The 69,534-nt window shown below is 61.6% G+C and overlaps 1 protein-coding gene across 1 annotated transcript; it reads right to left on the reverse strand.

The window, feature by feature from the left end:
- Positions 1 to 36,240: 36,240 nt before the first annotated feature.
- Positions 36,241 to 60,546, reverse strand: RTN4R (reticulon 4 receptor). Its single transcript, XM_060029490.1, has 2 exons — positions 60,273 to 60,546; positions 36,241 to 37,936 (listed from the first exon to the last, which is right to left on the reverse strand). The coding sequence occupies exons 1-2, from the start codon at positions 60,292 to 60,294 to the stop codon at positions 36,513 to 36,515; spliced, it is 1,446 nt and encodes a 481-aa protein (XP_059885473.1). The 5' UTR covers positions 60,295 to 60,546; the 3' UTR covers positions 36,241 to 36,512.
- Positions 60,547 to 69,534: the final 8,988 nt, after the last annotated feature.

The raw sequence follows: 69,534 nt of genomic DNA on the forward strand, positions 1-69,534 counted from the left end.
CATTTTGTTATAGCAGCTGGAATGGATGGAGACAGCGTCCACTGTAAAACGGGGATGGGGTCGAGGGCATCTCCTGTAGACACACAGCAACGCTGGGGGTGCACGGTGGCCCGCCTGCCCAGTCCCCCTGCTGCCCCGTCCAGCTGGACTGCTGCCATCTCCCAGGGGTTTCTAAGGCCCCTATCTTGCCCAGGCCCCTCCCCATCCATCCTGAGACCTCCTGGCCCCACTTGGGCGCCCAGCCTTCCTTATGGGGCTGCCTCTTGCGGCCCTGAAGACGGATGCTGCTCCACCTGCACGGCCCCTTCCTCTGCCCACAGCGGCCCCTCGGTCCCAGCATCCCTGGAGTGGGGTCCCACCTCCCAGGCCATCCTGGCTGTGCTCCCAGCCCCTGCCAAGGAGGTGTCAGAATTCCTGGCTTTTTGGAAGGAGTCCCTGAGTACAGCTCTATTTAATCTGGAAGGCTGAGATGCTTGGAGCACAAGCAACAGGGTGTTAATAATAATGGGCCAGCAGGTAGTGGAGCTGGAGATTTGCCCCCAAGGACTGCACAGAAGGAGGGATTTGGCACACACTGGAAGGAGGTGGGAGGGAAGGGCAGGGCCTCTGCTGTGGCTGAGACTGAACCCAGCTACAGAGCAGATGGTCTGCCGGGCTCTGGCCTCCTCCCTGACTTTCATCCTACTTTAAAGATTGGCCCGGGATCAGAGGAGTGCAGGAGTGGCCAGGGATGGGCTTCCTCCTCCAGGAAGCCTCCCAGAGATGCCTCCAGACCTGGACCTCCAAGCTGCACAAAAGAAGAGTTTATTCGGGAGACACAGATTGTGGTAAAACAGAAAGAGCTTTCTGGGAAAGCGAGAGGGGCTTATAAAGGCTAAAGCCTTATGTGCTCTGACATAAGAGCCCCTTTGTCTTTAAGGGGTGGCTGTCATGAGTTGTTTTAGTGTAAGTGTCCAGTAAGTATCTTGAGTTTCTGGCAGATGTTCTGGGTGCTGCATTGGGACAGTAAGCATTAGAGACGTCAGATTCTACCCGCCTGAGACGGGCACTGCTCGCACCTCCTCCATGGCTCTTGTGGCAACACCGACTGTGCCTTGACTTTCCTTCCACACGTCAGCCTTGGGAGGGCAAGGAGCGCACCGTTCCCAAGAAACTGCCCAGTGCACGCCATCTCCTGAGCAGCCCCAGGGATCAGGACTCCAGGATGTCTGAGGCTGCAAGAGGCCTTGGTTCCTCAGAAGCTCATGGGAACAAGCAAACAGCCCTAGGGATCGGGACACCAGGATGCCTGAGACACAGTGACCGTGCTCCATCCCTGGGTGTGGGCAGGGCAGGAGCTGAGGTAGGCGAGGCCTGCCGGGAGGGTGGCCACTGGCTGGCTGCTTGGCCTCCATTCATCAGCCTGCAGCTCTCCTACCCCAGCCTTTGAAGCTGCAATAAATATTGATTCAGGCAAATCGATGTGTTTCTGAGGACCCAGCTCGATAGCAAAGTTACAAGGATCAGGGCAGTCATCCACCCACTGAGTGTCCTCGCTGAACCTAGGACTGGGGGAAGGGATGGGCAAAAAAGTGCTGTCCGCCCATCCAGGGGCCAGTGCCAATGGCTGGGTCCACCTGAGGGGAGGGGAGGAGCTTGGCAGGTACCGGTCCCTGGCCCTCACCTGGCCAAGGCCGAGGGGCCTGCTTCATGCCACCCCTGTCTGGGTGTCTCCCGTTGGTACCTGAGCAGGTCTGTGCTTGGTGGTTGAGGGTCTAGGCCACAACAGAGGACCCTGCCTCAGGGCTCTCTCTGCAGCCTCTGCTCTCCTTCCCTTGGTGGCATGGCCCCCCACGAGAGGGAGCTCACTACCTCACAAGCTGCCTCTTCCATCACTGCCCGCAGCAGCGCCTCATGATGGACCAGGGCCCCAGACGTGACACCCCTTCCCAAATGCACACTCTGGGGCGGGGGGCAGCCTCTGCCTGCTCTGGCCCCTCCAGCTCTGATCACTTCCTCCCTGAATCAGTCTGAATCCCCGGCTGGCCCTTGGGGCTCCCGGGGCCCTGGCCACCCCTCGGTACCTTTGCATGTGCTGCTCCCTTGGCCTGGAGCTCTCATCCCCCCCCATCTCTCCCCACCATTCAACACCTCCCCCTCCTTCCTCTGAGCTCCGACCTGCCTGGAACTGGGGCCCAGACCCTCAGAGGATCCCCTCGGAGTCTCTCCAGGGGGGAGGCGGGGAGGACTAACTCCAGGCCACCTGGGTGGGTGGGTGCCTGGCCCTGCTCCCATCTGTCTCAGGGACATTCCTTCCCTCTCCTCCCCACCGCCCAGGCATTTCTGTGTCTCCAGCCCTCTCTGCTTCCTTCCTTCTCCTGGGACTCTGAGGCTAGGTCAGGTGCGCTCTGGCGGGCGGCTGTATTTATGAGAATTGGGGAAATGCAGATGTGATGTTTCCAGCTAATAGAACCGAATCACTCGCGCCACCCCATTAGCAAGGAACCCGGCCCGTGTACATGATGCCCTGCGCTGCCAAAGTGGGAGCCAAGACAGTGGTTTTATGACCCCATAAAACTTTGGGAGTTTATTGCTATTGAACAAACATGTAATCCAATGCTTCAGGTTCAATAAATGTAGCCAACGGCATCCCGATCCGGTGGCGCTGCGGCTCCCACGGCCAGGCCAGGCTGCCATGCAGGCCGAGCACTGAGACACCCAGGGGCTTTGGAGCTGGTCAGTGATTGGCTGGCTGCAGGATGGGAGCAAGATTTATGGTGGCCAGGCCGAGGCCTGTCCTTCTGCACCCTGAACAGCCCAGCGGTGGGGCAGAGGGGAGGAGCAGCACCTGGGACCTGGGCTCTAGGCAGAGGGTTAGCCTGCAGCCCCCAGGCAAGGGGCTGGTCTGAGGGTGCTGAGGTAGAGGCCACAGCAAAGGGAGTGTGTGCGCCCCAGAAAGAGGTGGACCCTCCCCTAGGAGGGAGGGGCAACAGGACAGGCTTGGGGAGGGGTCAGTGGCTATGTCTGACACGCCAGAGACCCCCACCCACTCCCCCATCCAGTCACCTAGCCATCCCTCCGCACATGTCTGTACATCCACCCCTCCATCCCTCCAACCCTCCACCCGTTCATGCGTCAACCTGGCCATCCCTCCACACAGGAAGGGCCACTGCAGGTGAAGGCTCAGCCTCTCACCACTCAGGACGCTGACGTCCCACCCACTGAGCCCGCCCCTGTGGATGGTAGATGGGGCCCTTCTGTGCTGCCCGGAGGGCGGGCTGGTGGGCCAGGGCTGGGGCGTTGGAGGGGCTCCCCTCTGGGGAGGCGGGTGTTCCCCTGGCTCCAGGGCACTCCCTCCTCTGAGTTTGCTTGCGTCCTTTGTGCTCCGGCTTCGCTTAGGCTCGTGCTGTGTCAATGTTTCTGTCACGTTAGCATCAGAACTTTGCCGGATTCATCTCTTGCCTTTTCAGCGTATGGCTCCGTCTGAGCCCCTGAAAGTTTAGCTCCCGGTGTCCCTGCCTTTGCTTTTAGGAAGTTCTTCCCACTGGGGCACTCGGTCGATATTTGTCTGTTGGCTTCAGCTCCTTTCAGTGGCTCCAGAGCCTTGTCAGCGGGCAGCCCCCATCGCCACCCCCACCCCCCTCCCAGTGGAAACTTTCCTCCACAGCCTGAGTTGCAGCTACTAAGGGGACGGATGCACAGAGCAGAAGGCAGGTGTGGAGTCAGGACTGAGGACGGGGCAGTCGGAGCCAGGCGGCTGGAGGAGAGGGTGCTGGGGCGAGCCAGGGATGCCACAAACCCTTGGAGCCACAACTGCCACGGGGTGGGCAGGACTCGGCCAGGTGGCAGGGGGTGGACGGTGCTCTGTGCAGGCCCATTTTGTCCCTGTGTCAGGTGTTTGGGACACCTGGAGTGGGGGGAGGTGGCGGAGCTGGGGGGCTGGACAGGGAGCCATTGGAGGTGGATGGAGGGAGAGAGGGAGGGCCCGAGGCAGGGGGCCAGTTGATGCTCCTGCGTGGCGTGGCTCCCTTGGCCTCTGCCCCCTTTTGTGAGGACCTGAGGGTTTCTGGGACGAGACCCTGACTTTGTTTGCAGCCGATGGAGGCACAGCTGGGTGACCATCCTTGCTGGAATCCCAGCTCTGCCTCTCGTGTGTGGTGCCAGCCGAGCCTCACTTTCTGCACCCACATGATGGAATGAGCGGGCATCGAGGAAACTCAGGATTTGCCCAGCCCGGGGCCTGGTGCACAGAGGCACTCCCAGGATGTTCTGGGAGGACTTCCTCCTACCAAGGACTCCTGAGGCCCCTCTGTCGTAGGCTCCGTGCTGTCCAGGCCGGGGACAGTCTCTAGAGCCCCCACCCTCTCCTTCCGGTGCTCCCTGCAGTGTGGCTGGTGGCAGACACCCATGCCTTATCAGCGCACGTCCTCCTCCCCGCTCATAACTCAGCCCCACGCAGCTCAGGCTCCCAGCCGACCTCGGCAGGGTCGTGGGGCTGGCGGGGGCAGGGCCTGTGGAGGCAGAGCAGGAGGGAGGCCTCGTTCCTGCCCCTTGGGGGGCCACGTGTGGGGGGCCTGGGACACAAGCCTGGACCCGGTGGGCTCAGCCTCAGCTGATGACAGCGAGAGGGATGGCACAGCTGCTGTGGCCCCTGCGAGGAGTGAGCTCAGGACATGGACCAGCCCCCAAGAGGGAGCTCCATCCCACAGCCAGAAGGAGTCTTCCTGGGGACGCTGCAGAGATGCCTGGGGACAGGTGTTACCAAGCCAACCAGGGTGCGGGGGCACAAGGCGTGGTCTGCGCACGGCCTGGACAAGATGGGGCTGACATGGTGGACTGTCTCGTCTTTGCCCACAAAACCCATGACTCAGGGTCAGGTGGAGAGGCAGGCCTGGCCGGTCACAGAGAAGGAGACTCAGAATCAGGCTACAAAGTCCCATGAGTCCCCAGTGTGGCTGGACGCTGGCTCAGATACCAGCACTGTCCATAGTAACAGAGGTCGGGGCCTAGAGGGAGGGAGGGGACAGGTCTGCTGGGTGGACAGGGGCCTGAAGCTGCGGCAGAAGCAGGTACGAAGTGGTCTATACCTAAAGCTGGACATGGGCCTGGTGGCTGCCTGGGCCAAAGGGCGGGGGAAGAGGAGAGCTGCCCCTGTGCGGTGGCCAGTGGCAGGGAGGCAACCCTGGCGGGGGGCGTGGAGGGAGTAGGAGGCTGTCGTGTCCGATTGGCTGTGACACGGGACTGTGACAGCCTGCCGGGGTACCCCACCCCAGGGGTGTGAGATGGCCGATTTGGGAGCCAGTGAGCAGGGCAGGGTGGCCATCTGGGGCTGGGGGCTGGTTCTGGGGGCCCCTAGCCCCCAGCCTCTCCTCATTCAATGGCCTTGTGGTTACAGCTGAGATGCAGCCCCGTTAGCTCTGGGGCAGGGCCAGAGCCACGTGCAGAGGATTAATGGTCAGAGAGGAGGGTCTGGGCCTCTTCCCAGCCTCCCCGAGTTCATTATCAGTCTCCATTAACTCTCGACCTGTGGCCAGCAAGGGCTCCGGTCACTCATTACCGCTAATTGTGGGGACTGGGTGGCCCCTCTGGCTTCTGTCACCTGGGCCTCAGCCCCTGTCCTGTGGGGGTGGGGAGGGGAATGCGGTACCTTCAGCAGCCCAGTCGCCACCTCCGGGCGGCCAGGCTGCTCTGCTCAGCAGACGTTTAGGTCACTGGCCTGGAATCACCAGGACTCGGAGCCTCTGTCTTGCCTTGAGCCCAAGGGGTTTAAGAGTCACCCCCTGAGTAGAGGGTCCGTCGGGAGGGGCTCTGAGAATGGACCTCACCCCTCCCCGGCCCCCCTTGTCCTGCCTTGCGACTGCCCCCCACCCCGGCCCATGTTCCACTTCCCGCTGGGCCACCCCAAGGCCAGTGTGGGTCAGGGGCTGTTCTGGCTGTGTAGGGGGTGGACGCAGCTGAACCCCCACTGACATAATCATCCTTCTGTTTTCATTGGGATACATGCCTGGCTGGAGGTTTGGGGCTGTGAATGGCCCCCCTCCCCGCTGCCCAGGCAGCTAACTATGGTGGCATGGTGGATGGCTCTGCTTTTTAAAGGCACGGCCTCCTCCCTGGTGACCCTGCCCTGGGTGTGGCAGAGGGTGTGCAGGGGCTGCCCAGGCGTCCCCGCCCCTGGCTTGCCTCTTAGGCTGCCCCGCCCCAAAGAACTCTCAAGGTCCTCCCCTGTGAGCCAGGCTCCGTGACTCATCCGGAACGTTCCACTGGCTTGGATCTAAACACAGCTCCTGAAACTTGGGGATCCCGAGAAGTCACCCTCGCAGCCGAGCGCAGCCATGGTGGCGGGCGGACTCTCCTTGCCATGGCCCAGGATGCATCTCCTCGTGATGAATGATGGGTTTAATAGCAGAGGGCCAGCAGGCAGCCCGGGTTCTCCGCTCTGGCCCGGTGGCTGGGGCTCCGGCTGCCCTCACCTGGCGACCGCCTGCTCCCTGTCAGCCGGGGGAAGCAAGCCGAGAGGAGATTTATCTTCCCCGACTATACGAGGTACTAGCAGAGAGAGGCTGAGAGGCAGGAGCTAAATAATTGATGACCTGGCTCTGAGGGCTCAGAGAGGCAGCCAGGCCGGACGTGAGGGAGGGTGGTTGGGCGTTGACTGCGGAGAGCTGGGAAACCAGCCAGAGGGCTGGGGGACCCCGACTGGGGGTCCAGGGGTCACAGACGCCTTGGGACGCGTGTCTCCAGGAACAGAGCTCAGAGGATCCCAGGGTGACCTCCCCTCCCCACTCGCGCCCGCCCACCCCCCCTGCAACCTCGCAGCTCCGTCAGCCCAGTGACCACCCTGACGGAGGCCTGGATGTGATCCCTGCCGGGCCCCTGGACACTTCTCTCAGCCATGTGAGCCGTGGGAGATGACTGGAGGGGGCTGTGAGGGTGGGCTGCGGTATCCCTTAACACCCCTTTTCGGGTAGCCTTGGCCTCCCTCTGAGGAGACCACCCTCCACCACTGTGCACATCTGTCCTCATCGGCATGCACTCTCTCTCCTCTGTCTCTGCCTGCCCCCCCACCTCCTGCAGCCTGGGGACCATTCCCCTGCCCAAGGGCAGTGAGCCCCCAAGGAGCCAGCGGGTGGGGATGGGGGGCCGAGCTTAGCTGCCAGGACCTCGGGGCAGGAGCCACACCGCCAGGACCAACAGGCCGCCGGGTCGGAGCCCAGGCCACACTGAGCCACTTTCTTTCCTGGTGACAGGGCTGTCTGTGACCACATGTTTGGCACCCAAGGTGGAATCCTCCAGGAAGGGGGGCTTGCAAACCCACCTGCCCTCCCGTCTCTAGTTCACTTTGCTCTCCCAAAGCCAGCCGGGCTGTTTACAACGGAGGGATTTTATTCACATTTTTATTAAATAAAAGTTTGTCAACCTCCCTCCCGGCTGGCCTGGGGTCAGGAGGGGTTGCACAGGTGAGTCACTTCCTGTGGCAGGGGGCCGGGGAGGGTGAGGCCAAGAGGTCCCCCTGGGCGTTGCTGCCAGGATCAGCCAGGAGGCTCCAAGGACCCCCAGGCTGCACCCGGTGCTGCCTAAGTGTCCCCTCCAGGCCCAGGCCTGTGTTCAAAGCCCCGAGACGGGGTCTGGCCTGCGGGACCTCGGCCTTCCCAGATGCTGGAATGGATGTGATAATAGAACACAAACCACATTCCCTCGTGCCGGGTCCTGGGCCCTCCGGAGGGTCACAGGCACAGGAGGGGACCTCAGCTGCTGCATGTCGACCAACTCCCCTTCTCCTGGGGGCAATCCTGGCCCCAGGTGTGGCCTTGAGGGCCGGCAGCTCTGACTGACAGTGCCTGCTCCCTGTGGTCCCCAGAGCTGAACCAAGCGGAGGCAGACCATGCCCTTGACTTTATTTTCAATTAACACCTGTTTTAGTGCCGTTTCCCCATCGGATCCGCCTTCACGCAGCATGGCGCCCTCTTGGCCCAGCATAATCTGCACTTGCTCAAATATAAGCAGCTTTGCCGCTTTCCAAACACAACTAATCCACTTTGGGTTTTGGGGATTGGAGGTGGACAGCGCCGGCCAGCAGACCACCTGGGAGGGGGCGGGGCCTGGGTTGGCATGAGTCCCCTCCCCATGACTTGACAGCGGCAGAGGACCCCTGTGAGGATGCCCTCGAGGCAGAGCAGGCCTTCCACCCTGTGCCATTGCCCCCCTCATGTTACCGTCCCTCTGTGTGCCTGCCCTGAATGACAGCGAGCATGGTGCACGGTGTGTCCCTGCGGCCTGACTGCTGGGAGACCAATGCACCCCTTTCCTGAAGGAACAGAGGGACCCAGGATTGGGGGTAGGGCCTGTGCGGTGGGACCTCAGCACCACGGGGGCCAGGGCAGACACCCCCTCAGCCTGAGACCCCAGCTGACTCACCCACTTCTGCCAGGCTTGGCCTCTGCCCCCGGCCCACCCAGCCTAGCTGGCCATGCCTGGAGGACACTGGGTCAGGCTCCAACTGGGGCCTTCGAGGGCTCTCTTGCTGGGTTACCCACGCGTGGCAGAAACGACAAAACTAACCAGAACACACACAGCCCCCAGGAGACGGATTCAATTCAATTCCACAAATATTGACCGCCCTCTAATCCACTGCCCCTGGTGCCAGCTTGTTCTTCTGAGGCGCCAAGCGTGGCAGCCGAATCAACCCATTTAATCCAGGCCCTGACGATGTAGCAATATTGCCGGGTCACGGTGAGGGAGCTGAGGCCTGGCCAGGCTCCTGGCAGGTGGGGCTGGAGCTGGGGTCTGACCTCTGTGCCAGGTCAGTCCCCCACAGCCATGGCACGTGCCTCGGGAGGGAGGGGGGCTCCGGCCACACAGGGTGGGTCGGGGACCATGCTGGGGAGGGGTCGGGGGCTCCGCCTGGACCCTGGGGGAAGCTGGGTGAGCCCCTGCCCAGAGTCCAGGCCCGTGTGGGGCACCTCAGCAGGGCTGGGTGGCTGGACAGAGACCAGGACGAAGCCAGCCCTGGTGAGGGTCCCTTCTCTGCTGCAGATAGACCCCGATGTCCTGGGCTCACGGCTGTGCTCTAGGCCCCTCCCGCCCCTGCTCCTGGCAGCTCCTCTTCTCTGGGCCACTCACCTCTGCCCCTCAGACGTTCTGTCCAGGACTTGCATGCTCTGTGTGGCTTCCAGGCTTGAGGTGGAGGGGAGGAGGCCAGAGAGGGGCTGAGAAGGGGAGGGTCCCAGGGCCCAGCACCTCTGCTGGGCCACATGTGAACCCCTTGTGCCTGTGGGGGCTCAGGGCTGGGACCATGGCAGGGTGGAGTCTGACCCAGGTCTGCACGGGGCCTGGGGTAGTTTCCCTGTCAGATGTCAGCCTCAGCGCCCCCGACGCCACACTCTGGGGCCAGCCTGAGCAGCGTCCCTGAAACACCTGAGCAGAGGGAGGGGCATACACGTGCTTCTCAGGCCCTGCCACCCTCCTAGCTGAGGTTGAGGCGAGTGGCTGGAGTGGCCCCTGCAGGGCGGTGAGCCCTGGACCGCTAGCACAGCCCCAGTCACCTCGCAATCCTAACCTGGCAGCCACTCTCCGCTGGGCACCAGGAAATTCATCAGAAAAGGAACTGATGGATTAAAGTGGACCCAGGAGAATTGATTTTTTCCCTGGGCACTTAAACGTTGCTCTCAATCAGGCCATCAACTCCTAGGCAGGGGCAGCCCTGGGGACAGAGGTGGGGCCGGGCTGCAGCCCAGCCACTCTGTGAAGTCCCTTCTCCTTTGGCTGAGCGGGGACCCCAGGCCGGTCCCAGCCCCTCTGAGCCTCGGTGGCCTTGGTGTAACTGGGTGTGTGTGTGTAGGGGGAGACTCACCATTTGCTCACTCACTGACTCACACACGTGCCAGGCCCTGTGGCAGAGGGTGGTGATGATTTTCCACGGGACGCACGGCAGCAGCGTTGACAGCCCAGCCGGGTGTGCGGGGCCTCAGCATGGAGGGACCCAAACACACCCCCTCTGCCTGCTGCTCTGCGGCCCCTGGCCTGGCCCTCCCACCCCTCTGCGCTGTGAGGGCCCTGTGTGGATCGACTTAGGCAGGGCAGCCACCCTCTGTTTCCTGCTGCCTGAGCCTGAAAATATGTCTGGGACCCCGCGGCACTTCAGCTGGCCCTGGGGCTTTGGTCGCCAGGCTGGGGCTCAGGACGGCTCCTGAGCATTTTCTCCACTGTGCCCTACGTTGGACCCTGGCTGAGAAAGAGGGTGAGCCAGCACTGGGCCTGGTCTCCGTGCCATCCCACTCTGGCCTGACCCCAGGAGGCTGTGAGGGGCTGGGGAGGCAGCAGGCGAGTCCTCAGGAGGCTTGGAAGGGGCCGCCTGAGAGGAAGGCGCTCCCGTGCCCTGTGGTTTGGGGGCTGTTGGGTGGTGTCAGCACGACTGACCTTGGTGACTCTGAGGGTTAAATTCATCACTGGACACTCCCCAACACACTCTGCCCCTCAAATAAAACCCTGGTGCCAGTTACCCAGCCATCAGCCCAGGTTTCCAGGTACAGACCAGGTCCATCTCTAAGGGTCTGGCGGGGATCCCAGGGAATGTCAGTTATGCCCAGGCCTCGGTTTCCCCCTGTATTCGGCAACCCGACCAGCAGAGCGAGCATAGGGGTGTGATGAAGCAGCAAAGCTGTCCGAGCCCCTGATTAAACACCCAGGCTGCTGACCCTGGCCCAGGGTGAGACAGAGCCCCCTGGGCACCGCCTACCCAGTGGTCTCTGGCAACTCCTCCCAGTTGTCATCAGGGGCGGCTCAAAAGGACTGTGGCCCCTGACCTTTCCCAGTGGCCCCATGGATAACAGGAGAAGTGCTGACCCAGGAGGGCAGAGGGCATGCTGAGGCTGGGCTCCCTGGGATGGGGTACCAGTGTGGAGCTGCCCACTGCCCACCTGAGCCGGTGCCCAGGATGGACGAGAGAGCCTGAAGTTGTAGGTGGGCAGCTGTGGGGGTCCCCAGACCCTGATCAAACCCAGTGCAAATGTGGTAAACAAACCTGTTTGCTCGGCACCAAGGGCTTGGGGCCGCTGAGGTGTGGACAGGGGCTAGCAGGTGAGAGGTGGTAGGGGGCTCAGGTCTGAGCAGGGGCTGCCCTCAAGATGACCAGCCATCTGTCTCTGACTAGTGTAGGGTACAGAGCTGGCCCCGCCCGGGGTCAGACAGCTCTGGACGCCCCCACGAGACCAGGCGCATCTCTGCCGGCTTCCCTCCTGTGCACGTTCCCCGAGTGTCCCCTCCGCTCATGGCTGCTCTGGGGGACCCTGCCTGAGACAGCCAACCATCAGCACGGTCCCAGCCTCCCTGCCCAGCCCACCCCTTCCCCATCTGCCCTGCTGGCTCGGCTGCCATGGGGCTCCTGCCCAGTGCATGGAGGGGCTGGGCTGCCGCCGGCTGAGGAGGAGACCTCCTGGTTGGGCCTTGGCCGTGGTCAGGGCTGTGGCCTGGGCCTCGGGAAAGCTGGCCTGCCAGGCCTGTCCCTCCATGGCAGCATCTGGCCCGGAGGGCCTCCCAGCTGCCGTCCCCCTCAAAGTCATCTCAGACTGGCAGGCAAAGGCACAGAGGGCCTCAGAGTCCCCAGACTCCCGACCCCAACCAGCCTCTCCCCAAACTCAGACCTCGAGCCCTTGGGCAGGGTCCTCCTGGTCCCCCAGACCTGCTGATGAGGGGGTCTGCTGCCTCTCCCCGTGGCTGTGCACCCCCAGGCAGGGGGTCTGAGTACAACTCCCCCCTGCACTCTGTCCACCTGACGGTGTCCCTCTGTCTGACTCCCTGTGCCTGGGCCCCACGGTGGGTCGTGACCCATGCCCTGTCTTGGCCCAGGACCTCCCCACCCAGCATCTCCTCCCACCCTCTGGGGCCACTCATCACACTGTTACCTCTGAATCGGGTGTCTTCCAGGCCTTTAGGAATCTCAGAGGTGAGTTTCATGAGGGGAGGGGCTTTGCTCCCATCTTGCTGCCTGTCTCTGCCCTCTGAGTCCCACGGGGCAGAGCCCAGGTCCTTGCCTGCCCCATCTCCCCCACACACCCACCCGGGCCCCAGTCCAGGGAGGTCTCCAGAGGGCCCAGGATCACGGCATCCGGCTGAGCAGGCATGCCAGCTGGCTGCCAGCCCCACCCAGGGCCGTCACCCAGGGCCTCTCGGAGGGGAGGGGAGACCTGGGGTCCCTGGGCTGCAGGGGAGGGTCTGGAGGCGAGGGGGCGCTGTGGCTGCTCACCTGACACTTGGGAGGGGGCACTTGGCAGCAGCTCCCGGGGGGACACCTGCCTCTGAGGGCCAGGGAGGGTCTGTGCAAAGAGTCTGAGAGAGAACCAAGGACAAACCGTGCTTGTGCGTGTGTGTGAATCGTGAGAGAGCATGTCCGTGTGCACGTGTGCTCGTGCACGTGAGACAGTGAGCAAGACAGTGTGATGAGCGTGTAAGTCAGCCTGTATTGTGTGCAGATGTGAGGGCCATCCAGGTCTTACATCTGCATGGCCTTGGTCTCTTGGGAATGGACTCTGAAAGCTGAGCGAGCCCATGGGATAGCCGAGCCCCTGGGCTGTCTTAAGGCCAGAATATCTGGCTCCTGGCCCTGTAGGACATGCCCAGGAGGACAGGGGCCTCCAGGTCATTACCAGCTTGGAGCAGGGCGCGGGCCTCGGGGCTGGAGGCCACACCCCTGCCCTCCACTGGGCCTCTTGATAACCGGTGACTCGCAGGGAAAGTGCCAACAGGGTGGACCTGCCACAGGTGCCCTGTCCACACCCCACAGAGGTGGCTGCCATCTTCCCTGTCCCCAGAGGGCAGACGGGGACTCCCCTCCACACCTGGCCCCCCAAGGGACACACAGCCCAGGGCCTGTCCACCATCTGCAGAGCAAACAGGCACTGAGCTGAGCTCACTGTGAATCTGGGGTGGGGGGGGCGAGAGCAGCCGCTGGGTGGGGGTGTTTTACACACACAACATGGCTCCGTGAGCCAGTGGGTGTTGGCAGGCACTGGCTCAGCCGGCGGGAAGATCTCAGTCCCGAGGTGCAGAGCCTGCAGCTGAGCAGTGCCTGGGGGCCAGGAAGGAGGACCCTGTGCTGCCAGGTGGGATCATCAGGGCGCCTCACACCGGCCTGACTGTGTCTGGGGGGCTCGGGCCAAGGTCTTGTGTGCACTTGGCTTGTGTGTTTGCTTCCGACGGCCCAGCTGGGACAGCCTGGCGCAGCTTGCGGCCTGCCTCGCAGCCTAGACAACATTGCTGACCCCCCTCCCCACCAGGCAGGAGAACTGGACTCCCAGCCAGCTGTGTCTCTGGGTGCCGGGGGTGGGGGTGCGGAGAGAGTGCTCTCCCTCCAGTTTGGATGTCCCCCCCCCCCCTTCCCCCGCCTGTGCTCGCACGCCCACCTCCATCACAGCTATTCCAGCAGATCCTGGCAGGTGCCGAAAGCCGGGAGCGGCTGGCTCCATGGGCGTTTTTGGAAAACGGCCGCTCGAGGCGGGGCTGTCTGGCTGGGGGTCTGCGCCTCGCCTCTGCACCCCCAGGTTCTTGGCTCCCCCTGCAGCCTTCCTGCCTGGCCGCCGCCCGCCCTTCTCGGTGCAAGATTTTGCGGTGGTGTCTCCTCACCAGCTTGTGTCTCACGTAGGGGATGTTTCCATTTTTACAGCAGAAAGCAGCAGATCCAAGTGCTGAAGCCGAAGCCGAAGCCGGAGCACAGCGGCCCCCCTGGGAGCTGCTGCCACGTCAGGTGCTTTGGGGGGAGCGGGCTGCTCTGCCAGCCGCAGCCCTAATTGCTGTCACTCGGGGAGCCAGCTCTAGCCTGGGGGGGCACAGAGTGACGGGGACGGGGGGTGGCAGGGGCTGGTGGGTGGGGCCCTGAGGCAATCTCGGCCCCTGGGGGACTTGGGCCCCATGCTGGTCCTGGGGCAGGGGCTTTGCCTGTGGGACGCGTGTCAGGTGGGCTGCCTGATGGCCCAGGCCAGGAGGTTAGCCCAGGTGGGTTGGAATCCTGGCACCATTCCCGCCAGCCATGTGGCCCTGGCTCGGATCCCCCTCATATCCTGTCTTCGGGCTGCTGTGAGGAGAGACCAGGACGGCTGGCTGCAGCTCGTGGTAACCATGCAGCCATGGTTGTTACCAGACTCTGTTCTGTTGCCATATGTTGCCTGCAGCCTCTGGCAGTGTCCCCAGGGGTGCGGGGGACACGGTGTCCTCTGTCACCTCCCAACCTTGCTTGGGGCTGGTCTGCCAGAACACAAGGCTGTCGGAGCACAAGGATTGTTAGGAAGACCCAGGGCACAGCAGGTCCACGAGCTTGATGTCTGAGGGTCTCGCAGGTCGGTGTGAGCTCCACTCTGCTCCTGAGACGTAGAAGGAAAAGGATGGCAAGGGCAGACGGGACACTGGCGATTCACCAGCCAAATGATGAGAAGTCTTAGGAAACGGAGGAGTATTCAGCTTCACCCTCATGAAAGCCATGTGCCTGGGCACAGCTGGGTGCTGTTTGGCTCATCAGACTAGTGGCTGGGGGGGCACTGCTGACCCTGCAGCCCCTGGGGCATTGCCAGCACCGCAGTCCCACAGGGGACGGGAAGGGAGCCAAGGGCAAGACTGGCCACAGATGCTGGGCCCGGGGAACGCAGGGTGGGATGCTGGGCTGTGCCTCCACCCTGCCCTGTGGCTGACCACCCGGATGTGTCCACAGGCTCCAGACAAGGAGGAGAGGGTAGCCTGAGGCCTGGGGCCCAGGTGGGTCAGCATGGGGAGGCGTGTCCAGCCTGGCCCTGCAGTGCCTGCCTTTCTGCAGGCCTAGTAGGGACTCAGGACCACTCAGCTTTAGTTGTGTGGCCAGGGATCTGACGGGCCGGTGCTCAGTCAGCCAGAATCACAGCTATGTGCACTTTTGATTTGAACGGCAAGAGGATGGTCTCGGGGCTCACAGCAGTGCCTGTCAGTTCTCACGTGCGGCAGGCTGGATGCAGAGCTGTCCACACACACACGACTGGGACCGGAGCAGGTGCACTGGCCCCGGGTCCCCCAGGGGTCCACAAGGGTTTGGAACCGAGCCTGCGGGTAGCTGGGCATGAATCCCACTGCTCCCACGGAGCAGCCGCGCTATCCGGGGCCTCACTGCCTGCCCAGCCTCAGTGTCCTCCTGGTACCTGCTCCCCCAGGACCCTGCCAGGGTGACATGTGTGCAGTTTCTGGATTTTCTGAGGCCTCTCTACAGCCACCCTTGTCTCCGCAGGTAAGGGAGCCTGCCATGGGTCATGAGCCTTCCCAGCCCTCCCTGGGGGCTCTGAGAGCAGGGGTCCCATTTGAGGTTCCACAGCAGCTCCTGGCTCCTCGGTCAAGACCCCCATCGTCGAGCCTCAGTTTCCCCTCATTAAACGGGGCATCATCACTGTGTGCCCTCCACCCTCTCCAGGCTTCTAGCTTCTGCCTGTCCTGTGTTGTCACCCCCAGCAGGCAAGGCGCCCATCTGGGGGTCCAGGACCTGCTTCACTGGTGGGCAGGGCTACTGTCTTCTGAGGTGGGGTCCTCCCTCAGACACAGGATGTACCTGTCCTTCCCCAAGTGACAGAATCCGTAGCTCAAGTGCTTCCCAGGGCCTGGTTACATCTGCCTGTGCTGTGGCCTCAAGCTTGGACTTGGGGTGTTGGATGAGGGGGCCCTGCCTGGCCTCTGTCCTCTTGCACCCGGGCTAGGCAGGGCGCCTTGCCAGTGCGGGGCTGCCTTGACCTCTGCCCACTTAGGAATCCGTTCCCACGATGCTCCAAGTATATGATGATACCAGGACCTGGGGACAGAGCCTCTCCTGGGGCTGGTCCTCAGGGCAGCCACCACGGTTCAAACGTCTGCACACCCACACGTGTTCGTTCACATGCCTGTTCACACACATGTGCACACACGTGCATGTACACGCACACTCACACACACGAGGGGCTGGTGGCAGGAAGGTCAGATGGGAACACTGGCCAGCGGTGCCCAGGGAAGTCAGGCCTGGTGGCGGGTTGGGGCTGGCCTGGGCTGGGCCCGGCCCTCCCTCTGCCCTCCCTCTGCCCGAGGTGGTCTCTGCGGAGGCAGGGAGCCCATAGGGTCAGGATTTGGAGTCCGAATCAGGGATTTGAATCCCATCTTTGGCCTGGGGATGGCAGGGGTCCTTCTGCCTGCCCAGCAGGGGCAGAAGGCAAAGAGGAGGTGCCTCAGGCCTGGTGGAGGATCCCCGAGCTCAGGAGGGGCAGTGTCTGGGGATGGACCTGGCCTGGGCCCAGCGAAGCCAGGGCTCTGAGGGCTGAGTGCCGCTGAACACAGAGACCCCTGGGCCACAGACTCAAGGGCCACCCCAGGAGTCGGACCCCACTGCTTGTCCACCCAGCCACCCTGTAGGTAATGAGGCCAGTCAGTGGGGTCTCCCTTGTGCCCACCAGGCCCAGGGACATGCTCAGCTCCTGGAGGTCCACCCAACAGCCTGCCCTCCTGGCCAGCCTCCCTGCACTGCGTCGGCTGTGCTGCAGGCGCCCCTTCCCCTGCCCAAGACCCCTCATGGGGACTGACCACCAAGACCATGGCTCTGAGAGGCTGCCAGGGGCCAGGTCAGGTGCACCTGCGAGAGCAGCTTGTCCCCTGACCTCTCCTGCCCACTCACAGCCCGGCCTCCCTTCTGTCCCAGCTCTGGCCCAGCCCCATGCTGTCCTTGAGCCTGGGCCCTGGGCATCCCCCACCTCCTCGTCTCAGCCCACTGGGGCTTCGGGCAGAGTCCCCTGCTGTCAAACATGCTCCCATCCAGCAGCCTGAGGTGAGGGGGGAGCACATCCACACTTGCTCCTGCCCACCTCCCTCCCCAGCCCTCGGCCCCCAAGTGCCCAGGCTCTGCCCCCGAGCCTCCGTTGGCCCTGGCTTCTCTGATGACTGACTTTCCCACCGATTCCTTTCAGCTCTGCCTTGGCTGCTCCACCCGCCTGACACTGTGGTGGAGACAGATTCTCCTGCCTGTCAAGCCCAGGATGGGGAGGCCCCCAGGAAAATCGTGGCTATATAGCCCCAATGGTTATTACTCTACTCAGCCCACCACGTCCTTGGCCTCAGAGACGCCGCCTGTGCCTGGCAGACATGGGAGGACCAGACCAACAGGGCAGCTGATTGGTGTCTGTCCCTGGAAGGTGGGGCGCCCAGGGCACATCATGGCCTCCACCCCCTCCCACACACAGACACCCTGCCTGGCAGAAGTCTGGGTGCCTCCAGCAGCCCCACGCCCACTGGTATCTGTGTCACCCTGGGGAGCTGGTGGTCCCTGGGAGGCCCCACCTGAGGGAGGAGCTGCCCCAGAGGGGTGGGGCCCCCCGTGCCCCTGCCCACCCCTGCACCTGGCTGACCCGAGAGTCGTCGTGGGCTGCCGGTTTCAAATGTAGGTCTTGTTATTAATATTATTCAGGCATGGCAAAGTCAACAGATCAGGAGATGGCCGTCATTGAGAAGAGAGTTGTTACTCACAGATCCCAAGAGGAGGGGGCACACCAGCTCCGGGGGCCACATGGGGAAGCTGTAGGGTCAGTGAGGCAGAGGGACGGGGGAGCTGTGGGCAGGACCCTGTCTTGCCGCTTCTGAGTGAAAGAACTGTGAAGCAGGTGAGCAGGCTCAGGGTCAGCTCTGGGGCACCGGCCCTGGGTGACTAGGGCAGGTGGGAAGTGGCCTGGAGTGTGGGAGCCCTGGGGCGGGGGAGGGCTGGGGGTGGGCTCTGGATCGGCTGGTTTGTGCATGAAATGTGCAGACCGGGGCACGTTTGCTCTTTCCCAGGGCTGGGAGCTGGCTAGCCTGGGGCACGGGCAGTCCCTCCAGGGTCAGCAAGGACCAGGATGACAAAGCATCAGAATACAGAAAATAAGGACTTCCCTGGTGGTCCAGTGGCTAAGACTCTGAGCTCCAAATGCAGGGGGCCCGGGTTCAATCCCTGGTCAGGGAACTAGATCCTGCATGCCACAACAAAGGCCCGGTACAGCCAAATAAATAAATATTTTTTAAAAAATACAGAAAATAAAAGGCATGGAAAGCCAAGGGCAGGGAGTGGGGGTGGCCAGCAGTTGCTGACACCCAGGCTCCCATCTGCCAGGACCCCAGGGCCCACCCTGGCTGCCTACCCCACTGAGCCACCTGGGCCTGTCACCCGCTAGAATCCCTGAGGGCCAGCGACCTGTTTGGGATGGGGGGCAGGGCCTCACGAGGACTGGCCCCCTGTTTCAGGCCTGGTACCTCCTGGCAGCCGGCTGACCTATCTTCACGTGCTTTCTGGTTATTGTGGCTTTTCATTACAACTTTTGTTTGAGGAAATTTAAAAAGTATGAGAGAGCTTCCCTGGTGGCGCAGTGGTTGAGAGTCCTCCTGCCGATGCAGGGGACACGGGTTCGTGCCCTGGTCCGGGAAGATCCCACATGCCACGGAACGGCTGGCCCCGTGAGCCATGGCCGCTGAACCTGCGCGTCTGGAGCCTGTGCTCCACAACGGGAGAGGCCACAACAGGGAGAGGCCACAACAGTGAGAGGTCTGCGTACCGCAAAAAAAAAAAAAAAAAAAAAAAGTATGAGAAGGAGGAGCTGTCCCCTCGGAGGGCAACTCTCTGACGTGGGGCATTCCTGCTTCTTGGCCCCATCTGTGTCCCCCTGAGAATGTCTTGTCTGCCCCATTAGTCACTGTGTCCCGGAGCCTACCACGAGTGTGGCCGCAGAGGCCTCTCAGGATGAAGCCCCGCATGTCCCCCCACCAACCCCGACTCCACCGCGTGGGACCCTTCCCCACGGCAGTGCAGGCAGTGGGGATGGCGTTCCGAGGGCTTGTCCCTTCTGAGGGTGTCCTCCTTCCAGGAAGCTGCTGTGGACTGTGGTGCCAGGTCCGCTTTGGTCTCCAGTCCTGAGGGCCCCGTTTCATGCTCTCCCCCTTCAACTGAGATGACCCACGTGTTGAAAGATTGCGTAACCAGGACATTTTCTCTGCAGGTGATCCTGCGCAGTCAACCTCGAATGAAGCATAGAACTATTTTTACGTACTTTAAACGTTAATGTTTAAAATACATACATACAGACTTACAATGTTGGGGGTTTTTTGGAGGGAGGACATTCCTTTTTTCTTTAATATGGTAAAATACACATAACACAAAGTTTACCATTCTAACCATTTTTTTTTTTTCTTGCGGTACGTGGGCCTCTCACTGTTGTGGCCCCTCCCGTTGCAGAGCACAGGCTCCGGACGCGCAGGCTCAGCGGCCACGGCTCACGGGCCCAGCCGCACCACGGCATGTGGGATCTTCCCAGACCGGGGCATGAGCCCGTGTCCCCTGAATCGGCAGGCGGACTCTCAACCACTGCGCCACCAGGGAAGCCCCATTCTAACCATTTTTAAGTGCACATGCACAGCTCAGCAGCATTGACATTCACACTGTCCTGCAGCCATCACCTTCGTCACATCCAGAACTTTTCATCTTCCCAAACTGAAACCCTGCCCCTGTTAAACACTGAGTCCCCCTCCCCTCCCCCAGCCCTGGCAACCTCCATCCTACTTTCTGTCTCTGTGACTGTGAAGACTCCAGGGACCTCATACGAGTGGAGTCATGCAGCATTGGTCCTTTGGTGTCTGGCCTATTTCACCCGTCTGTTTCATGCCTTTTTGCTGCCTGGCACCTGGGTTTTCTGGGTCCTGCAGCCACGGGTGGTGAGGCAGACGGATGTCCTGCTCTTAATTTCGAGGACTCAGGTCTCGGTTTTCAAACACACACCTGCCTCTCTGGTTCTTCAATTATCAGGCATGTGTAATGAGGCGATTCTTGCGACTTCCCACCTTGCAGACTCTGGAATGACATCCCAGACAACATCCGGATTGAGCCGGAGTCCCTGGGCCCGGCACCTCTGCAGCCCAGCTCCCGAGTTAACAGAACCTCTGAGCTGACTCTCGTGGGCCAAGAGCTCAGGCTCTGCTGTGAACCCCCCAGGCCCAGGGACGTGTTTCAGGATGGTGTGGGCTCCAGGCGGCCTCAGGACACAGAGTGCCCGAAAGGTGCCCCCAGCCCCTGTTGCCACTTCCCTCCACGGTCAACCTTCCCGACTAGTGGGTATCCGTGGCCCCAGAAATGCCAGGCTTGTACCTCCAGACCAGGTGGAGAAAGGGTCTCCACCTCCTGCTTCAGTGTGAAAAATTCCAGGGAAGCATCTGACTCGGGGCATTTACTGCTTCTTGGCCCCGTCTGTGTTCCCAGCCAGCCTGGCTTGGGTCATATGACTCTCCCTCCACCCAGTCACTGTGAAGTGACCAGCAGAGCAATGGTTGTGGCTGGGCTGCCCCCTGCTGTCATCCCCTCGTTGGCCTGTGCCCAGCCGCAGGCTGGCTCTCCCAGGTTCCCACCAGTCTTTCCTCCTCGAGCCTCAGGGCCACACAAGCCGGGCCAGCCCTGCTTCCTCAGCTGCCACCCTCTCACGTGTGGGTCAGGCCTGCAGGGATGGACCAGCCTCCTGTTTGCCCGTCGGGACCAGGCTGGGCGCCTGGAGCCGCGTGGAGCCCTTGGCCTGCAGTGCGGGGCCCGGGCTGCTCCTCCTGCCACCAATGGGCCCAGGTCGCCTCATTACAACCAAGTCGGCACCTGTTTTGTAAATTATGAACATTTGTGAGTGTTTGGGGAGCCCTGGTGTGACTTTGGCACGTGCCATTGATGATTCGGGGTTGGGGGGCATGTGGAAACGACAAGCCTTATGAATGGGAATCCGCTGGAATGCCCCGTTACGGAGATTTACACTGATCCTTAAATACTGGAGATTAATGTTTTGAAAACATCTATAAAATAAGAGATTTATACCTAAAACAATACCATACACTATGACAGGAAGGGATTAGAGTCAATTTATTCACGTATTAGTCAAAAATTCAATTTCATATATTGTGAAGAAAAATTAAACCCTTTCTGCATTTTATTACAAATTATGTATTCTCCATATATGGAGATAAATAATTGATAGAGTTACAAATACTTAATCTAGAAAATATTTATTAGGAACAGGCAACTCTTTTTTTTTTTTTAATTTTTGGCTGCGTTGGGTCTTCGTTGCTGCGCGCAGGCTCTCTCTAGTTGTGACGAGCAGGGGCTACTCTTCGTTGTGGTGCGCGGGCTTCTCATCGCGGTGGCTTCTCTTGTTGCGGAGCACGGGCTCTAGACACATGGGCTTTAGTAGTTGTAGCACGTGAACTCAGTAGTTGTGGCTCATGGACTCTAGAGCACAGGCTCAGTAGTTGTGGCTCACGGGCTTAGTTGCTCGTGGCATGTGGGATCTTCCCGGATCAGGGCTTGAACCCCTGTCCCCCGCATTGGCAGGCGGATTCTTAACCACTGCACCACCAGGGAAGCCCCAGACAACTCATTTTTCATGTGTTTTCTTGAGGACAATATTGCACACTTTAAAAAATTAATGACGACTTTTTGCAAGAAAAGAAATATCTACATTCTAATTCTTTGGTTCAGCATCATGTTCTAGCTAAGGATAGGGAGCTGGGCAGCAGGATGAGGGTGTAGGCTGTGATATCCACCCCTTGACTCCGGCTGTGGGCAGGCCGAGGGGCTCCAGCGTGCTGGCACTCAGCCAGCAGAGCCTCAGACCAGGGAAGGTGCCTTTGGAGACTATTCTGCTGCCCGAATGCTCCGTGGTTTGTAGTTTAAGAAATCAGTGTTTCTGACTGAATCCCCGAGAAAGCATCAAGTAATGGCATTTGAAGATTGACTTGCAGAGCTGAGAAATCAACGCCCGCGGACTCTTGGCCCAGGATCTCACGAAGCTGAATCAACCAGGCCACCAGCTCCGGTCCCAGGCTTGGTGCGTGTAGGAAGGCAGGCCTCACACGTGGCGTGAAGCAGGGCTCGCCGGGGGGCCGGTGGCCTCACATCCCCAAGACCTGCTTGGCCCACGCTCCCCACACGTGCTGTCCTGCCAGGAGATGCCCAGCCCCCACCTGGAACTCTGCTGGGGCCACCCGGCCCTGGGCTCCCTCCACACACCTATCACCCCATCCCGGGCCTGCAGTGGGGGACGTGAGAGGAACCGGGGGGGCTCTGGGAAGTGTGCACCTTTCCCGTGACCTCTGCCCTCTGCCCTCTGCCCCACTGTGTGCTCAGGAGGCTGGGCCAGTGGGGTGCGGGCTGACATTGCCCCTGTGTCAGGCCACCTCAGAGAGCCTAGGGATTGAATAAATAACTGCCGTGTTTATTAAAGAATAAATTTGGTGCCTAACGGAAGCGCTGTTTCTATACATAGAAAAAAAGATTTAAAATAAAAACCAAAAGAGTTTCAAAGGTGCTGTGGCATTAATTATTCATCTCTTGCTAATGAAAACATACATTTGCAGGCAGCATGCCCCTCATGGGGTCTCAGGGCTCCCAGATAAGCCTGGCCAAGGGCAAGGGCCCTGGGGCGATGGCCGCGGTGTGGCAGACCTTTTGGGGCCGGGGCAGGTGGCCTGAGACTCGGTGTCCCCTTGTGTAAAATGAGGGGACCAGGTACCCGCTCAAGGCTGTTTAGTGACACCTACTGTGTGCCAGGCACGGCTGCTCTAGCGCTCAGGACCCAGCAGGAGACAAAACAGACAGCCTGGCCTGGAGGAGTGAACAGTGGGTGCTGGTCATCAGGATCCCCACCCTTCCACAGTCTGGTCAGGGAAGCAGGGAGGGGTCTGACCTGGAGGGGGAGGAGGGAAGCGGGGATGAAGGCCGGTAGCTTCGTCCTGATCACATGATTCAGCCCCGAGGACAGTTGGGTGCATGTGCCACTGAGCTGGCCCGGCTGGGCCACGGGGCTGCGCCTCTTGAGCGAGAGACTGACCTCACTGAGCTGCAGCCCAAGGCCCTTCACTGCCCTGCAAGGCCCAGGGGACTGTGGCTGCAGTCCGTGCTGCTGGCCTGCCCATCAAGTTACCCCTCATGGGCTTCAAGTCTGCAGACTGCTGGCCGACCAGCTCGGACTTTTGCCTGGGAGGGGGCGTTACACCCGTGCCTCCCCTGGCAGCCTCAGACCCTGCTTGTCACCTGTTTCTACGTCCTGTGCTTGTCCCTTGTATCCATCAGATGGATGTGTTAAGCTGACAAATGTAACAAACAGCCCCAAACCTTAAAGCAACAGAGGATGGTTTCCTTCTCACATGAAACCCATGGTTGGCGGGGGACCCAGGTCTACATCATCTGTTGGCCCAGGCTGACGGGCAGCCACCACCCGGGACGTCACTGGATCCCGGCCGAGGGAGAGAGGTAACCTGCAGGCCTTGCACGCAACCCCGATGTGCTCCACCTGCTCCTGCTCACAGATTGGCCAGAACTGCACACAGGGTCACCCTGTCAGAAGGGCCAGCCTCCTGGGCGGGAAGGTGCTGATGGGAAATGCTTGGGGAGCATGACTCTGCCCTCCACAGGCCACACAGCGTATCCAGCCCACCTGGTACAGAGGGTGGACCCAGGAGGCCCCGGCTGCAGTGGCCAGCAGGTACTGACAGAAACCCCAAACAAAACTGGGTTCAGGGCCCTCCACGGAGCCCCCACCTGTGGGGCCCTGGAGCTCTTGGATCCTGCTATCACCTAGGGCAGGAGGATCCCTGGGGATTTGTTTTTTTTCCCCATTCATTCATTCACAAACACCCCTGAGCCCCCAGCACCACGCAGCCTGAGCTCACACTGGGTAGGTGGGTCCCCTGGAGGATAGAGGGTGCTAATCCCATTGGCCACCCCTCTGGGCCAAAGGGCCTGGGGGCCAGAAGAGGAGCATCTTCAAGCTGCACTCACAGCACAGGCGGTGCAGGTGGTGTCTATGGTGACGGCTCCCTGTGGAGATGAGATGTGGCCTTGGGCGGCAATGGAGGGGGACCCTGGAAGGGGCCTTTGAAGATCTGCCAGCCGTGGAGTGGGTGGGGGAGGAGGGGCCTGCCAGGGCCCTGTCTTGGTGCCCCTGTGCTGGGGCAGGCAGTGGCGTGGTAGCTATGATCTGCTGCCTGCTTGCGAGGACCTGACCCCAGGGTTCATATGCCGGGTGCCCCCCAAGGGCAGGTGGAGCCTTGCAGGTCCTGGCCCTAGGACGGCCCAGCTTAGCCTACAGAAAGCACGTCGGGCGCTTGCACAGACGCTTCCAGCCTATGAGCGGGTGAGAGTAGGCAGCCTGGCCCACTCTTCCTTCCGCCTCCCCCGCCCCAACCAACAGGTCTGACCTCGCTGGAAGCATTGCTCAGCCCAGTATGGATTTCCTGTCTTCGCCGAGGCAATGTGCTGTGAGCAGGCGCTGAGCTGATGGCCGGCCCGGGGATGGTTTTCTGTTCTTGAGGGGAGGGCCGGGTGGGGTGAGCTGCCCAGAACTCAGGCTCCTCTTTCTGCCCATGACTCGGGGAAGCCTCACCCAACATGGGCACCGAGCGCCACCCTGCAGTGCAGGCAGCTGTCCAGCCCAGACCCCTTCCCGGCTAGGACACTCTGCCCATCCCCAGGGCACCACCGCAGAGCCCTTTCCAGAGCTGGGGTGACCAGGACACAATCTCTGAGCTTGGCGCACATGTGGCCCCATGTGGGGGACAGTGCAGTGGCAGCTTGCGACCAGGCCCCTGGGGGAAGTGCCCCCTGCACTTGAAGGCTGGGGTGCTGTGTGGGGACACGGGGTGAGAAAAGGGAAACTGGGCAGATACCACAGTCGGGTGTCTGCCCAGGAGGGCTGACTCCACGACCTCACAGGTGTGCCCACTCACGTAGCGAGTTCATGGATACACACACAAAACTTTCTGTGAAGACTGAAGTGAGGACAGCAGAAGCCTTGGGCAGGCATCGGAGCTGCTGCAGCGATAATTGGTCCCTGGTAATTGGGCCTGACTCACCCTCTCCAAAACCAAAGGGCAACCACAGCCTGCAGCTTGGTGAGGGGGCTCTGAGAGCCCATCCCCACCCGACAGTGTTCTTGGGAGCTGTGGGGAGCCCCCGCAGCAGGAGCCTGGGACGTGGGACTGTGTGATGTGGTCCCCGAGGTGGGGCATGCCCAGACCTCCCAGCTCCCATGTCCCCAGATCCCCCAGCACAGCAGTGGTGGGGTAGGGGTGTAGATGGAGGGGAAGAGAGGGAGCTGCAGGCCAGGACCATGTGCCCATGGCAGGGAGACAATAGGGCTCCAGGCCTGGCTCGGGGCCTGTGAGGGTCTTGGGGACTCAGCCTAGGCCTGGGCAGGATCCATCACTCGCTGGACAGGCTGACCCAAGGCCCCGAGGCTGGCTGGGCTGCCTCACTCTCAGGGGCGGGGCCAGGGCAAGGGCCAGCTAGCAGGGCGTGGAACTCCCAAGGCCCTCAGCCCCAAACTGCACAGAGAATAAGGGCTCTGCTGTTAAAACAATTTATTTTGTTCTCCAAGAGACTAACAGCTGTTTACAGTCAGCATGTCTGAGCTGCTCCCTGGGGTGGCTATTCTACCAGAGCCAGCCTCCCCTCGGCTTCCTGGCTTCACGTGTGAGGAAGGGCCCTGATGGTCCTGAGGCTCAGGAGGGGTGGAGGATGCCACAGGGGGCCAGGCCATGTCCTTCTGGGCCACTTCCATGACCCTGAGGCATCTCAGAACCCCCAGGTCCACTTCCCCTCAGCCGAGGCCTCTGGGAAGCGTCCTGGCGCGGACAGCACTCTGTGGCTTGGACTGCCTTGGGGAGAGTGTGGGGTGCAGCTGGGGAGTCGGGGAGGCCCTTCAAGACAGTGGGCTGTGAGCACTGGCCCAGAGGAGGAGGGAGCTTGCGCCCAGAGGGAGTGCAGTGGGGGTGCAAAGGCCCGGGGTCCACGCTGGCCATGGCCAAGGCTCTTTTAGCTCCACAGCCTATACCTGCCACGAGGGCTACACAGCACCGTCCTCAACTGTGTGCATACAAGGTAAGTGCTCAAAAAATGCTTGCTGAATTTGGAAAGTGACAGTTGTGGAACATGGGACTGGGAAGCACGGGGCCATGCATGCGCGGGGTCTCCTGCTGCCTGGAGCCCTGGGCTGCTCTCCGGGTGAGCCCTGTGCGCAATGGCCCCAGGTCACTCCCACCGCACTTGCTCCTGAGCTCATCTCCGGAGAGGCCCTAAGCTCTCAGGAGGCTCTGGGTGTGGACACTGGCAGCTGGGCACCCGCCCCAAACCCATCCAGCCCCTCTCACCACGCTCCCGGCTCACTGAAGCGACTGCCCTTTGGGGCAGCGATTTGCCTGAGGTTCAGCAGCAGCTTGTAACCTTAATGCCAAGTGAACTGTGAACAACCCGCCACAAGGCAATGAGGGGCAAGTGAGCTAGGAGCAGAAGCCCTGGCCCCTCCAGGCCACCCTCGCTCCCTTAGCTGGGTGCAGGTACCCCACAGCTGGGTGGGTGGTTCCAAGGAGAAGGAGGGCGACACTGCAGACCCACCCAAGCCTGGGCAGCTGCTTGGGGTCAGGTTATGAGGTGGCCTCCCGCCCAGCACCGTGTCCCAGGGCTGAGCACCAGTGAGCGTCTGGAGCTGACAGTGCCCAGTGTGGGCTCGAGGGCTGTTCCCAGGGCTGCGTGGTCAGGCCTGGGCAGCTCAGGGCTTGGGGGGTCCCTGGGCTGACGATACGTCTGCTGTCAGTAGCTGCTGTGGGCTGTGGGGCGATGGGAGGAGGCCTTAGGCTGGACGAGGGGAGACGCGGATACGCGATCCTCGGAAGAGGGTGGAGAGCTGGAGGGCTGGGTGACATGTGGGCGCTGTGCTCTGTGCACTGTGCACACGTGTGCATACATGAGAGTCCGTGTGCACACGTGAGAGTCCGTGTGCACGTTCGGCAGGCCCCTCCCGGGCACAGCCCATGCACGCAGTGAGTTCCTTGGAGAGTGTGCGCTGCTGGGCTGAGGAGGGCAGGTCCGGGGCTTTTTGGTGATTCCCTGAGGAGGTCTCCCTATCACCCCATTTCGCAGAAGAGAAAACAAGGCCTGGGTTGGTGAAATGGCCCCCAGGGTCCCCCAGCAGCGGGAGGCCAGGCTGTCGGCCCCGCCCAGCCTCCTTGCTGCCCCCTGTGCTCCCTTCGGAGCCTTTGTCTGTGCTTTCCCCAGCAGGCAGGAGGGCAGTTGATCCTGGGGCCTCTCGTGTCCTGCTGCTCAGGCCAGGTGCCCAGAGACCATAACCGTGCACGTTGGCTTGGCGCAGTGGCCTGAGCAGGGGAGGTCCAGGCAACGTCTGTGGCCCCAGGCTGTCCCCACCACACCTGGGATCCATGCCCCTCCTGCTCCGTGGCTCCCAGGGACCAGGAGCTACAGCGGCTGCACTGGCCTCTCGGCTCTGCCAGACTTTGGTGAGCAAAGATTGTGCCGACGTTGACAGAATGGGCACCAAGCCGCGTGCGTGGGCCCCGACAAGGCCCAATTAGAGGGGAAGTGTGGGGGCGAGGCAGGCCCGGCCAAGAGTGGGTGAGCCCTCAGCCCCAGCCTGCCAGGGGCGGCCACACGCGGCCACCAGCTACCAGTGCCAGCGGGTGCACAGCACACCCTGTGGTGACAATGCTGGGCACTGGAGAGGGAGCCTTTCTCCCCAGGAACCCACTTGGTACCACGCCTGCCAGACCCTCAAGCCAGTGTGTCCGAGTGCATTCTGGGTGTGGGACCTGGGTGCACAGACTCCAGCCAGGTGCAGAGGGGAGGTGGAGGGTGGGCACGGCGTCCCTGGGCGGACACAGGAGGACCAGGACCTCCTGTGGGCAGCCGCACTGGGGGCCAGGGACCCCCCTCCTACCCACTCAGCATTGCTGGGAAAGCGCTCATGGGCTCAGAGCTCTCCCAGGTGCCGAGTCCCTCCTCATCTTGCTCCCTGGTGCCCCCGCCCAGCTCCCCTCTGGGCAACATGCACGCAGCCAGCTCGCCAGCCAGTCTCAGTGACAGAGCTGTAATTGGGGAATTTCCTTATAAATGAACAGTGGGCCACAGCGACCAGCCTGGACTGTGCCCTCATGGGCACGTGGAGCCATGTTGCTGGCGTTGAGATGTGAACGCTCTGGGAAGGTAGAGGCCTTGGCAGGGTCCCCAGCTGACCCCCTCCTCCCTCCATCCTCCTCCCACTGGCACCTCCCACAGACCTCCCACGCTGGAGGGGTGCACGAAGCAGCTCCTTGTGGCTTGTGGCCCCGACTCGGGCAAGGCCTGCCCTGCCCTGCACAGGGCCCAGGGAGGGGTCCTCACCCTGCCCCCAGCCTCGTGGCTGCAGCTTGTTCTATGGAGACATCTAACCCTGATGCCCTCCACACTACCCTCGGGTCACTCCGTCTGTGTGCCCAGCTCAGCCCCTGCTGAGGTTGTCAGCTCTCTGTCCCCTCAGGCCCACCCTGCCAGCTCTGAGTCCCTATGGGGGACCCAGAAGGGGGGGGTGAGCTGCTATTTTCAGGACTGAGGACCACCCACACTCAGGGCCACAGCAGTCACAGCCACACTCAGAGCCACACTCTGTTGTGAGGCCCCCAGAGCCAAGATGGAGTATGGGAGGGGTCAGGCAAGAACCCCCACCCCAGACCCCTCCCACAAGGGCACAGGGAAGGGCTGGGCCTACTTAAGTCTCTGGGATTGGCAGGTGGGGCACTGTCCCTACAATCTGGGCTGCCTACCTACTCACAATACACTGTCCTTGGCCCTGAGCAGGCAGGGGCCGAGGTGACAGGCCCAGGGTCCCCTGAGCCCCACTTTCTCCACCCTCACGAGCACCCGGGCCAGACCTGGGTGTTCTGCCCTGATGCCTGGATTTCAAGTCCCTGCCCCCACCCCATGTGAGCCCGTCCTCTTATTAGCACTGTTTTGCCGATTTTGCAAGTCAAATCCTTCATTATTGAGTCCCTAGCTTGATATGCAGCCAGCTGAGCTGGAGGCTAGCTGGGAACAGGGAAGGCTTGGCATCACGTGACAGCAGCCGCCCATGATGGGGGCCTGGGGACCCCAGAGGCAGGTGCAGCAAACCCTCCAGACTCATCCACGGGTGCCCAGGGTCACCTCCCTCTGCCCTCAGCCTCACCCTGCCCGGCCTAGCACCCCTCACTGGGTTCCCTGGGGAGACCCTGCCCCCACCCCTCACGGGCTACAGGTAAGCCTGACAGGTGAGCCCAGGCCCCACCCAGGCTGCTCAAGCTCAGGGTAGGAGGTCAGCCTCTTGCTTTCCCGCACAGTCTGTTCCTTCTGCCAGGACCTGCTCAGCCAGGGTGGGTGTGGGGTATGAGGGGGAGAGCGCCCCTTCCACGGTGCCGTCAGGGACTGAGAGCTGAGACACAGCAGGAGAGGGTTCCACTGCCAGCATGGCTCTCCACCGGGCTGAGTGTATTTTTAGTTTCTCCAGGGCCGGAATCTCCTTGACTGAAGGCTCAGCTGCTCCTTGGCCCCTCTGGCTTTCGGCAGCGTTGTGGGTGGAAGGTGAGGGGTTGGGGGTGCCAGGTCCCTGGGCGTGAGCTTTCTCCTGTCCAAGAGGCATTGACCCCCACTGCATTCCCCAGCCTTTCCTCCTCTGTAAGTCCCAGTCCCCTCTTGTACCCTACCGGTGACGGTGATGGTGACGGTGGGGCCCAGCCCAGGGGCTGCAGGAGAGAGACCCTCCCTGGCCCAGGCAAACGGCAGGTACGGTGGTAGGCGGCTCCAGGCTGGTGGAGGCCAAGGCCCCCTCAGCTGTGCTGTCCGTCGTCGGTGCTCCACTCTGCCTCAGACTGCCCTGTGGTCCCAGGAAGGGACCAGGTGCTGTTCCAGGCATCACAGTTGTTCCCACGTTCCCTCTCCAGACCAAGGAAGCCTTTCTGGGGAGTGGGGGTCAGCCCATGCCTGATGCTCGCTTGTCACAGGCAGGAGACGGGGTCACCCCAGACCAAGTTTGGAGGGGTTAAGTCAAGACCTAACAAAGTTAGGGCTCTTTCAGGAGGCGGGTGAGGGCTCAGACTCCAGGGCTGGGTGGATGCAGTCTGGGCCGGCTTCCAGGAGGAGGTGGCCCCAGATCCAGGTGTTAGAGCATCCATAGGACTCATCGCGGTGGAGAATGCTGAGTGCCAGACACCGTGCTTGCTGCCTGGATGCCCACAACAGCCGGCGAGGACACAGAGGCTCGCTGAGATGCTGCTGTGGGGACAGCGGATGCCAGGCGCCCCCTCACTTCACCGCATGGCAGTTCTCACCCCGGCGCACGTCCTATTTCTGGAGTACAGAGCTGGGTGCTTCTGTGTGGTGGTGTTAATTAGGGTTGGTTTCCACAGAACACGCCTAATGTGTGGGAAACCTGCAAACGTCGCTGTGCTCAGTTCACCTGCACGGAAGGAGTGGGTTTGGGGGCCATCTCACTACTTGGGCACACCAGTCCCCAACAGACAAGGTGCATGTCCCCAGCCTGGGCCCCTGAACAGTCCAGATCCAGCAGTCGGCATGGGGGGCGGTGCACAGTCTTCCCTGGGCACGGAAGGCATGGGGGCGACAGTGACACTGCCCCGGCCTGGGTGGTCACTCTGAGTCAGGCTTGGCCCGGGACAGGGCTTTGGGGCCAGTGTGTCCCTCTGCAGGTCTGGAGAGGTCCAGGGCTGGAGCAGGGTGTGTGTCCTGAGTGACATTGACCTGGGGATAGGAGAGCCTTCATTCCCCCACCCCACCCCACCAGGGCCTGTTGAGGGAAGAGCAGAGGAGTGTGGCTGGACAGAGTGGGACAGACAGAGAACAGGTGGACGGGTGTGTGGACGGGGCCTTCAGCAGTCAGGGAGAGTCAGATGCTGATGGGCGGGTCCAGTAGAGGGGAGAGAGCAGAGGGGTCCTGGGGTGGAGGGGCAGGATGGGAATCAGGGATGGGTGGTGGTTGAGAGCCTGGAGGTGGGCAGGTGTGGCTGCAGCCACTCCTGGGGGGCAAAGGAGCCCCAGGAAGGGCTCAGCCATGAAGTCCCCCTTGGTTCTCAGGAGCCCCAGTAGTCCTAAGACTGAGCCCCTTGAGCTCCTGAGGCCCTGAGACCCTCCTCCCCTTTGCGGCACAGCGACTGCATCCCAGAAGCCCCTGGTATCCTGGAGCCTGCAGCACCCCCCATACCGCCACCTCTGCTCTTTCTCTGTTCCATCATTTTTCAAAAATAATTGTGTGGCATCAGGCTGTCCCTGACCTGGGTTTGTTGGCTCTCGTCCCCAGGCCCACCCAGGCTGGCGTCACGTGATGTGTGTGTCAAGGTGTTTCCCCTGCAAGGCCTTCATCGTTCCCTGATTGCTCACATTAATTTTTCTCCCTCCTCGGTGATCCTCCCCTGTGCTGTGCTGGTTGGGAGGGGGCTGCCTCCCCCCATCCTGCCCGGCTGCTGCTCCTCTGCCCTCCCCTAGATGAATGTTCCTTTATTGTCCATAAATCTCTGCACAGCCCTTTGTGAAGACAGATCGGAGGCCTCCTGCTCCCCAGTGTTTGTCGGCGGTGGGTTTAATTAGCACTCCCCCCAGAGGAAGGGAAGGGGCTCTCCGCCGCCCCCGGGCTTCTTCTAGGGGACAGAGGCTGGGGCTCCATCTGTGTGGATTCAACACGCCAGACCACATAACCGGCCTCCCCACGTTCCATCCCAGGCAGCCCCATCTCCCTAGTGGCCCAGGGGGTGGAAGCCCAAAGCCCAGCAGCACCACTACCAGCCCCCAGCACACAGTAGGTGCCTAATAAACACACAATGAGTCGGTAGATGCCAGGATGAAAGGCCCCACCTTTCATCCGACAGTGGCTGCTGGCTGTGAATCTGTCTGCTTCCCGTTGCCCGGCTGGGGTGTGCAATAGGCTGCAGGAAGAAAGGGAAATTCTTGGGGTGCTCCCAGCCGCCAGCTCCAGCAGCCCCGAGGGCGAGGTGCACTCAGGTGGCCCAGCCTGGCCCCACAGCATGCCGCCCGGCCTGGGAATCCAACTGTGTGCTCTGTGCCGAGGTCTGAGGGCCAAGAAGACAGGCCTGTGGGGGGTAGGCTGGGGGGGTTGGCTGGAGGGACGGCCTCAGGATGGTGTGGCAGGAACATCCCATCCGCTTCTCCACCGGCGGCCGCAGCCGTCTCAGAGGCTTGGGAGTCCCTCTGGTGCTGGTCCAAGCTGAGAGCCTTTCTCACAGCGGCTCCATGAGCCACGGGGACCCGTGCCATGAGGGTTTACTCATTCCTCATGACAGGAAGGAAAACCGAGGACCAGTGAGGTGTGGTGATCTGCCCCGACCCAGGACCCAATCGTGGACTTCCCCAAGCCCTGGCCGTGTAGGTCTGGGCACTGTGGATCCATTCCGTGACTGCCTGGCTGGGTGGGAATCAGCCTGGGGGGATCACAGAGGGCTTCCTGGAGGAGGGGTTTGTGTCGGAGTTGAGTGTTGAAATAAATAGAGGGTGCTGGGTGGAGGATCCTGCGGCACTTTGTGGCTGGGAGCTGGGGTGGGCAGTAGTGGTCGGGGGGGGAATGGGGCAGGGCCCCTGTATTCCCACAGGATTCCAGCCTGGCCACGTGGGGTGGGCTGCATCCAGAATGCTGCTGTCCCCCCAGGGCTGCCCAGGCTTCACGTGCAGAGCCCGGCCAAGCCCCTGGGCTGTTACGTGCACCGGCCGGGCCAGCTGTCCGGGGCTCTAGGGCAGCTTCAGCCCAGCGCAGGGTGGGAAAAGAGGGGGGCAAGGCAGGACCAAAGGCAAGGCTGCCAGAGGGGCTGGGCACAGCGCGACACATCATGCCAGTGGGGTCAGGACGTATCCACGTGCCGTGTCAAGTGATGCTCTGGGCAGAGGGACACCCCCAGGCTGACTGGCACAAGGAGGAGAGATTTATGCCAGGCCTGTGCAGGCCCAGCACTGGGGTGAGGACACTGAGGCTCAGGAGGGAGCCACATGGCGCTCTGGGGCAGAGCCACGCTGGCCGTGGGCGGCTCTGAGCGAGCACGGCCTCAGGCAGGTCTAATGCTCCAAACATGTCATTTCATACCTCTGGGCCTCAGTGCACTTGTGTGCACGCAGGGGACGTCAGCAGCCTCTTCCTGCGAGGGCGTCGTGGGGGGTGAGGGTGGGCTGGGTCACCCTGGCTGTGAGGAAGGGCCTCTGCCCTGCAGCCCCTGGGCCCCAGCTCATCCAACAAATAAATACTTCCTTTCCATAGACACACTCCCGACACGTTCTCAGTCTCACTGGACATCGGTCTACAATCAGCTGCTGAATATACTGCTGCTTCTATTATTTCAGCACTAATTTAAGGATTAAAAAATAATTCTACCAATTACTGTGCAAAGCCCTGGGCACCAGATAGACAGGGGCAGATTTTCCTGTCCGAGGACTTGGGCCAACCCTGCAGGTAGATGGCAGGACAGGGTGGCCCCAGGGGCCCCTTTGTCCCCAGTGGGCATGCAGTCATGCCCTGCTGCCCTCCCAGGGCCCCAGGGTCAGGACTGGCAGAGAAGTGACCTGGGAGGAACCCAGCCTGAGCCCAGCACGCTGCTCACCTCCCATTCACCCCTGCAAGCACAGGCCCCAGGTGCCACCCTCCACTGACTCCTCTCGGTAGCACCAGCCTGGCCGGGCTTGTGACACAGATGGACCTGTGAGCTGGGAAGGATCCCGTGCACAGGCTGCCCTGTGGCTGGCCTGGCATCGTTGCCTGAGGGCCAGGAGCATCCTGGTAAACCAGCGGCTGGCCTGGGGAGGTGGGCACTCCCAATGCGCTTCTCGTGGTCTGAATTAGCTTCCTGCCCAGCCAGGTCCAAGGGTCCGGGAGACTGAGGCTGGACATCGGTCACCTCCTGTCTGGGTCCAGTGCGCCTGACCCCAGGGGACCAGCACGTCCGGTGAAAGGTAGGGGTCAGGGTTGGGTGGGGCAGGCAGGAGCTGAGCCTGCCGCCCCGGGCCCAGTGCCAGCTGGTGATGTCATCGCTTCCTGGGCTGTAAATATCACCCAAACTCACAACTCCCAAATTGTCCTCCAGCCCGGGCCCCTCTCCTGAGCTCAGCCTGCACAGCCCACGCGACACCCCCACCCAGATGTCTCCTGGGCCTTGACAACGGGGGCTGCTCCTCTGGGGGCCCCCACCTCGGGGACGGGTTGCTCAGCACAGACGCTGGGAGCCCTGCCCACCTCTGCCTTCTGCTGGGTCCAACTCAAACACAGCCACAGCCCTCCTGGTCCCCCACCCGACCCTCCTTGGGCCTGGCCAGACCTGTGTGCCCACTCACAAGTCTTCACTGTGTTCGCAGAGGCCAGATGGGTCTATTCAGGAAATCAGAACCCATCTCTGCACCTCAGAACAAAGTCCCCAAGATCTGCACCCCACCCCACCCCCAGGTCTACCTGCTTCACCCTCAGAAGGCCTGTATGGCCCCTTGTCCCCATTCCCCACTGTGGCCTGGGTTTCCCTCTCCTGGGGGAGGGGAGGATGCGGGGCCCCAAAGGACGGGCTGGGGCTCTGGCAGTGCCAGGAGGAGCATGTGGCCATGGAGCCATGGCATCTGGGGGTTAGCCAAGTCCCAGCTCAGCATGGGGCCCTGCAGCCTCCTGAGTTGCTGGGGGCTCCCAGGCCCCACCTGAGGGCCAGCTGGTGGTGACAGGCACAGTCAGCCTGAAAAGTGCCCTGAGGGCAGATGGGTGTCTCTCAGTAAGAAGCAGGCTCAATAGAGGTAGTGAGCACCCTATCCCAGGAGGTGTGCAAGCTGAGGAGCTCAGGTGTGCCTCAAAGATCTTCGCAAATGCGTGTCTGCAGTTTCCTGGCTGCCAGGAAGGTGGTGGGAGCCCAGGGGCCACCATGCTGAGCAAGAACCCTGCACCCTCTCCAGATTTAGCAGCTTGGCTGTGTCTTCTTGGGCATGGCAGGGGCTGCTCAGGATAAAACTGGATAAAGAAACTCCTGCCTACGCTCCCTCTGCCCACCAACGCCCAGGCGCAGGCTGGCAGACTCCCGGCCTGGCTGTGCAGTCACAGGGACGGTGTCCGGGGGTGCTGATGGTTGCCAAGGCTGCCCTATACCTCCACACCAGACGGCACGGAGCTGTGTGTGTGGAGGCTGTCCAAGGTGGTGATGGGGTCTCCTGGCTCAAAGGGGACTGCCCATGCTGCCCACTTGGAGCCTGGGGGCAGTGCGGCCTGGTCTTGAAACTCAGATGTACCCGTGTCCACAGTGCTGAGGGGCAAACTGCCAGGGCTCACACAGGGGGTACCAGGGGCCCCAGGCCCAAGGGTCCCTTACAAGAAGAAATGGGGCATGTGGGAGGACCCGGCTGAGGAGGGGGAGGGGCCGGACAGGAGAGGCAGGGACCCTCCCCCAGCAGTGCCCTGACTCTGCCCTGGGCTGGGGCAGGGAGGGTCTGAGCTCCCACCATGGGCACAGAGGGGCCAGGTGGGGGAGCGGGGCCTGGCTGCTGAGCACACTCCCTCCCCTCCCCCCTCCCCTGGGCTTCTGGAGCCCTGGCCGCCCCCACGGCCATCTGGCTCCACCAGCAACGTTCCCCCACTCCCTCGCCCAACTCACGGTGTGTTCCTCCCTCTTCCTGCTCCCCCAGGCCCCTGTCCCGAGGGGGATGGTGGGATGGCCACGTGGCTTCTTTTGTTACTGAGTCCTCATGCCCAGTAAGGACTGAGAAAATGTGCATGTGCACATGTTTGCCTGTGCTGCGTGTGAGCACGCGTGCACATGCATTATGTGTGCACACAAGTGGTCCCTGCCCTGCCTGTGCGTGCACGTGTGTGCGGTATGTTGTAGGTATGCGGCACCCTGGGCACACGCCAGAGCAGGCATGGCCACAGCACTGGCATGAGACCACAGGCAGTGGTATGAAGGTGGCACATGGCCCCTGCCAGGCCTTGGAAGGTGGGGTCAGCCTCACCACCCAGCACTCCATCAGGACCACCCTAGCCCACCCACACAGGGTCCTCCTGGACCTCAGGCTCCTCCTGGGACCACCTCAACCCACATGGGAGAGGGGGGCAGCCGAAGCTGGGCTGGAAGGCTGGGACCTCTAGGGACTCTGTGTGACCGCAGAGCAGATGTCCTCACAGAGGCAGCCTTGTCTGGCTGGGCATGGTCTGTGCTGGACACATACCTCTCTCAGACACCGCTGTCAGCCCAGCCGGGAGGGAGGGAGCCAAGGCACACTGAGGTCAGTCTTCATGGCCACCACAAGTGCTGGGCTGAAAAGGGTCGAGCTGCCTGCAGCTCAGGCCATACCACCAGGCAGCTGCCTTCCCTTCCTGGGACTCTGTGCCATGACGGGGGCAGGGCTGCACCTCCAGGGCCCACCTGTCTCTCACGGCTCACAGCAACCCCTAGCCTGAGAGGCCACAGCTTAGGAAAAGAGCTCTTTATTCCACATCGTCCAATATTTTTACACAAGTAAAATAAAACGCATATCTCTATATATCGCGATCCGGGCGGGAGGCGGCGTTCTGGAACAAACGCCCCAACCACGCCCTGTAAACATGACGGGGTGGAGATGGGACGGGCAGGTGGGCAGGCGGGAGGCGCCGTCAGGGAGGGCCTGCCACCCGGGGCTGGCTGGCAGTGGGAAGGGACCCCGTATGTACACACACCTGGCTGCTGAGAGAGGCTTTGCGCTCAGTGGCTGGTCAACAGGGCCCGAGCACTGTCCACAGCACCAGCGCAAGGCCCAGGGGGACGAGGCCCAGGGGGGCGAGGCTGCAGGCGAGGCCAGGCAGGGCACCCGAGCCCTCCACCCCACCAGCCCCGCCAGCCCCAGCACCCCCGCCACCCGCCTGGCCCAGACGGCACTGGCTGCGTGTACGGTTCTTGCGGGAACAACCTGGCCGCCGGCGAGGGCCCATGGTGGGGGGCTCCGGTGGCTGGGAGCCCTCAGGCTGCACCGCGGTCAGTGGGGGTTCGGCCGAGCCAGGCAGGGTCCCGAATGGGGAGTCGTTGATGTGTCGTGGGCCAGAGCCGTTGCCTGGCGGGCTGTCACCAGATGGCACACGTCCCTTTAGTGCGTTGCCAGCCGAGGCCGGACTCCCGGCCTCCAGCACCGAGGCCTTGTCCTCAGCGTCCGGCTGGCAGCACTTGGGCAGCCCCAGCAGCTCCTCATCGGCAGGCCCGCTGGTCCAGAAGGGACGGGACGGTCTGGCGGCCACAGCGCAGCCCTCCAGGTCGGCAGTGGCCAAGCGCTTGAGGTCGCGGCCAGCCAGGCGCGGGGGCAGGCTGCAGGGCAGCTCGGATGAGGAGCCGCGGAATTGCTGCAGCCAGGCCCAGAGCGGGCGCGCCCGGCAGTCGCACACCCAGGGGTTGTCATTGAGCCGCAGGTACTGCAGGGCCCGCAGTGGTGCCAGGGCCTCCGCGGGCAGTGCAGAGAGGTTGTTGGCAAACAGGTAGAGTGTCATGAGACGGCCGAGGTCCCGGAAGGCGTGCGGGTGCACGCGGGCCACACGGTTCTGGTGCAGCAGAAGGCGGTCGAGGCTGTGCAGGCCGCGGAAGGCGCGCTCGGGCACGCTGGAAATGCGGTTGCCGTGCAGGAAGAGGTGCGTGAGGTTGCCCAGGTCGCGGAAGGCGTCGTCGGGCAGCGCCTGTAGCCCGTTGTCCTGCAGGTAGAGGTACTGCAGGGCAGCCAGGCCGCGGAACAGGCCGGGACCCAGCTCCTGCAGGCCGCAGCGGTCCAGGTGCAGTGTGTGCAGGCGGCTCAGGCCCCGGAACGTGGCAGGGTCCACGGCATGCAGCTGCGCGTTGTCGCTGAGGTCCAGCTGCTCCAGGAGCGCCAGGCCAGCGAAGGCGGCGGCGTCGATGTGGGCCAGCGCGTTCGAGTGCAGCCACAGGATGGTGAGGTTGCGGCAGGCATGGAAGCTGGCGGCTGGCACGTATGTGATGCGGTTGCCGTGCAGGAAGACGCGCTGGCTGGCAGCCGGGATGTCGGCAGGCACGGCCTGAAGACCCTGCTGCGGGCAGCTTGTGGTTACCTTGGGCTCGTTGTAGCACACACAGGCACCCGGGCACGGCGCCGCCACACTCCACGCCTGCAGCCACAGCACCCAGGCCAGCAGCTGGCTCCCTGTGGGCAGAGCAGAGGGCAGTTCGTGGGCAGGGGCTCCTGCAAGGCTGGGGTTGTGCAGGAGGGGCTGGGGCTGGGCCCAGGATATGCTGCCGCCCCTGGGAACTCAGGTGCTGTGATCCTTGCCCCACCCGCCAGGTGGAAGCTGCTGCACAACAGCCCTCCAAGGGATCGAAAGCTCCACACCAGGAAACGTCGCCTGCAGACGCCCACGTCACCCTGCCTGGCACTCAAACACACGAGCTAACACGCCCACACCCGCCGCCACTCGGGGTTAGCAGGTCACCACCAAGGCCCAAGTGAAGGCCTCCTGGGATGGACATGCACACCTGCAGATACCTTCTCGGACTCCAGTGAACACCAAGCCCCCGTGGGCCTGCCCGCTGTCCCTGTCCATCCCAGCACTGACCCAGCCTGTCCCTGTCCCATCAGCCCACAGGCCAGGCAGAGAGAGAGGCCCCGGTAAACACTGGAGCACCAGGCCAACTCCACTCATGCAGAGGAGCCCTGGGCCAAGGATCATGGCCAGGCTTGCCTCCTGGCAGCTTCCGCAGCAGCCCTCCCAGAGGGTCCTCTCGGGCTGCAGGAAGGGTGGGGCTGTGACTCAGACCTGGTGCCCTGCCCAGGCCCCCAGAGCCCCTGGGGCCAAGGCCTGCCTGGATTCTGAGGGAGCCTCCCCACCTCGGGGAGCTGTGCTTTAACCAAGAAATTGCAGGGGCCTTGGTGAAGCCGGGAGCCACAGCCCCAGTGGCCCTCCTGCAGGAGTCTTGGTCCCACCAACAGGACACAGGAAACTGCCACAGCAGCCCCAGGCTCCAGAGCAACTCTGCCAACACAGACCAGGAGCCTAGGCCCTGAGGGCAGGCGTAGCAGGGCAGGCAGGTCCAGGGCTTGGGGGCACTGCAGTCCTGCCCCGTGAGCCCCTCAGGCAGGCTGCTCCCTCCTGCACATGCCCTCCTCACTGCCGCTTACTGCTTCCTGGCCTGGCTCAGAACACCTCCTGCAGCCTCCTCCCCTCGGCCTCATTCTCTGCTTGGTCTCCTCCCTGGGCGAGGAGCTTACTCCTTCCCGGCCAATCTCTGCACAGTCCAGCTGCCCCCAACCCTCCTGCCAAGACACACTCCCAGCAGGTTCCGCCCCAGCCCAGGGGGCTGCAGCTCCCCTCTTCCCTCCCCCGTCTCAGGGCCTCACCAAAGACCTAGACCGAGTAGGAGACCCCTCCTGGGGTGCTGTATCCAGGCTGGGCTCACCAGCAGGGCCACATGCCCAATACTAAGCTCCCTGCCTATCATCCCACCATTAGAGCCACTGCTTTGAATGCTGAAGGTTCTTTCCGCCTTCAGGAGTAAGTCTATTAAAATGTGAATCCCCCTGGGAGGGTTATGGCTTATCAGCTAACACTTGAGTTATCAGCTAACACCTTCGTTGACAGCTAACACCTGAGTTGACAGCTAACACCTTCCTTGGCAGTCAGCTGAGAGCAGGATTCTGCAGACATAAGGCCGGCTAAGTGCTGGGGCTGGAGCCAGGAGGGAGAAAGGAGGGGCCCACAGGCCACCTTCCCCAACCCAGAACCATGACCTTGGGCCCCGAACCCCCACTAAGTCCTCTCTGCCAGGGCCAGTGCAGACGCTTGCCCCAAGCCCAGAGGCCCAGCAAGCCGGGCATGTCCAGCGGTCACAAGGAATACGCCCTCCCAGACTCTGGTCCTCCGGGACTGGGAGCACCGTCCCCACAGCCTAGGCGCCTCCTCTGTCCCCTGTGCTCTGGTGGCCACTGAGGCTGGGCCATTGTTGGCTGCTGGGGACATGACAGCCCCAGGACCACCCCCTGCCCAAGCCCTGGGTGCCTCTCCCTGGGCTGGCTGCACACAGGAGGCCATGAGGGGGCATCTCAGCTATTCTATTTAAACTGCTGGCATCCTCTCCTGGCTCTCTCCTTATGGGCCTCCTTTGGAAAGTCGGGCCTGATTAAGCCAGCTCCCACGGCATCTCACTGTTGCCACGGGATGTGACTGTGCTATGAAAACAGTACTTCCTGCTCCCGAGACCTTGTGGCAGAGGACAATCTGGGGCAGGGTGAGGTGGGGCTCCAGTTACTCATCAGGCCAGACTCTGGACCTCACCACCACGGGCTGGGCCACACCACCAACTTGGCTGCCAGCGGCCGTCCATCATGACCATACCCACCACATCACCGACTGCACTGTTACCACTGTACCCTGACCATTGGCTCCCAGGCCTGCAGCCATGGTCTGTGAGCTTGGCTGGGTTGGGGTCAGCTGACCACTGGAACCGGCCGGCTCCTCCAGCTTCCAGCCGTCGCTAAGCGGGGCCCCCGGAAGGCTATAAGCCATGGGCTTGGGGCCGTGCCCGCTCTATGTATGCCCTGAGATAGGTACCAGTGTTGAGCCACGCATGGGGGAAAGTGGCAGAGCAGCCATGTGGCTCGGCCCTGCCAGGAAGTGGGCAACAGGCGCGAAGACATGGCTCCTCTCTCGCCGAGGCAACTGCTTTTTGGAAACCAACTTCTGATGGTCGGTCCCTCAGCACAGGCCCTGCTGTCAGCATAGCGGCCGGCGGTGGGCTCACTCCTCGCCTCAGCCACAGTAATTGGCTCCAGCCTGGCCCCCTTGGGGCCTGCCTGCTGGTCTCCATGGCAACCCCTCTGCTGAGCAAGCAGAGGGGGTATCTTTCTATGAGATAATCAAACCCAACTTTGTGTCATGTTTTCATTCTCACAGCAGGGGCCTGGAGGCCCCACCAGGTAGTGGGAGGGTGTACCCTGGCCCAACCCCCTGGACCCTATCACTCACCTAATCCCTCCCAACCCTAAAAGTCCTCCCCATCCGTCCCCCCACCCCGTCCCCAGCCTGTCCTCCCAGCCCATCCTCTCATCCCACAGCCCCCACCCCCCAACCCATCCTCCTTGGCTTTGCAGTCCGGAGCCTGAGGCCTCTCTGGCCTGCAGATCTGCACTCGCTGGTCCTGCCCACTCATCAGAGGCCCCCAGGTTGCACCCTGCCTCACCTGTCTCTCCTTTCTCTCCCCCCCAACCCTCCCACTGGCCCCAGACAGCGGCCCATTCCCCTGGCCCCACCTCCCAGTCACGCCCAGCCTCACCGGGTCCAGTGGGAGCTTGCCTCCTGCACACAGGGTGAGAAAACAGCCCTGCCCCGCCCGGCTCTCATACACAGAAATCATCGCAAGGCACACCAGGGTCCTGGTCCCACACCAGGCCACCAGGCCCCCTCAGCTAGCTTCCTGCAAACCCAAGCCGGCCCCTCCCCTGCCATCCCTCCTCTTTCCTCGGGCCTCAGCACAGAATGGATGGGTCAGGGGTTTTCTCTAGTGCCCTCCCCACGGAGGGGACCCCTGGGTCATGGCTAGGAGCCCCCACCTTAGCCCTGGTCTGCTCTGGAGCTGGGGCAGGGGCACTAGGGCTATGGTTGGTGGAGGACCAGCCACTCCGGCCTTGGGGGTGGGGGCACAGCTACCAGACTCTGCTCAGGGTCTCTCCTCCGGGCCAGTTGACAAGGCCCAGGAGGCTGGGGGGCATCAGGCCTGCGTGTGGCCTCAAAGGCCATCTGCATTGCTCACCCTGATCCAGCTCCTGGCCACTGCAGGGGGCGGGGAGGAAGGTGGAGGGAGCAGGAGAGGGGAGCAGAAGGGAGGGGAGCCAGGAGGGGTGGAGGCTTCTGGGGAGTCACCAGCAGCCGCAGGAGCCAGTGGGCAAGTGGGCAGGCGGCTGCTGAGGTCAGCAGCTCAGAAACAGGGCGTGCTGGAGGCTGCAGGCACGGGGAGGTCTTCAGTGTGTTCCCCGGCCCCTGCCTCTCCCGGGGCCCCCCAGCCTGGGCTGAGGTTGCAGGAGTACAGCTCCCCTGAGGTCTCATGGGGATGCCTCTGCCCCCACAAGCGAGGCCGAAGAGATGGCACAGGGCTGGCAGCCTTGGAAGCCCAGAGCACGGGCTCAGTGCCCTCGGGCCTCTATGCCTCCCTGCGGCTATGGGGTGGCTGTAACACCCCCTTTGGGGGTCATTACAAGGGTCCACCAGCCGATATGATGAGGCATGAGTTGGAGCTGCATAAGAATCAATTTTCTTTTTGGTGTCGTGAGCCCATTTTACAGATTAGGAAACCGAGGCAGTGAGCAGTTAAACCATGGCCTGCTCCCACTCAGAGCCGGTCCAGGAGGAAAGGTGGGCAAGAGAAGGAGCCACAGAGCTGCCAGAAGGGGCAGGAGGGACATCCAGCCCAAGCCTGAAGAGCGGCCACTATGCGGCCACGGCAGGAGAGTGTGGGCAGCTCCCTCCTGTGCTCTTGGTGGCTGGGAGGGGACGTTTCCGGGAGGTTCTGAGCTGCTGCACACCCCCCTGGAGGCTGGGGTCAGCCGTCCGCGGAGGGGCCAGACCGCCGTAGCATAGCTAGGACATCAGTCTGCTCAGGACCCTCTCGAACACCAAGAACGTCCCATGAAGGGTCATGTCACAGATCGCAGTTACAAGGCAGAACAGGAGGCCATAGTCAGCACAGCCAGGCCAGAAATAGCTCCGAGCGGGGGTGGGAGCCAGTGGCGTCCACACACTGCAGAGGGTCAAGGCACCCGTCACGGCTGCACCCATACCCCTCCCATCCCTGCCAGCCCCCCACTCGCGATGGGCTCACCACCCACCCCCGTCGTCCATCTGTCCCCCCTTGGTCATCGTTGTTTCTCATACTCACCACCCACCTTCCGTCCGTCCTCCAGGCATAGACATGCGTGGCGGCAGCACACGTGGCCAGGGCGTTTCCTGGTCCCCTTCTCTGGCTCAGGTGCCAGGGAGGAGGGTGGCAGCCGCTCCCGTGAGGCAGCCCACCCTCAATAGAGCCCTGCGTCTCCAGGGGTGTGGCTACCAGCTCTCTGCCCGGCTGTGCCCCTCAAGGCCCCCTCCTTATTGATCTTTTCAGGGCGCAGCTGCGGGGCAGGGCAGGGCGGGCTGGCCAGGTGGATAATGGGCAAGGTGACCTACCGTGGCAGGAGGGTACTGGACACAGGGCTGAGCAGTTCCAAACACCAGGCCAAGCTGCGTGCAGTGGGGGAAACTGAGGCCCACTGTGGGCAGAGCCGGCCTCCTGACTGTGTTGTGCACGGGTGGACCCAGGGTGAGCAGGCCAGGTCCCTCTGTCTGGTGAGCTCTCCCAGGGGCTAGTGTATTTAGCCGTTTTACAGGTGAGGGAATGAGGCTTGGTGGGGGATGGCGGGCGTCTCTTGCTCACAGCCCAGGAGCCGGTTGGATTCCCAGCCCTGTGGTGTCCAGTTGCTGAAAAGCCTTGCTGGGCAGTAAAAAGTTAAAGCTCCCCCACCCCTACCTCACCCATCAGCCCCACCTGGAACCCAAAATTTCCAGCCGACACAGCACCTGGGAGGCAGCTCTGGGCCCTTACAAGGCAAGGAAACAGAGTGGCGGGGGAGGGTCTGGACTGCCTGGGAGCTGGAGGCCCTGAATGCAGAGCCCACCCACTAGCGTGTTCCCCAGGGGGCGCCCTGTGGTCGGGATATGGTCCTGGCTGTGACACCTGTGGTCCAGGAGCGGGCTGACCACAGGTGTCACGTGGGGGATTGAAGGGGCCAAAGAGCCCTGAGCTGACCCCGGTCAGCAGGCAGACGTCAAGGGAGGAGCCCTGGAGCTCACTGCCAGGGTGCGGGTCCAAGAACACCCTCTGATGGGCAGGACACTGGGCCCAGCCAGCAGGCCTCAGGAATCCATCCTTGGCCAAGGGCAGGCTGCCAGCCTGGAGGCTCTGGAGCCTCACCCTGTCCAGTCCACATGCTCTTCACCCAGAGCCCACCTCCCTCGGCTCCCACCCAGGAGCCCCACATGGAGGGCTCATGACACCAGCATCTGAAGCCTCGTCCAGCCCCAGGACCCTGCCCATGCAGGCCACACCCACACTTGCAGCAGAGACTCAGCCAGCATTTCCTCCCCCCAGAGGCTGGACAGCCCTGTCCCCCCGACACCCAGCAAACCCCCCACTCCATCAGGCCACCAACAAACGCCCACTGCCTAATTACCTGGAGAATTCTGTCTCCACGACCAGCTCACCAGGGTCCTGAGGCTAATTCAATCTGGCAGCCAGTATAGGCTCAAGTCCCCAGAGGATGCTAATGAGAAACTGGCCAGTGGCCGACATGCCCCTGCCCCAGGGAGGCTCAGAGAAGGGGCATTCCCTGTGCCAGGGCCTGGGACCTACCGCCACACACCTACCACTGTGCCCACCCGCCTGCCCAGATCCCCGTCCACTGCCAGCTCCTGTCCAGGACTGGACGCCTAGCCTGGCAGGGCCAACATGGGTCCTGCCCTCCCCGCAATCCATCCCACACTCCTCCCGGGACCCTGCATCTACCGCCAACACGAAGCTGACCATTCCTGCGAGGCCCTGACGGCAGCCTCCAACAGGGCAAATGCAGTGGAGGAGCCCACGCTTGGGGTGCACACACGGGGTGGGGGTGTGCACGCCATGGGCACACACAATAGGAACGCACTCTTGGAACTTGTGCTGCTGGGGCCCGCGTGATCAGGGCACAGAGGCGAGCCAGCCAAACAGCAGAGGGGCTGCTGTGCAGAGGCTGGCAGACATGGGAGCCCCACCCAGGAGCCAGGAGCCAGGCCGAGGGGTTCTGCTCTCCTCTGTGGTGGGAGTTGATGGGTGGGCACATTCCCAGGTGTTCCCGAGCCCTTGGCACTTGTCAACATCACCGAAAAGGCAGGCGGTGGCCTCTGCCCGAGCAGCATCTATTTGGCTATGGAAAGACAAATGCAGGTCTCCGGAGGCCCTCGACGGCTCACCCTTGGGGATCAGCCCATCCGGCCTCTGGGCCGCTGCGCATTAGCCCCGTCTGGAGGGAGCAGCTGGACTGAAGCCCACCTTCGCTGTCCCAGGAGAGCCGAGTTCTCGCAAACGCTCCCGACCAGGGTGGCTTGGGCCCCGAGAAGGGGTTAACATGGGCAGGGTGCTTGGGGGCTTTGAAACTGAGCTGGGAGAGTGAGGGTGGGGGGCAGCACTCGCCAAGAGAGACCGTGCGGAGGACCAGCATGGTCTGCTGAGCACCCCTGGCCAGAGGCAAGTGCAGGGCCCAGGACCCTCAGCCTGAGACGCTCCCATTTGAGTCACCACCGGCTGAGGTCACTGCATCCAGGGGCCGTGGATCCACAGGATGGTCCGGGGAAGCCTGTTGGCAAGGTGGCCTGCACGCCAGTGCCTCTCTCCTTTCCTGGACCGAGTTGTCCCACCTTTGTTATTTGTTCCTAAATGGGAAGAGTTGTCAGCTAAGGCCTGAATCCTAACATCTTGGGAAGTGCGTCAAAACTGACTTGCTGTGTACCCTCCTCCCAGCCAAGTGGACAGTGTGATGCTAGTGGGCCAGCGAGCCAACCCCTGTGTGACCTGGCCACAGAGCCAAAGAAGAGGGTGTGGGGTCCTGAGGAGGAGAGACCCCCACCATCCCAGAGGTGAGTGAGTGGGTGGACAGCGCTGGGCAGACACGAGACAGCCCTGAGCATTCCAGCAGCAGTGCCTTGAGGCCATGAGGGCCTTCTTGGTCGAGCCTGTCTCCCAGGGAGGCCCTGTCCATCCACCTTGACATCTCAGCCTCACACAGCACCAAGCACCAGTGGAGGGGAGAGCTGGGGGAGAGGGGGCCCTCACCTCCCTGGAACTCCCAAGTCACAGATGTCCCTCCCTCCTGGAGGTTTCGCTACATCCCACAGCACAACGAGGAGATGACCATCAACCCCACTCCTCAGACAAGGGCACTGAGCCTTATCAAGGCGTGGTGACCACAGGGAACCAGCAAGACCAGGGAACGGGGTCCAAGAGCCCCCTCCTGCCACATCAAGTGACCAGGGCAGGCCCTGAGCCCCAAGTGACCCAGATAACAAAAAGGGGAAGCAGCCCCACTGCAGCAGGTGAGCTGCTGAGCCCCTCCCCCCAACACATGCTCTGGGCTCTCTGACCCCAAGCTTTCTGCTCCATGGGCTGCCCGAGGTGGACCCCAGGGTCCAGGAGCCCTGGGCTCAGATGCCAGCTCTGTACACCCTCACCAAGAGGCTGGGGAAGCTGTCTCTACAGCAGTGACATGAGGATGACAACAGGCCAGGACCTGCCTCCCCGGGGCCCCAAGATGCTTCCAGCCTGGAACCCCCCTGAGCACCTCCACCCAGGCTCTGGCTTTGTGGCCAACACCCTGCCTCTCCAGGGGCTGGTGTGGGGCCTCTGCCGCTCTGACCTTGGGCAGCCCTGTCTGAGGTGAGGAGTCCAGGCAGGAGAGGCCCACGGCTCACAGGTGGCATCGCAGCCACGCTGATCGCTCTACTTGTCTTGGGGCCCCTCCTGCCTGGCATGGTAGCCCGGCTTTGTCCATGAGAGGCTGCGTCTGGGTGGGAGGAGGGCACGGCAGCCAGGCCATGCTGTGAACACACCTAGGGCAACCTCCCTGCCTCCACCGAGCTCAGCCTCAGTGGAGGGAGGAGGCTCGGAGACAGGCGTGGAGCCCAGCACAGATGGAATGGCCTCACAAGTTACTGCTGCTCCTCCCGCAGCACGGGCACACTCGGCGGGCCCCTCTGTGCCCACCCTCCACCCGTGTCAGAGACCTGTGTTCATCCCACCCCAGACCCAGGACAGTGATGCAGTACTTGCTGAGGGGTTAGGGAGCAGGGTGATGAGGCTGTTCCCCCGGAGAAACGTCCAGAGGAAGGATCTCCACCGCGGCCTCTGGAGTGTCCAGAGCAGCTCCTGCTTGACCACCCACACCTGCCAGTCGACAAGCCCCACTTTCAGCAGAGCATCCCGCCACTTCCCATGCTTCCCTAGTAAACGCTACCAGAAAACCAGGTGTCTGGAAAAGGTGCCAATGCTGGCAATCACGGCAATGCCTCCAGAGGAAGCAGAGACAGTGCAGCAAACAGATAAAAATTAGGGAAAATCTAATCAGTGTCCTCGTAGGGATAGAAGAGGATTTAAAACAAGAACTGGGTGCTATGAACAAGGAGCCATCAGAAAACTAGAAGAGTCCCTGGAAGTTAAAGATAGAATTGCTAAAATTATCCCCAAAATCAATAGAGAGGTTGGAAAACAAGGTTAAGGAAGTCTTCCAGAAAGAAAAACAAAAAGAGACACAGGGAAAAAATGATGAGATTCAGAAGACAAATACAGATCCAACACCTGTCTTAGGTAATTCCAGAAAGAAAACAGAAAATAGAGGGAAAAAGTTATCAAAGAAATAATACCCGAAAATCTCCCAGAGCTGAAGGCTCTCCTGGGTGAGTGCCTGGCACAACACGTGACATTCACAGTGCGATTTCAGGTCTCTGGGGGTCAAGAGAGGAACAGCAACACGGCAGCAGACTTCTCCACAGCACACTGGACGCCAGAAGACCACAAAACTGTAACGGCTTCAAAACTCTGGGGGGAAACTATTTTCAACCTGGAATTCTGGACTGGGCCAATCCAGCTTGAATAGATTTGCTAACCTTCAAGGGCTCATAGAATGATTCTTCACTGTGCCTTCCTTAGATGGTTAGCTGGGAATGTGCTTCACCTAAAACAGGACATAAACACGAACCCCAAGAAACACTGGGTGATGAAAGGCAGTCAGGGGCAGCTGTGAGGGGGCCCCAGCATGCCCAGCCCAGGAGGGGACAGCAGGACAAAGGCCTAGAGGGAGACTTCCCCTGGGGAAAACGAGACACCCAGTAGAATGCCTGACACAGAGAAGAGTAAGCACGTGAGGGTGGCATATGGGACAAGAGAAAAAAGACAAAGTCAACTGTAAACTCCAGGAGAAACAAAAGGCCAGACGAGAGCGAGAGGGTCACCCCTGTAGTCAGGCAGTGACAAGCGTTCATGTGACCCGGATTAGGAAACACTGGTTATGAATTTAACTGTCGGTAGTGAGACAGCCACACTGGGGAGTGTGCTGGAGAAGAGGGGGCTGGGGTAGGAGACATGGAAATGTGAAGGTAACCACCTGGAAAAACAGGGAACACGGCAACAGCAGGTGGGTTGGAGGAGGGCTACAAACGAATGCCCCAGACCAGCCTCTGAGGGCTGGGTGCAGGCTTTCACTTTGAGCAAGATATGGCCGACCACAGTGTTATCTTTTTAAAAAGACTGCATACTTGGCAATGAAATCTCAGAAACAGAGATAAATAAAAAGAAGAAAATAAAGCATATCTGCCAGAAGGTGAAGACGAACGTGGGTTAGCAGCAGGCGTCTCCAAGGTACAGGAAGAGAAAGCGGGACTGAGAGCTCTCGAAGCCTCCTGGTGCTCAGCCCAGCGTCTGGCTGCTCTTCAGCGGCTGCTCAGCCAAGGGTGGCCAAGGACGCCCCCGGCCTTCGGGGACGCTCCAAGCTCCTGGCTCCAGGGGCCTCTGAAATCCAGACTCCTGAAGGGACAGCTTCCAACCTGAAGATCCATGTGTGCCCTGGGCCTTTCACAGTCCTACCACCTCCAGGCAGCCCCTCCCACTGTCCCTCCTCAGCCCTGCCTGCTCCGGGGTCACAGATCCTACACCCTGACCCCAGACCGGGGACCCTCAGGAGCAGGGGATCCAGCGGATAAACCCGGGCCCTCGGGTAAGGGTCTGCAGCCCCTGGGAGGGCTCCCCTGACCTTGGCCTCTATGAGAGCCCCAATCGCGTTTCTGCATCCAAATGCATGACACGCAGGCAGGGGTGACGTGAATAAGTAATTGCTCTTTTATTAACGAGTGATAAATTATTCCTATATGATTGTGTGTGATAACTCTTCCTTATTTGAAATCAATTTGGGATGGAAATTGTTGGCGGCTTCTCACCAGTGAGGGTGGGAGGACCAGGCGCGCCGCTGCCTCCTGGAAAAGCAGGTCAGTGTATTTCGGCTACTTCCTGAGGCTGATGCACCAGGCGCTCCTGGCAGCAGAAGGGGGTCGGCTGCCCTGGGGGCGGGGCTGGGAGGGTGGCCTCATTTCCTCAGCACCAGCCCCCGGGACAGGTTCCCAGCATGGCCTCTCCCACCCCACCCCCCGCCTCACTGGACCCAGGGCACCGATGCCCCTGGCAGAGGAATGGGCAGGCTGGGGAGGAGTCCCTGAAGGCCCAAGGCATTGCTGGGGACTGCCGTGGCCAGGCATCGGGAGGCAGGGGGCCATCTGCAGGCCACACTCCACTCATCCCCTCTGTGTAAACCTGAGGACCCAGGCAGCCCAGCCTTTCACCCGACAGAGGACATACCCAGCGCCCAGCTGGCCTCCCTGCCTCCCCACCCAGGCCGGCACGGCTTGACTTCACCAAGCCTGATGAAGGCATTTGCCTTTTCCCTAAAAATTTTCCTAACGAATTCACATCCTCATTCCCTTCTCACTCAGCCCAACACACAAGTGTCCCCAGCACGAGCCCAGGCCTGGGTCAGACAGACTTGCTCCCCACCCAGTGCCCTTGGAAGGCCCTCGGCCTGCTCACCTGCAGATGGCCTGTGAGGGGCTGCACACAGCAGGTGCTCAATAACCACTGAGCCAAGGAAAGAAGGGTTGCACCCCGAAGGCCTCCCTCAAGTTGACCCCTCACCGCGTGGCCCCATGGGGCCAGGGGAGCCCGGTGTGGAGGAGGAAGCAGACGCGCAGGGAATGGGGTGCCCTTGGCTGGTGCCCACGGCCCTCACAGGCCCCGCCTGCTCAGAGCAGCACCCCGTGGCCCAGGCCCCTGCACCTCTTCTGTTGACGCATCAGAAAAATCCAGCAACCCACTGGGCAGGCAGCCAGCTGCCTCTCGCCCACCCTCCTACTGTTCCCTGGTCACAGGCTTGCCCCCGTCATGAGCCAGGTCACCCCAGCCCAGACACGTCGCCCTGCTCAGCTCAGGCATGGCGAGCAACCTCCGCCTCTCAGAGCCGGGTCTGTCATCTGTAAAAGGGGGAGGCTATGTCTGAGAACTTGACAAATCACTCCCAGGGTCCGTGAAACCCCCACCTCTGTCCACTGCCAGGTGCCCCCTTTGCCCCACACCTCAATGGTCAACTTGGCAGGTTTGCCTTGCTTGTTTCTGCACCCCCGGGCCGTGGGCTCCTTGGGGCAGGACTAGGGCTGGTGACGGCACAGGAGATGCTCCATAAACATCCGTCACGTGAATGTAAGAAGTGTGAGGCTGTGGAGATGGCTGTCCCAAAGGTGTCCAGGCCCAGGAGAGTCCATAGGGCACTGACGTCCCCACAGGGCGAGGCAGCAGTGCCTGATGCCAAGGGCAGCTTCACTTCTGTTCCAGGCTGAATGTCTGTGCCCCACCCCCCAAATTCATATGCTGAAGCCTTCACCCCCAATGTGATGGTATTTGGAGGTGGGGCCTTGGGAGGTGATTAGGTTTAGATGAGGTTGTGAGGGTGGGGCCCCATGATGGGATTAGTGCCCTCATAAGAAGAGGTACCTGAGAGCCTGTTTTCCTGTGAGCAACGTGAGGAAGGCGGCTGTCTACAAACCAGGAAGAGAGCCCTCACCAGAACCGACCCTGCCAGCACCCTGATCTCAGACTTCCAGCCTCCAGAACTGTGCGAAATACATTTCTGTGGTTTGAGTGTCCGTCTGTAGCATTTTGCTATCACAGCTTCAGCTGATTAGTACAACAAATTTCTTAAAACTCCAGTATATTTTTCCAGATTTTTCTACAATGCACATGAACTGGTAAAATCAGAAGAGTTTTTAGTTTGTTCCGTTTGGTCTCATGTGCTGACACTGGATGGGGAAGCTGGCCCAGGGTAGGGTGAGTGAGGCCAACCCCAGGCAGTGGGAGTCCCTTTCAAGAGCCCCGTGCTGTGGGGTCCCCGCCCGGTCTCCCAACTTCTACAAACCCATTCCCTTGGCTGAAAAGTGCAGACGACAGGCCCCACCTCACAGGGTGTTGAAGCCACACAGCTCACGCAGGCCTGTGCGCACAGTGGATGCACAGGAAATGCCCGGCCTGCCCGCCCCACGGGAGCACCTCATGTTGCCCCTGGCAGGGGCCACGTCCCCCTGATGGAGGGGAAGTTAAGCTATAGCTACCAAGGGCATGATGGCACCTGACCTGACCTGGCCTGACCTGACCTGGCCTGACCTGAGCTCAGGCAGCACCCCCACCTTGTTCCCAGACACCCCCCTCGGAAGGCTCTTCTTCCCAGAGTCCCACCACGCACATCCTACTCCCCTCCCCAACCACAGCCCTGCCCCGAAACCTGGACTTAGCCCCTAGGGTGCCACTGAGGGAGTAGGCGAACAAGCAGAGTACATGGAGCTTGGCCGGGGTCTCGGTCCCTGGGCTCCCACCAAGGGCTCTCGGCAGGGAAGGGGCCTCAGCTAGGCCTGAGGGGCCCTGTGCGCATGACATGCCAGGCAGGGCCTGACCCCACCTGGGCCTCGGGGCAACGTGGGGACAGTGAACCCACCAGAGTCCACATTGGCCACCCGGCAGGAAATGAGCTGCGGGGGTCAAAGCGTGAAGGCCTACAGCCCTACCTCCCTATTTCCCACCACCCACCCCAGGGACATACTGCCCCACCAGAGCCCCTTGTACTGACAAGGATGGTCCTGCTGTATCAGGCTTCCTGTGATCTGGGGGTCAGGGGACGCAGCCACGGCGTCGGGAGGGCTCCGTAGAGGTACTGACACCCCCCCATGCCACCACCACCCACGTCAGGCCAGCCTGGGAGCTGGGCTACAACTCCAGCAGCAGGTGAAGAATAGAGTCCATTAGGGCCACCATCTGTCTCAGCCATGACGGGCCCTCTCGGTGACATCCAGGAGGTGTGTAGATGGAATATCTTTATGGCGAGAGTTTTTCTTTTGCCAATTTTCGAAAAGGAAGCCAGACACTTGTCACACCTGTCCCCGTGTCAGCCTCTGCCTGACAGAAATTGGGGCTGAGGCAGGGAGATGAAAGACAGCCTGGACATGGCCGGAATGCAGGGGCCACGTGTCACATGGCTGGAGCACAGAGCAGCAGGCTGGCCTCCTGCTGGGGCACGCCGCCATCCACCTCTGCGGCCCCCACCCCGTCCTTCCAGCCTGAGCTCCCCGAACCCCTCCCTCTGCACCCCTCTTGGTCCCACAATCTCCTCATCTGAACCCCATCTCCCTCCACCCTGCTGCCCAGGGCCTCCTGAGCCCACCCCAGGGGCCCCGGCGCACGCACTGGGCTGTCCCGGAGTCTCTGGGCTTCTGCTCACACCAGGAGCCCCTCCCCCTCAGCCAGCAGCTCCAGGGCCTCTTTAAGACGTGGGCCCAGGGTGGCCTCGGTGAGGGCCCAGTGGGGGAGCCAGGCCTCAGGCTCCTCACCAGCTTGCCAGCACCCATGCCCTCACTTCTCTCCCCTGGGTACCTAGTGGGCTTTGGGGTGTCTCCCAGGGACCTGGAGGGCTGAATATGTCACAAGAATCTCGAGGTCCCTGCTGCCCGGCATGGGGCTGGCCTGAAAGTAATGCTAGAAAGCACTTGCAGGGGAACAGAGGTGGAAGCCAGTGGCCCTCGGGGACCTGTCCAGGGATCCCCATACCCACACCTGCATTGTGCATTGTGGTGCACGGCTAACCCCACCAGGGGTGAGGAGGGCCCTCCCCAAGGGAGGGGGGTCACCTGCTAGGCCATACTCAGGAACCCCAGCCCCAGGGCCCCCCTCCGCCCTCCATTAGTCCCCACGCAGTGGGATGGGGGTTGCTCACTGCCAGGGCTACATGACAGTCCTGCTGCTTCCTCAGATGGCCCTGGGGGCCACAGCCTCAGCCCCCAAGGAGACCTAAGAGCATGGTCCCCACCAGGTTCATCAGCCACTGCCTTACATGGCCTCATCCTCTGGGAAGCCCTGGGGAGCCTGGAAACTGGGACTGGACGGGTGTGACTGGCTAGCTCTGTGTTCTCTGAAGACAAGTGGGGGCTGGACGTGTCCCGAGAGAGCAGGGAGGCCTCAGCCAGGCCAGAGGGAGGGAAGAGGCAGTGGAAAGCATGGGAGAGATCACAGCAGGGCTCTGGGAAGGGTGAGGGTGGCCCAGGACACCAGAGCCCACTCGCAGGTTCCTGGCTGGGGTGTGCTGTGGAGGCAGGTGAGAGAGCTGGGTACGGGGTGTCCTGTGTGACCTTGGGACCCACAGCCCTCCCAAGACCACTCTGATGCCCAGTGCGTCCTTGTGGCCAGCCAGGACTGGTCTTTCTCTGGAATTCTGCTTCCAAGCACATCTTTGGGAACAGGAGATGCTTCTGGGCCAGAGGCCACACAGGGGGCAGATGGCCCACCCTCCCTCTGCCCAGTTCCCGTCTTGCCCAAGGACCGGGCAGGAATACTGGCCTCCTTCTCGCCACACCAGAAGGCTGGTGCAAAGTGAGCTGTGGGGCAAGGCTTCACACCCACGTGGTGAAGCAGGGAGACCCTGAACCTCCTTCCAAGTCAGCACCGCAGCCGGCTCAGCACCCACCTGCCCCAGGCCCCCGCTGGGCCTCCGCCTCTCACTGAGAAAGGCAGACACCCCATGAGGGCGCCAACTTCCCCTCCCCCAGTCGCTGGCCCTGCCTGGGGCCTGCACCTCCCACCCCCATCCCACCGTGTCCCCCCAGCCCCATTTCTCACTTGGGTCCCCATGGCATTAACTAATAGGTCACAGACCCCCCCCTTGGGACGGGTGGCAAGGACCTCATGCAGAAGGGCTGGTGGGGGGAGGGAGGCCCCAACAGGGGCTCCTCTTATGCGCTCAGCAGAGGCTCCTCCTCCAGAGAGGACAGTGGGGCCCACACCCATCACACACCTGCCTGAGTGCCACCATGATGTCCCCAGGGCAGGGAAGGACTTGGGAATCTGAGGAGGCCCCTGGGACATGGGGGCCCCACGAGGCCCCATCACAGCCTCTATTTCCACGGCAAGTTCCAGCTCAGGGCAGGAGGTCCCACCTGAATGGGAAGGAGCCCCAGAAGCTGGGACAGTCAAGCCCTCACCAGGGGCTGTCCCGTGGGCATCATTCACCACTGACCCCCCTTCGCAATCTCCTGTGTGACATGGAGGCTCAGAGGGTGAGTGGCCTGCCAGGTGCACAGCTGGCTCTGGGCTGAAGTCCTGGGCTCCCAATGCAAGCCCCACTGGCCCTCGGCTAGAGCAACTCCCCCACAGGTTGGCACCTCTGCTCTCTCTCCAGACCTGTGCCCTGGAAGGGACTGCCCTCTTGAGCCACCTTGGGCAACTGGCCTGCGCCTGATGGCCAATGGCCAACCCTGAGGGCTAGGACCACCAGCTCCTGCGACCCTGGGAGCTGACTCAGGGCACTGCCTGAGGCCACCCTACCGTTCATGGCTCCCTGCACACCGGTGCCAGGCCTGAGCTAGACTCAGGGACATGGACGTGGGGAGGCAGACACAGGTGTGTGTGCCAGGCACTGGAGCCAGGGAGCCAGAGTGGAAGAGACATTCCCAAACCAGACCCCCTGGTCCAGGCCTCATCGGGCGGTAGACACAGGAGAGTTCAGTCAGGAGGGGCCTGGCTGGCAACATGTTTTAGGAAAGCATCTCAGAGCCTGAAAGGAGGATGAGATGGTGGACAAGGAGACATGGGTGTCTGAGGCCACAGGCCCAGGAGGGGGGCTAGTCCACAGCAGACCTTTGATGAGGGATAAAAGGGGACGGGCAGGGAGGGGTCAGACTTGATACTGGACTTTGGGGAAGGGTAGAGGGAGGTGGCCAGGACTATGGACCTTTGGCCAAGTTGTAGGGGGTGGAGGGGCAGGTGGTATAAGGGCGATCACCACCAGACAGGCTGAATCTGAGGGACCCAGGACACCCAGTGGAGCAGAGCAGCACGTGTAGGGAAAGTGGTGTGGAGCTGCTGGGCGGGGGCAACCTAGGAGCCTGAGACCCCCACTCAGCTGCACAGGCCTGGCACACAGCCGGGAGGCAACAAACGTTTGCTAACCAACCACTGGGATGCAAGGGCCAGACAGAACTCCATGACAGGCCAGGTTAAGGCCTCAGAGCTGGCCCTGCCAGGCAGGCCAGGAGGCCAGTAAGTCTGGGGGCTGTGGATTCCCTGCCGGCCTCGAGCCCTCCCCTGCCTACCATGTCCACTCTTTGCCCCTCCCTATATACTGAGCACCTACTATGTGCCTGGAGCTGCCACAGGATGCCATGAGCCAGCCACCCACCCCCACCACCCCCAGAGCCCAGCACCCCACACACCTCAGACTCAGAGGGTTTTCCCACCCATGAAGGCATCGAGTGGGAATCCCACCTCTGGTCGACAGCCGTGGATTACGGACAAGGTCTCTGGTGACCAGGAAAGGGCAGTGCTGCCCAAGGTCACACAGCAAGCCGGTACTGCAGAGGCTGATCCAACGGCTGCCCAGACTTCAGGGCAGGGAGAATTCTGGCAGGTCCCTGAGCCCACCCCATCTGGGCTCTGGCAGGAGGTAAATAAAGGCAACATCTCAACAAGGTCACAAGGGCTGGGACAGACCGGGCACATGGTGCTGGGCCCAAGCAGTTGAGGGGCAATCTGAGAGGGCTCCCGGGAGGAGGTGAGGAACTTAGCGCCTTGCCTTGGCCTGAGCCCCTCAGCACTCCACCCCCTTCCTCGATGGGCCCCTCACCCATCAGCTTCAGCCTTAGCCTGACATTTCCCGTGACATTTGCTGCAAAGAAATAGAGCCATAAACCCAAAGGTTAAATTTGCACATTGCCTTGCTGCCAGGAGAGCATGGTCCCTCCACCCACCAGGTACTTGGCTGCAGGATTTGTGTGGGATGGCCCACCCACCCTGGAGCCCTTGATGGACCCAGGCCCTCCAAAGGACCTCAGCCACTGTTTCCCAAAATAGGTTACTGGATACACTAGACCCTGAGTGTGTTACACAGGGGTGGTAAAGGAGCTCTGTCAGCACCTCTTACCCAGCCATTCCCAAATTCGCTTGACCACGAAACACTTGTCCAAGCCCCACCAACATTCTGTGGAACCTCAGTTCCATGGAGCATGATCTGTGATGGCGTTAGGCCAAAGAGCATCCCCCTGGGGCACCAGGAGGCTGCCTGAACAAAGTTGAGTCAGCTCTTGACACCCCGGTTCCTCCACTGGGCTCCCCGTGTCACCATCAGCCCAGCTCCACGTGCCAGGGCCTGGCCGGGGCTCACCACCTGCCAGGCCCACCTGGGCCAGCCTTAGACAAGCACAGCTCCTCCCCATGGCCCCTCCCCCTCTGGGAGGGCTTCCAACAGCCCTGCCCTTCAGCTCCACCTCCTGCCCTGGGTTGGCGGCGGGGGTGGGGGGGGCACTAGCAAGGCTGTAGGACTGGGCCGCCATGGCCCATTCTCTATCCCCAGGCAGGGAGAGGCAGCGGGCCCACTAGGAGACAGGACTGTCAGGACACTGCGGGGCTAGGGCGGAGGCTAAGCAAAGGGGGCAGGAGAGAGACAGCCCCAAACCGCCGCCGCGGGCTGCACTAGGGCTGGACCAGCAGCAGAGCCGGATTCCTGATGAAGGCCAGGAAACAGATTGCTCTTGTGAGTAGCAGAAATGCAACCCCAGGGATGGGAGAGGCCCGAGGGCTCTGCCCTGCTCCACTTAAAAGGTTGGGAAGGGTTGGGATCAGGCCCTGCCTCCTACTGGGGGAGGGGCACCTGACCACGCCCCCGGGGGACATAGCAGGGTTGCACCAGGGACACTTCTCTGGTTGTCCAGCTGCACAAGCGCGGGCAGTGTGAGAGGCCGAGGCAGGTTTGGATAAATAAATGATGGCGCATCCTCGGGAAGGGATTCCACACACACCCGCAAACCCATGATACACAAGAACAGTTTCCGACGTGCAAAATGTTTAAAATACAGCGACCAAAGAAGAAACTGCAGCACAAGACACCCGGCTGGGCCCACACGATCCAGCAACGGTACCAGGAGTTGCAGGGGTGTGGATGCTGCTCTGGCTGGGCTGCCATTTTCAGCTCCATGGCCACCTGTCCTTTAAAGCATTTAGTCCTATAAACTCAGGTGGGCAAGGACCACATCCCTTCACCTGCCTGGCTCAGAGGGAGTCTGACAGGCCAGGAATAAGTGAGTGAGTGAGTGAACGAACAGGTTCCTGAAAGCAAACGTGGCATCTGGAAATGGACCGCTGGAAGGGGCAGGAGCAGGCGGGCCACAGAAGGTCAGGCAGCCCAGCCTAGGGGTCAGAGGTCAGAGGCCTGGGCACAGGGCAGCCTGAACCTCATTGACTGTGCGGGGCCAAGAGCCGTCAGGAACCCCAGGATGGGGCCCGGGGGCCAGAGTGCCACTCACACCTATTCCCCATGCTCACTGAGACCCCCATTCTCCCATTCCTTTGGCTCAGTTCACTGGTTCTTCATGCTCCTGACCCCTCTCTGGATGCACAGACTGAGTCTCCACGGAGACTTTCTGGCTACAGGCCCAGGAGAGCAGGAAACACAGCCCTGGGGTGGTGGGGGTGAGTTCCTCCTGCCTCCACCAGCTGGGCCCCTCCTGGTGCTGCCCCAGCTGCCACAGGCCTCCATGCCACAAAGCCATGAATTCAAGGCCGGGGCAGGGAGCACTGAGGGGCCAGCCCAGCGTGCCGGCTGTCCTGAGGGCAGCGGAGGGAGGGTGAGGTCGGAGTCTAGAGAGTGGGGGTGGGGACAGCTGCACACATCGGGCCCCTCACCGCCCGTCACTCACAATGAACAAGAGCAAACAAACCCTGGGTCCCACCAAGGACCTGGGGCAGCCCTCAGCCTCCCCTGCCTTCCAGAGCCCGAGCACATCTCCTACGGACCCCCTACAAGCCCTCTTGGCTGTTGAGACCCCCTCGGCCAGGCTCTCCTCCATGACCACAGGGAGAAAGCCAGCTCTGACCTAAGGGCCCCCAGCTGACCGTTAGTCCTCACATAGGGAAACCAAGGGTCGGGGTTCTGCAGGCTTCCAGCTGGTAAGGGGCAGAGTAAAGATGCTGCCCCAGTGTGGGGGACACATCGGTGGCCACTTCACACCTCCCACAGGGCCCTCTCTCCCTCTCTGCCTCCCCACCTGCCCACCCCCTTCTCCAACTCCCCAGTGACCTCGATGGGCCTTTATTTCCCATCTGCAAATGGTTAGGAGGGAGGGTCCAGCTGGCAGTGCAAGGGTTCCAAGGGGGACTTCCCTGTGTGGGAACCATTGAGTGGGGCAGGGTGGTGGTGTTTTCAGTATTTTGAAGGCAGAAGCACTGGGGTCAGAGCCCTGTGGGGGCCTCACCCTTTAAGTGTCCCCAACAACCCCTGAGGGAGGCCCAATTACTGACCATGTCACAGGTAAGGAGACTAAGGCATGGGTGAACTGCACACCCAAGGTCAAACCACTATCGGTGGCTGAACCAGGACCCACATCCAGGCCCTTCTTCTCCTGCCACCCCACACCCAGGAATCAGGGTCTGTGAACAGCCTTGCAGGGACCTGGTTCCTTCCTCACCTCAACTGGAGTAGAAGTGGGAGCGGTGATGATACCCACTTTAGAGATAGAAAGACTGAGGCTTAGAAAAGGGGAGTGGCCAGCCCCACTGCCCACCCCATCGTGGGACCCACCCCTCTGTTTCAAGCCTATAAGGATGACCTACTTGTCGTCATTCTACAGACAAGGACACTGATGGGTGCGGGGGAGAGCAGGTGGTGTGGCCCTGCCTCTCTGAGCCCTGGCCTGGGGTCCTCCTCACCACAGTGAGAGCGAGTCACCAATACCCTTACCTCAGACTGCACACAGCACCTGAGGCAGCTGACACACCACAGAACCTCTCATCAAGAAGGCTCTCGCCGTGGAGACCCCTAGGCACCGGGGGCAGAGCTTTCCTGAGGTCACCCTGGGTCAGCCGTGAGGTGGGCATATTCCTACCCTGAGCTGGACCTAGTGGCAGACTGCAGAGCATGCCGGGGGTCTGGCCTGTGTGTCACGGTGCTGACCTGGAGGTGTGAAATGGGTCTTCCCTGCCTAGGTGGGTCCCAGCCCCCATCAGCCACCACTGCCCCAGCCTGGGGGGAGGGGGGGAATCAGACACTCCTTTGGCCTCACACCCTGGGCTGGGGCACTGGGCCCCCAACACACATTCCCTGGGCCTCTGCTACAGATTTGGGTGGAACCTGGCCACGGGCTGCCTGGGCACACAGGGGCACCCACGTCCGGAGGCAAAGAGACACATGCCGATATGCTCACAGGCACACATGGTCATGCGAACAGAGACACATGTGCAGACGCATACCGAGTTCACACACACACAGCCCCAGGGGGCTGGGAGGGGAGAATCCCGGACACGGGGGTCGGATCCTGTGGCCGGTTTCTCACCCTTCTGAGCTCAGGCTGCCCAGGGCCTCCCCCTTAACACACGTGCATGTAGGCACAAGAATAGGTCCCTCGGAGGGGACCCAGCGTGCGCCAAGCGTGGAGACCACAGCAGGCACGCTATGTGCACGCATGGTCGTGGGCGAGCAGGCGGGGGCGAGGACATGGATGTGCACCCACAGCGTGTGTGTGTGTGTGTATGCGTGCACACGGGGCAGCCTGGCATGCATGTGCACATGCGGTGTGCAACTGTGCAGCCCTTGTAGACATGTGCACGTGCAAAGAAACGTGTGCAGCCTGCGGCACCTTGGAAATAAGCAGGGCACCCTGGGGCAAGGGGGGGTGGGGGGGACGGTGGGAGCACCCTCCAGGCAAGGCATGTCCAACTCCCCCTACAGGAGGTCACCCCCAGCACCTCACACCAGGTAGGGGGGAAGGGTCCCATGAGAGCTGCCAGGGAGGGGGTGCTTGGAGCCCCACCACCTCTGGTGCCCCTCAGCGGAGCCCGCAGGGGCTCTCAGGCACCCTCAGGCTGCGGATAGGGGGTGCTTGGCTGCGCCTCTCCTCGCCCGCCCCCTGGGGGGGACAGCTCTGGGCCAGCCCCGCCCCCCACGCCCTCTACTGTCGCCAACGCCCCCATTCATCCTGCTGCGGTCTAACCCCAGAAAAACCAGATGTCCTGAGCTGAGTCCGCGGGTCGAGGATGGAGGCGGCTGGACACCCCCCACCTCTGCTCGGTACCCGGGTTTCTTCAGACCTGCTTATTAACCCCTTCGCGGACGGGCGATCAGAGGCAGGACCCCACCCTTCCAGCCAGCAGCCCCCACACTAGCCCCGCCGCCGCCGCCAACTTTCCAGGGAAGCGGCAACTTTTCCTGCTGCCGCGGGCTCCGCCCTCCCGGGGCCGGGCAGCATTGCGGTGGCCTCGTGGCCGCGCGGTAACCCTCCGCAGCCTCGGCAGCCCGGGCGCGCCCCGCGGCTCAGGGAGGGGCGCCCGGGTCCCCGCCCGCCGGCCGGCCCGGGCGCGGCACTCACCTCCGGCGGACGCCCTCTTCATCTTAGGGGTCGGGCAGGGCGCGTCGGGGACCGAAAGTCGCTCCGGGGCCGGCGCCCGTCTCCCCGCGGCCGGGTCCGCATCCAGGCGCCGCAGCTCCGGCCCGGCCCCGGCCCGGCCGCGGGACGAGGCTGCACGCTCCGCCCGGTTGGCTGGGCTGTCGGGCGGCGGCGCGGAGGCGAGGGCAGCCGGCCGGGAGCGGATGAATGTTTTATGGGATCATGTGGTTTGACGCGCGAGCGCTCCGCCGGGTCCCCGCCGGCCGGGCCAGGCGGGGCGGGGGCGGGCCTGGGCGGGGCCTGGCGGCGGGCGGGGCGCCCACCTGAGCTCGCTGAGCCGGGCCGGGCCGGGACTGCGGGAGGGGCGCGGGCCGGGGGCGCGGGCCGGGCCGCGGGAGGCGCTCAGCCCGCCCGGTGCAGCGGCGCCGCGCGACCAGGACAAAGGCGGCGCGTTTCTAAAGAGGCGGCGGCCCCTGCAGGCGGCGACGGGAATGGCGGCCCGGCCCGAGTCGGCTAAGAGCGCGGGCTGAGGGCGTGGCGGCCCGGACTGGAGGCTTTTGGGGGTCCCCGAGCGGCCAGCTTCCGGGCAGGGCTTGGTCCGCAGGCCTGGGAATGCGGGGTGCGCCTCTGCCTGGCCCACGCCCTTCCTCTCCTCAGTAAACCCTGGAGGCCAACCCCCCTGCCCAGCAACCCTTTGCTGGGGTAGCATTGCTCCATTTTTCAGTTAGAAAACAGGCTTAAAGCTTAGGAGACTTCCCAGGTCCCCACCTGTCTTTGTGGCCTTCTCTGCACCACCCAGGGAGGGGACTCAGGCACGGGCCTGCCCCTACCTCCACAGGTGCCCCCCACCTGTTCCCTCCCGTGGGATGGGGTCTCCAGCCCAGGAGTTCCCCTCTGAGCCCACTTGTTTAGTACCCCACCCTCCTCAAAGCCAGGCCAGGCTCTAGTGCCAGAGAACCCAGTGACACACACTCACACCCCAGGCACATCTGCATAGGCGTCCCACCTCCCTCTGCTGCTCGGGGATCTACCTGGCCTCACAGGTAAGTTCTTGAGTCTTCAGCCAGCTGCCAGGCCAGCGTCCCTGCAGGCTGCCCTGCACATGGAGGAGGGCTGGGAGCTGATCAGCCAGATCTGGGCCTCTCCGAGCCTGCCCGGCAGGTAAGAGGGCCACGTGGATGGAGACTGGCTGAGAGAGTTGGTTCCAATCTGTAGGACCCTGTGCCCAGGGCAGGCCCTGAGCTGGCAGGCTCCCTGTGACTGGAGCATCCTGGCTGAGAGTTTGGTGGTCTCCCTGGGAGCCCAGCCAGTGTTCCAGTGATGTGAAGCTGAGGGACCTGGTGACTGGGAGGCCTGGCACATTCTGCTTCCCCATCAGGCTTCCTGACCTCAGATGTGGCTGGGAGACGTCAGCAGAGCAAAGGGATCAAGGCCTGCTGGCCTCACCAAGGGCAAGTAGGACCTCTCTGAGCCCAGTGCTCCCATCTGAGCACAAAATCACAGGCAGCCTTGTGGGCTGGAGACCAATAATGGTGCCCGTGCCAGGCCAACTCTCTGGCCTAGGGTACAGGCCACACTGCCCAGACCCCTCTGGCTGCTGCACTGTGGCCCTGACCACACCTTTGCCTGTTGCGTCCCTGTCACCCTTGTCCCAGGATTGGCTTACCAGGTCATTGTGGAGTACATTCAATTCCCAGACACATGGGAGCTGAGGGGGAACCAAGACCCCCAGCTCCTGTGCACTTGCGCCTGCACCCGGCCATGCACCCAGAGCCACCTCCCCAGTGGGTACTGGTTGCTGGGTGCCACGAGTGAATCCCCCCCACAACCACATGGAGGTGTGTCCCCCATTGTGTAAATGGGGAACATGAGGTCAAGCTCACAGAGCCAGCAGGAGGCTGAGGCTTGTCCCCCATGTCAGCTCTTCCCCCAAGGTCCCTGCATGCAGGAGCTCCCAGATCAGGAAGAGTTCTCCCCGCAGGGCCACCTCAGACCAGATGACAAGCCATGTGGCATTGGCCATCATTCTCGGCTCAGGGCTAGTGTGGACCACGATCCCATGCTCCTGGGTGGCTATAATGATCTAGGACCCCGGGCTGGCCCACCACTGCTAAAGATTGTGCCCCGCCTGCCTGTAAGTTCAAAGCCCCCTCCTGCAGCAGCTGGGGGCAGCCGTTCTGGGGCACAGGCCCACATGTTTCATCCATCAAGCCCGGATGTCCTGGCTGTTCTGGCCTGGGGCTGGGCCTACAGTTCTGTGTGGTGGGAGTAGGGCTGAGACCTGCAAGCCAGCCACTGCAGGCTGTGGGAAAGATTTCGTCTGCCCCCTGCCCCAGTCAGCACCTTGGCCAGCGCCCTCCTCTCTGGAAGCCCAGCCTGTAGGATGACTCCTGAATGTCTGCTGTGGGTGTTGGCTGGGGGGAGGGAGAGGTAGGTGTGGGCCAGCACTGAGGGGGCCCATGGCAGGCAGAGGAGGAGCTGAGCAGGGCTGGGTGGCAGGTCAGTTGGCCTCCAGCAGGATGCAGCTGTCTCCTCAGGCTGGAGACAGTGGCGGGGGTGGGGTAGGGGTATGGTAAGCCACGTTTATCAGGGTGTGGGCAGGTCCAGGAAAGCATGAGGGATGGGGCTGCAGCCTCTGGTCCAGGAGCACAGCCAGCCCTAGGGGTCAGTGCTCAGGGCTGGAGCCAGAGACACCGTGGGGAGAGCCTGGTTGCACACTGCTGACCAGGCCCTGGGTCGCCCAGCAAGGGTGGAGAGATGACAGGCCATTCGGGCCACACTGATCTGAGTTCTCCAGGCTTTCTGCACACATAGCTCTGGGGATCAGGAGTGGGTTTGGCCTGGAGACAGCAGACAGCTCTGCTCTTGGGGCTGAACAATCCTGTCACCCCTGCCTGGCCTGGGCTTCTGCCTGAATTGTCCCCCTCAGACCCACCACAATGGCCTTCTGTCAGCTCACCCACTACACCCATCCAGTAAAGCCACATACAGGGCTGCCTCACCCCCCTCCTCCCTGGGGACCAGCCTCCAAGTTCAGCCTGTCAGGCATGAGCGGGCCCTCCCAGCTGTGTGACCTCAGTCCAGCCCCTTGCCCTCTCTGAGCTCAGGGCAGCATGTGGATGAGGCCGACACTAACACCTCCTGGGATAGATCAACTGGCCGCCGTCCCTCCTTTGCCCAACCTATCCTATTCCCTGAGAGGCCTGTACAAGGCCCTGAGGGGGCACGTGCATTCTCACTCAAACCTCCAGGTCCACTGGAGGTAGAATCCAGCTTGGACAAGGGGACCCTTCCACTGTGGCTGGTGCTGGGTGACAGGGACAGGAGTCAACCTGCTCAGATGCTCCCAGAGGCTTGTTTCCATCTTGGACAGAAAGACCTGTGGTGGCTTTGCTTGGGCAGCTGATGTGGTACCCATGGGCATGTGGTCCCTTGACACCCTCCCAGGGAGGGATGGGGGAATAAGGGGCATGGCCTCTGCTGCACACATTTTGGGCCACCCCAAGGCAGTGCAAGAAAGGACCTGTTAGCTCCAAGGGCATGCAGCAAACCTGCTTCCACCCAGGTGCTGCTCCAATGTGACCTTTCCCAGCACTCTGAGTGGGTGGCTGGGAATGTGGTCGCAGTTCCAGGGAGCTGGGGGGCGCCTGCCATCTGCTCTCTCTGCACAGGGCAGCTGTCTGCCCAAGGCCCAAAAGAACTCTGTGCCAGGCCTGCTAAGTGCAACATCCCATTCTGTCCTATGGTGTAGACAGTACCACCACTACCCATTTTACAGACAAGAAAATGGAGGTCAGGGGAACTTACATAGACCCACATCCTGGCAGCCCCTCCCAGGATGACCTTTGCCCACAGCCACTACTTCACCCAGAACCCCCCATCACCCCAACCTCAGGACTGCAGAGGGTGTCTTGGCCTTCTGTCATCAGCCCTGTGCCCCTGAGGACACCCACTACACCCATCCAGTAAAGCCACATACACTACTAAGCCTGAGTTGGCCCAGCAGGAGCCTCTCACTGTGACTTCAGAATGGGTCTGCAATGCCCACCCTGCCCTCCACTCCAATCTACTCCAGCTGGCAGCCATGGCCACGCCTAGGCCTGCCTGAGGAATGCCTCTGAGGAGTCCCTCTGCCCACCTTTGGTGCATATTAGGCCATAATTAATCTGCTTCTTCATCTCTTATTCATCAAAGCCACACACAGCAGCAATGGGGGCCAATGCAGGGAAGGGGCTGACAGCCCAATCCCTGGCAGCATCCCCAAGAATCCCACTGGGCTGCCCATCTCCAAATGCCTCCGATCTCCACACCAACTAGAGGCTTCCTCCCACAGGATGGCATCCTGGATTCTGCTATGCTGGATGCTCTTTTTGCCAGCACCTCCCACCTCTGGGAGGCTGCCGGGCATGGTCGAGGAAGTGTGTGCATTACACAGTGGTGGCCCTCACTGCACATCCCATCCCCGCTTCTAGTGGCCGGTCTCCAGGATGGGAACCTAAGCCTGGAGAGGGTAGGGAACTCAGGCTGAGTGGGACCCACAGCACTGGCACATGGCACCCAAGGCTGGATCTGCCCCTTCTGCTGACTCCCAGAAGATGCGGTGAGTCCCCAGGGCTCCCTAGTGGTCACTGGGGGGTGGGCTCAGGGTCCTGTCTCAGTGAGTGTAGGTTGGTGGCCTCTGTCTGGGCACTGGCTGAGACCGGGGCTAGGGCTGAGTAGGACGTTCCTGGTCCCTGAGGGCCTAGGGCTGAGTAGGACGTTCCTGGTCCCTGAGGGCCAAAAGTCTGGAAGGCAGGGTCCCCAGGCTGTGCCCAAGGCATCAGCACTTGATTCATGCCCCTCCCCCACCCCCGCAGGGAATGCGGATCCTTCCAGAGCCACCCACCCGCCAGTGACAGCTAAATTGGGAGCCACTGTTCACAGCAGGAGCCCAGCGAGCGGTCAAAACCGGGTCGGGAGAGGGGGGCACCTGGTTAGAGGACCCACAAGCACCCAGTGGGGTGGGGAAGGCGGGCCTAGGCGTGGCCATGGCTGCCAGCTGGAGTAGATTGGAGTGGAGGGCAGGGTGGGCATTGCAAACCCATTCCGAAGTCACAGTGAGAGGCTCCTGCTGGGCCAACTCAGGCTTAGTGCCCAGTCTTGCTTTTCCCAGGGCTCCCTGGGCCCCTGAGACCCTCTCTGGGCTGCCATGATCCACGGGGCATGAAGATTTGCTCCATTTTTCAGATGGAGAGGCTGAGGGCAGAGAAGGGCCAGTCCAACTTGGAGCTCAGAAATCCCACCCAAAGTACTGTGGAGAATCCCCTGGCCATCCTCCCCTCAATGCCTTCATCTGCTCTCTTGCTCAGTCACTTAGTCATTCAACAAACACATTGGAAGACTGCTTCCAGTCCACGCTTATATGGACTCGACTCCTCTCACCCTCACAGGGTACAAATGGGGAAATTTAGCCCCAGGGAAGACAGCCTTGTCCTGGGGTCAGTCAGCTAATGAACCCAAAACAAAGGGTGTGCCCATGCCGAGTGGTCCCCCAGAAGCCCACAGGGTCTGATACAGTGGGGCAGGCAAATGGGACAGAGATGGCTTGGCACTCACCTGGTGCCCCACATTCTTCTGGGGTGGCTCAGTCCAAGGTCTTGAGGCTCTTCCCCCACCCCCCAGCAAGTGGCTCTGCACCCCAAGAGCCATGGGGCAGAGAGCCATGCCCCATTCCCCAGCTTATCCTGGACTGAGCCTCCCCCTGACCCCTGTCCAGGGTCCCAAGCAGGGTGCAGGACAGGTGCCAAACCTGCCCTTCGAGTGAGACAGAGGTCTCTGTGGCCAGTCCTGGGGACTAGTGTCCTGGGCTGGGACTCACCAGGTGCAGGTTCTGAGTTTTCTCATCTGTTCAGTGGGCCCTATCACCAGCCTCTTTCACAGGGGTTGAAGGGCACGTTTGCAATGCCTGGCATGAGGAGGGGGCTCTGAGGCGGCTGCAGCAGCAGGCAGGCCTCTGAGACTGGGGTATTTTTAGCCAGGATTCCTGCTGACAGGCCAGGCTGGCCGAGGTTTGCTGCCAGCCACAGAGGCAATTCTCCCAGCCTGCGTCAGGACATTCAGGGTCTGCCACCCAAGTCCAGCCCGGCTCAGGGCCCCCGCCCCACCAGCCCATCCAGCTGCAGCCCTTCCCAGTCAGGTGGCTAGTTTCTCCCAGGGGAGGCTCTCCCAGGTCAGGCATTCTGGGAACTGAGCCTGGGCCCTGAGGGTGCAGCTGAGAACTGGTGAAGCGAGACTGGGAGCAGAGCCATCGGCTGCCTATGTGCTGAATCTTGGGCTCCCGGCCACCACTCTTGACCAGCCTGAGAGATGGGTTTCTGGGAGTCTTCAATCAATGCCCAGGGTCTGGGCTCCAGGGTCTGGGCTAAGCATGTGTAAGTTCAGCCTGAGGGCCCACTGTCTGCTGCTTCCCACCTGCCTGCAGGCCTCCTCTGGAATGACTGGTCAGCAGAGTGGCCATAGCCACCTGCCCCTGGCCTAGCTCCCCTCCCGGCCATCCCTGCCCAGTGCTCTCCACCTGCTCTGGCCACTGGGTCTCTCCAGCCTGTCCTACAGGGTGGGCTGGCTCTGCATATGAGCAGAAGGGCCCACAGCTGGGCCTGCAGAGCATCCCGGCTCGGCCAGGACCACTTCCTTTCCCATAGACAAGTGAGGACACCTAGAAAGAATGTCCTCCGCTTGGGCCACTCCCTTGGCACACTCCCTTTCCAAGGCCAGGGGGCAGAACCACTGTTCAGCACGCTGGACAGCGCCGCGCCTGCGCACTCTGCCTCAAGGGCGGGGCCGGGATGGGGCGGGGCCGCGGGCGCAGGTCAGAGGAGGTGGTCCGGGCGCTGGGCCCTGGGGCGCGTCCTGGGCCTCGCTGGAGTTCTGAGTGGTGGTTCTCTGACTAAATCAAGAGGCCTTGCCAAAGCAATTCTGAGCAAGCAAAGAAACCCAGGCAAAATTTTAAAATAAGCATACCGAGGGAGACGGGCCATGTGGGATCCTAAAATATATTCTAGAACCACAATAATTAACACAGCCCATGGGCAGTCAGATGATGGGAAGGAAAACCCAGAAAGAGACTCCAATGCGAATATGAGAAGGGAGCAGGTGAAATCCAGGAGGAAAAATGGATTATTCAACAAATAATTCAAAATACATAACAAATACATCATCTTAGGACAGCTAAACAGACGTTTGGGGGAAATTTTTGGATTCCCTACCTCACTCCCGATACTAAAATAAGTTCCAAATGGACTAAAGCTTTAAAAAGTAAAAAACCATAAAACTACTAGAAGAAGAAAAAAAAAAACTGTAAACTTGAATCATTCTAAGAATTATACAAAAACCAGAAGCCATAAAGTACAAGATGGATATATTCAACCTCATAAAAATAAAAGGCAGATGCATGGCAGTGAGAGGGGGGCACAAAATAAAAAGATAAACAACATACTGTGGGAGTATCGGAGACATTTCACAAAAGGCCACTTCTTGTTACATATAACAAATTCTTACGAATCAGTGAGAAAAAGACCAACAAACCAAGAGAAAAATGACCAAGATATGAAATGAACCCATCAAAACAGGCTCAACTTCACTCAAAATAAGAAAGATGCAAATTTAAATTGCTGTAAGATGCAATACCCCCACCCCCTGACAGGGCAACAGATTTCATTAAGGTTGGGGGACTCACTCTGCGAGAGAGGGGACACCTGCAGGTAGTGATGGGGGCTGGGGGGGGGCCCACAGGTAGGGATGGAGGGTGGGGGGACACCTGTAGGAAGGGATGGGGAGTGAGGGAGGGCACCTGCAGGTAGGGCTGTATTGTCAGAAGGCTGGAGATGGGGTGAGAGTGAGACACACTCTTGTGCCCCTTTTATCTACATTACAGGTTGGGGATCCACTCAAAACAGGAAATAAAGCATTATTTACAAAGAAAACAAATGACCCCATCCCCTCCTGGCTGCCACCACTGACAAGGTGGCAGGCAGGGATTCTCCTGGTGCCCACCTGTGCGGAGCTGCCACCAGGGACCTGGAAGAGCCTCCCCCCACACTCGTTTTCACTGACGCTGTGCTAGCAAGACTTGCTTTAATTAGTCTGTCGTCCAGCTGTCCTGCTTCTCGGCAGCAGTGCCAGATTAACAGGGGTGCACAGGGGCCCTGATCCCCGGCTCCCACTGCAGCCCGTCACCAGAAGCTCCACTGCCCCTCCTCATGGGTCCAGTCAGCTTCACCCACATTGCTTTATCATACCCCAGCTATCCCCACTTGTCACAGGTCGCTAGCAGATCCTTGGCCTCTCACAGACTGGCCACATGTCCCTGGGCAGTCCCTTCCCCTCCCAGCCTCAGTTTCCCTGTTGGTGAAATGGGGTAAGACCTACTTCTTAGGAGGTAGAATTAACAAGAATAGGGAAGGCAGGAGTGGTGGGACATGGGAGGAGCATCTCTCCCAGGGTCCCAAAGTGGGTTGGGGGTCCCTGAGTTTGCAGGTCCTGCCTAGGCATGTCCATGTGGGAGGTGCAAAGACAACAGTCATTTGGAGAAGAGGTGGGTAATCCAGGAGGGTTCCCTGGAAGAGGCAGATAGCTGGTCCCTGAGTGCTGGGCCAGGGCAACCAAGGCTGACTGTCCACTCCTTAGGGACCCACTTGCCTAGTTTTGCCTCCCCGCCCCCCACCTGGACCAAGGAGGGGATGCTTGACCAGCCTGGGCTCTGGGCAGCCCCTGGGGCTGGGCTTCAAGGACCAGAGTGAGGCGGAAGCTGTTTTCACTGAAGCAGAGCATGGGTCTCTCCTGCCCCATAACTCACCAGCTTGTCTTGTCCTGGCAGAGCTTTCTGGGGAAAAGGTCATCTTTTCAGCTGAGGCTGACTGGAGGTGGGAGGATGGCAGCAGGGCCGGGTGTGGAGGAGTGAGACTTGGGGGGTGAGAACTGGGGGGAGGCACCTCCAGCAGCCACTCTGCCTGCCGGGTCAGAAACGCCTCCTGTGTGCCCCTCAGGGAGCAGGCTATGCTGCCCCTGTCCCACCCAGGTCTTAGGACAGGGAGACCCCATCTGGGGGACCCAGGCTCCTGAGAGGGGGGCATCCAGCCCCGAGAGCATCTAGCCACAGTTGGGGAAAAGGCTCTTCCATGTGCTTGTCGGGTGTGGAGCATGGTGTGGACGTGGCAGCAGCTTGGGCCCATGTCACAGATAAGGAGACTGAAGTCTAGGAGGGTCT

The sequence above is a fragment of the Delphinus delphis genome, chromosome 13, assembly GCF_949987515.2.
Source record: "Delphinus delphis chromosome 13, mDelDel1.2, whole genome shotgun sequence".
NCBI classification, from domain to species: domain Eukaryota; kingdom Metazoa; phylum Chordata; class Mammalia; order Artiodactyla; family Delphinidae; genus Delphinus; species Delphinus delphis.

Bases quoted from the DNA above. Each gene is read 5' to 3' on its own strand.
- RTN4R (XM_060029490.1), bottom strand. From the start codon at position 60,294: ATGAAGAGGGCGTCCGCCGGAG. The intron at 37,937-60,272 runs GTGAGTGCCGCG...CTCTGCCCACAG, and splicing joins GAAGAGGGCGTCCGCCGGAG to GGAGCCAGCTGCTGGCCTGG.